This window comes from Gossypium hirsutum, chromosome A04 (genome assembly GCF_007990345.1).
Source record: "Gossypium hirsutum isolate 1008001.06 chromosome A04, Gossypium_hirsutum_v2.1, whole genome shotgun sequence".
Classification (NCBI taxonomy): Eukaryota; Viridiplantae; Streptophyta; class Magnoliopsida; order Malvales; family Malvaceae; genus Gossypium; species Gossypium hirsutum.
In genome coordinates, this window is record NC_053427.1 from 19,887,066 (window position 1) to 19,959,154 (window position 72,089).

A 72,089-nucleotide genomic window follows, 5' to 3' on the forward strand; every position below is an offset into this window, starting at 1 on the left:
ATAACCATTTTTGTACAATTTATAATGATTTTCTAAAAACAGAACAGGGGATTTCGGAGTCATTCTGACACCGTCTCACACAACTTTAAATATCTCTTTATAGGAAATTTGTTTGCTCACAAGGTCTCTTTTATAAGAAACTAGACTAATTAAGCCTTGATTACATATTTTATTCAGCCTATAATTCCACACCAACAATTTATAGTGATTTTCTAAAATCACGTTACTGCTGCTGTCCAAAGCAAATTATTACAATTTGCTCTTAACTTTCCAAGTCCAAACACATATGAACTTACCATTTGAGTTTAAGACATATCATGGCCACATCATATCTTATTAAATCAACTCATTAAGTCCTATTATGATTGAATTTACTCAACGTTTAATCACTTAAAACTTACCTCGGATGTGGTCGAACGATTTCGGCGGCTATTCGATCACTTTTTCCTTCCCTTTATCGGATTTAGATCCCTTTTGCTCTTGAGCTTAATTTAAACAAATAAATTCATTTAATATTTTCACTTGGGCAATTCCATTCAATACATGTATGTCATACAATTTAAGTACAATGACCTTGCTCAATACTATTTAAACATCATGCATTACCGAACTTCATCAACACCATCTAACTTCATATAGAAACACATATCGTCCTAGGTCGGTACACAAGTCAAATGCATCATTTAAATTGTCAAAGTCCACAATTTAGTCATATTTCTCTATCATAGTTTCTTCACTTAAACCGAATTAACAAGCCCATATAGTCCTTGGCCGAATGCTATTTAACCCAAGTCATCAAGAATTTCATTATTTAACACCTTAGATATCCATAGCTAAATAGGTTATTTGTACATACATATATATACATAAGTGCATAGATACTATGTTACTAACAATTATTTCCTTGCTTAGCAGCCGAACCAATATACACATTACTTCATAACTATCCGTCACGTTTTCTCTACTTAAACCGAATAAACTTGCACATAAGGTCCTTGGCCGAACCTCACTAAAACAAGTCAACCAAAATCTTAGTATTTATCTTGTGTATAACCTTATTTACCTTCCAAAAATCGCAAAAACATCAAACTCTTAATGTTTATGTACAAGGCCGAATCTTAACATGATCCAACCTCCAACTCATTCCTTTCAACAACCAAAATCGAATGCTCAAGCCATCACCGAGATTTCGAAATTTTGCCATGGTTTGTGTAAGAAATTTTCTAATTAACTAGAAACAAGTTTAAAACTTAAGAATTTAACACAACATACTAACCTCCCCTTAAGCTCAAGGTGACCGAAACCTCTCTTCTTCCTCCTTTCAAACCGGCCAAGAAGAACCAAAGGATGAAGCCTTTCTCTTTTTTTTTTCTAGTTTCGGCAAAATGGGGGAACAACCACACACTTTTTTTTTTTGTTTTCATCATATTCCCTTTCATTATTTTATTCCCATGCTCCTTATTTTATCATACTTCCCATGAAACACTAACTTAACATGTTTATGACATGTTCTTGCCCATCACACTTGGTCTACCATACTTGTCATGGCCGGCCACTACTAATTAGGGGGGAAATTGACATGCAAGTCCCCCCTTTTTATTTCATGCACTAATAGATCCTTATGCTTTGACCTATCACATTTCAAAATTTTCTCACATAAGTCCTATTTGATAAAATTCACTTACTATTAACAAAATTCAAACATGAAATTTTCACACATGCATATGTACATATAATGAGCATCAACTATGACGGTTAATTATCTTTATGACTCGATTTAGTGGTCCCGAAACCACTTTCCGACTAGGGTCACTTTAGGGGTGTCACAATCTCATCCTGAAAGCTAGAAGTTGGATACATAACAAGACTATTCGAATTATTAGCATCAAAGTATTGGTCTATACTCTGCCTATCTACTTTCGATGATATTAGTAGAATGACCTACTTCACCTAATTTAGGTTTGCTATTTTATTCCAAATCAGAGTAAAAATACTCTTACAATCCTTAATACAAGTTTACGGGACCCTAAAAATAGTTTAAAAAAAGGGGCTAATTTGAAACAATTCTAGAAATTTAGGGTAAATTTCAAAAATACCTAAAAATAGGGGTCACACGGCTGTGTGAAACGCCCCATGTAACACACTATACCCGTAACCCACACTGGGGCGGAGTACAAGGCATTACCTAACTTGATCTCATGCATACCACCAATCTCAAATTACCGAGACTCGGTCCAAATTAAAACATTTTCAATTTCTACTTTAATCTTCTTATTATGGGCCTACGAGTCCTAAATCGGTCGTTGATAGCTATTTGGAACCATTCCGGGTCCTTAAACCAACCTAAAAAAAATTGCCTTTAAAACGAGGCACACGCCCGTGTTGAAGGGTAACACGCTTGTGTGACCATTTCGGCATGGTCGTGCTGATGGCCCGTGTGGCTCACACGGCCTAAGCGCTCTGGGACACACCCGTGCTCCACACCCGTGTAGAATTAATTTCTAATTCACACCTACAGGGGTTTTCACACGCCTGACATACGCCCATGTCAATGGCCCGTGTCCCTCACACGGCCACGACACGCCCGTGTTAATGGACCGTGTCCCTCACACGGCCACGACAAGCCTGTGTCCTAGCCCATGTGCAAAAACAAGGACATTCTATTTCTGACGTCAGCATGCTTAAGATGTCACACGGTCAAGGTACATGCCCGTGTGCTAGGCCATGTCATTCACACGGCTGAGACACACGGTCGTGTCTATGCCCGTGTATTTATCATCATGCATACTGACTTGAAATTTTTACGTGTAGAGGACACACGACCAGACTACACACTCATGGGGCAGACCGTGTGTCACACACAGCCTAGACACACGCCCGTGTGTCTACCGGTGTGGACAATATAAGGCTATTTACCAAGCATAATTGCCACCCTTACATACCTAGTTCGTACAAATACCAATCAATACCAAAACAAGCACAATTCATATGACCAAATCAGCCACATTAGACATTCATTCAACCATGAAAACGTATCTTTTGTAAACTCAAAATGGATGTTAGCCATCATTCAATGCTTAATACAAAATGAAGGGTTTCCAACCCAAGCCAACACATTTGGCCAATTCTCAAAGACACAATATAATAAAGTCTAAGTCCTATACATGCCATATTCAAAAATATAAATCCAACTATACTGAATACTTCGGTTGATAGTGTGATCGATATCTTTGACTTCTGTGATCCTTGAGCTAGTTAGTCGGCACTGTAAGGAAATAGAAAGAAAAGAAAGTAAGCATAAAAGCTTAGTAAGTTGCATATAAGTAAATATACAACGACAATTTATCAATAATCAACATGCTCATAATACCACGGTAGGCATAGACATAACTTACTCATTACCATCCATACAAGTCACATATTATATACAATGAGCTTATATCTTATACATACCAATTAGGTACCTGTGCCACTCACAACATCGTTATACTTTCTTCATTAGCTTAAGAATATAACTTTCTCCGTTGAACAATTCATAATATTACCGAATATTCATTAAACCTTAAACATGGGTAAGGTGCCGATGCCATGTCCCAGACATGGTCTTACACTGGCTCACATCTCAAGTCGATGCCATATCCCAGACATGTTCTTACACTGACTATCATCTCGTAGCCGATGCATGTCCCAGACATGTCTTACACTAGCTCACGCAAGTAACCCAACTGTCATGGCATGAATATCCGATTTACTTCCTAAGGTTCCAATGGGAATCTTACTATCTCAATTTCGATATACATTCTCAATTCCGCAATCAAGCAATTTATGCTATATCGATTTAATGATAATTCAAACACATATGGTAACAATATAGTTGTATTATTTACATACAACTTACCTTGGATTACAAAACGTACACGACTAGACGGTTTAGTCGATTTGCTAGGCTTTCCCCCGGTCTAGGTTTGGATTTGGAAATTCTTGATCTAAAATGTCAAAACGCACTCATTTAATCACTAAATAAAATTAAGCAATTAAAAATTCACATCTTCAGTAAAATGACCATTTTGCCCCTAGACTTTGGCAAAATGACCATTTTACCCAAATGCTCGAAAATCAATTTTTATCGAATTTCTTTGCATCTTAAGCCTAGCTAAATCTTTTTAGTCTTATTGAAACTCCAAATGCTTTCTATTTCACACATTTATTAACTATTTTACAACTTGTGCAAAATAGTCCCTTTAGGTGTTTTCATGGTAACACCTTTCACAAAAGTTGTCTATTACAAAACTAATACTCATATTCTTCCATAAAATTTCAAAAAACACCCTAACTAATCTCATGAAAAAACCCTATACCTTCAACAATTTTGCAAGATATACCCCTCATTTGAAAGCTCATGCTTCAAGGGTCTCAAAAATACAAAAAAGCATCAACAAAGGACATGGAAATCACTTGCTTCTAGGGATGTAAGTTGCTGCAGATTTTGAAGTTAAAAACCCCCAAAAATGGCTGAAATTTGGTTGAGAAAGAAGATGGAAAATGGATGATATCATCTTTCTTTATTTTATTTCCTTTTTAGTCAAATAAGCCACCCAATTCCACCTAACCTTGAAAATTATCTCATCTCTTTCTCCTGGCTGGCTATGCTATCCTAATAGGGTCTAATTGCCTTTTAAAGACCCTCAATTTTCCTTCTCTAGCTATTTGACACCTGTAGCTATCAATTTAGGACTTTTGTATTTTATGCGATTTAGTCCTTTTCGCAATTAGGCTCACAAATTTTAAAATTTCTCCACCAATTTTTTTATGCACTATATTAAACATGCAATGACTCCAAAATAATAATAAAATAAATTATTTGACTCCATGTTTGTGGTCCCGAGACCACTATTCTGACTAGGCCCTAAATCGGGCTGTTACACCCCAAACTGTGTGACTTTCGAAGTTGGGACACACGGCTGTGTCCCAGCCCATGTCTCTGCCCGTGTAACTCACTAACTTGAGACACACGGCCATGTATCAGCTCATATGTAGGCCCGTGTGGGAACTACACTTATACTGTTTTAAAACATGTTCAGGGAACATGCCCATGTGTGTTGCTCGTGTGTGACACACGACCGTGTGACAGACTGTGCCTTAGGCTGTATGTACCCAAATGTATCTTAAAACTCAGGTTTACCAATTCATACTTACTTGGAGACTAAGCGAATCAATTACCAACCATTTGACCTATTCAAAACACAATTAAACATGCTCAAAATAAGCCAAATCAATCATCTAATATGCCTAACCAATGTACACTCATTGGTGCCACATTCTATATAATCAAACATATTAGCAAAGCATCAACCATTCAAAGCTTTTGTTTATACCAAATTTTGCCATAATTGGACTGACATTTAGCTACTTAAGCTACTAAACTTTAAACTAACACATACCAAAACATTAAGCTAAACTATTATACCAACATAGCCTCAACCACTACCATATATACACATAATCATCATTTCACTAGAAAACCAAAATATTATCACATTATAAACAACCTCAAACAAAGACTTCCTAGGTACATGCCATTACAATTTAAACACCACCACACTTGAGCTTGGGATTCATTATTGGATGCTATGTTGACGATAAGCTGAAAGTACCTAACCTGCGCACGTCAAACAAAATCGTACGTTGATTATAACTCGGTGGTATTTCTATAATCTAAACATAAAAGTAAAATACAATACAATTACATGCTCAAGTTATAGTAAATGATGTTATGCAATATTATCTCAATCATAATTCAATTCATTTCATACTTAATTAAACATCATTCCTTAAATACATATCCATTCACTACTTTAGTTTCCAATTCGCATTTCATTTTATATTTCACTTCATTCTATCACACTTGCTATTCAATAGCATTGCCATTTTCAAATCATTACCACCTCAAGGCATTATCTCGAGTTTACTGTTTACTTACTATATTAACGTGACTCGAATTCAGACATGTGGATTCTAACCATCTTATTTTCATATCAAATCCAATATCCCGTACAATATAAAATATAAAATATACAATATACAATATTTTATTTTATGACCATGCAATTTAATACATTGTCACTAATAATCATTTAGTTCAAATTCACATCTCATGAAATTGTTTCAAAGGAATAACTCACCTTATATATATATATACTTACCAAATAATGCAATGTATTATAGAAACACAAATCGTATATTCCGAGCTACTCGACATTGACCTTATCTTTTCCCTTCTTAGTTGAGGATTCCGGAACGACGTTTGCTACAAAATAAAATAATTACAATAGGTTAATAATACACAACTCAATTCATGAGAAATTTCAAATTTTCTACTACATTTTGTTTAGTTTTCAATTAGTCCCTAAACCGAGACTAATTTTAATCTCCACATTTAACATCTAATTTTTATACTAATTTCACTCTAAGCTAAATTTAGATCCCTATTTTTCAATTCTACCCCTAAGTTTTTAATTTTTTACAATTGAGTCCCTATTGCTTAAAATCAATAATTAACTTTACTATTCAGTCCTTTTTCACTTCTAACTTTAAAATTTATCAAATTAACCCCTAATACTTAAACTACTAAACACTGAAAATGTCTCCAATCTTAAACAATACTAAAAATTATAACTTGGGTCAGATAGCTCTAAGTACCGGGATTCCAAAAACATAAGAAATACAAGAAAATGGGACTAATTTGACTAACCAAGTGAAGTTTGAAGGCCTAAAACCCTTATGACCTTGCGTTTCTTTCTCCTCTTCTCTTCTTTCTTTCTTTTCTTCTTTTAATTTGCATGCAAATCTCTCTCTTCCCTTTACTTTCATTCCTTTTTCTTTTATTTATTTTCATTTTCATTATTATTATATATACATATATTAAAGTTAACTTAATTTATATAATATATATTTAATAACATAATATTAATGATATTAATCCTATAACCTTCCACTTTAAATGAAACAAAAGTATAATTGTTATTTTAGTCCCTTTAATTTATTTCAATCTATAATTCAACTTTTAACACCTACGCGATTCGGTCCCTGTACCTTAACAACTCCTAATTTCATGAAAATTACTTATCCAAAATTTAATTCATCTCTAATATAACTCTGTAAATATTTAATGAAAATATTTATGAGTTCAAGTTATGGAAACGATGTCCTCATACCTCAATTTTCAAAACCACCGACTTTAGGATTGATACACTTGTACATTGTCTAACTTTCCAAATAATTAAAATGATTAGAACAAACATCAATATAACACTGTAATACACTCGTAAATATTAATAAATAATATTCACAAATTCTATCATCGAAAAGTAACATTTTGAAACCACCATTTTTGACTTCACTAACTTTTGGAACATTACAATTTTTCTTTTAAAATTATTTTCCATTGCGTTTTCCAAACCTGATTTTTCATCAATTGGTATCAGAGTCAAGTTGTACTCTATCTATAAGTATAAACAGATAATCAAAATAGATTTCACCTCTTATTGAATGATTTGATTACATGGAAAATGACATTCTTTAGATCTTGAGTGGGAGAAGGTCCTTAAACAAGACCTACGACCTCCATTGATGGTCCCTAAGTGATAGCATGATAAAGTTTTGAGCCGGTTCCTACCTTTGCTGCACGTCAAAGTAAAATTTATCATGTGGGTTTAATAGATGAGATTTCCATTTAAGGACAACTAGTCATGCATTACTCTTAGCGAGATTGTCCCAAGATGACTCACAAATGAAAACATGTTCATGATGGGTGTCGAGTCAATGGTTACACACTCAAGATCGTCTCTTATTAAATAGTTTCCCAAGAAATGATATTTAAGCTAGAGATGATAGCCAAACGTTAAACGATCATTGACTCATGTAGAGTCTTAAGAATTAAGATTCATTAATTGATTGTATATAATCAATGATCTTGCTAGTTAATCATGGTACCCCAAGACGACATAATTGATGGGTGTGAGAATGGTTGTGGCAACACGAAAAATGTTTTTAAATGTTTTAATACAAGACACATGTGTCATACTGCATTCTTGATATGTTGTTGAAATGAACATATTTGCTTAATACAAATATAATAATTAGTGAGTCTGTATTGTTTTTCAATTCAAATAAGTCTTCTACTCCTCTTATTAACATTCTTACTGTGAATAAATTGAATGAGGATAACTTTCGAGAATGGAAATGAAACTTGTTGATAGTAAACACAAATTCGTCATTGACAAACATTGCCAACTTAAAGCTCAACCCAAAGTGAGAAATCACTAAAGAGATTCCGATTCGATTACTCGATGTTATATGTTAGCAAGCATGAATAGTGTGTTGTAAAAGCAACACAAAAAAATTCATACTACCAAAGAGATCATGACAATTTTGGAGGATTTTCTTGGAGGCCAAGTTGCATTGGCTCGACAATCCGCTATTACAAATTTGATGAACTCTAAGTAGAAACCCAGCACTCCAGTCAAATAACATATACTTAAGATTATGAGATTCTTTGCGGAAGCGGAGGACAATGGGGTTGAATTAGACATGAACACTCAGATTAAAATAGTGTTCAAATCATTGACCAATGATTTCACTGGCTTTAGGGTCGTTTATAATTTGGGGAACAATGCGCTTACCTTGACTCAGCTCATGAAGGAATTACAATATTATGAGTTGATACTGAATGGTGGTAACTTGGTTCAGGAGAAACTTGATGCAAACTTAGTTGTGGGCCCTTCGTCCTCTAAGGGGAAGTAAAAAGATAAAGGTAAGGAAAAATTGGCTAAGACTTCGATTCCACCTTGTGTGGATATGAAGAAGACTGAGAAGTAAAAATATCCTAAAAAGATCAAATGTTTCTTTTGCAATAAGAAATGGCACTCCAGATCAAATTGCAAAGAGTATTTGGACTACCTAGCCGAAAAAGGCAAATGTATGGAACTCTTTGTGGTTGAAGCTTGCTTAGTGGAAGAATCAATTAAAAACTGGGTTATTGATTTTGGAGCCACTAACTATGTGTGTGTTTCTTTATAGGGGTTCAGCGAAACGAGAAGTTTGTGTAATAGGATCCTCTCGTTGCAGACCAGAGATAGGAGCTATATTTCAGCCGAAGTAGTGGGAAAAGTTATTTTACATTTTGATAATTTTAAAAAGATTATTTTAAAGGATGTATTTTATGTACCTCATTTTAAGAGGAATTTAATTTTTGTAGCATGTTTATTTTATGACAGTTATTCCATACATTTAATAAAGAGATTGTTATTCAAAAAAATTATTTTTTAATTTTTTAATGGATGGATGAAAAATAATCTCTATTTTATCAAACCAAATAACTACTTGGTGCTTTAAACTGAAATGGTGAATAAGAAGCTTAAAACTTCTCACTCTAATGAGAGGTACCTATGACACTTAAGACTTGGTGATATTAACTAATAAAGAATCACTAGATTCGTGAAAGATGATCTTTTAAGTATACTTAAGGAAGTTAGTCTTCCACAATGTGAATCTTGCTTAGAAGGTAAAATGACTAAGAGGTCTTTTAATGTGAAAAGTACAATGGCCAACCAACCTTTAGAACTTGTTCACATTGATGTATGTGGTCCCATGAGCATCAATGCCCGGGGAGGTGACGATTATTATGTAACTTTCATCGACAAATTTTTTCGATATGGATATGTTTATCTAATGCACCATAAAAGTGAAACCTTTGATAAATTTTGAGAGTTTCGTGTGGAAGTGGAAAAGAAATTAAGTTTATCCATAAAGAATCTTCGGTCTGACCAATGTGAGGAGTACTTGTCTGACGAGTCCTTAGGATACCTCATAAAGATAGTTGGTTACGTCTAGCACTCCACAGCAGAATGACGTAGCTGAAAGAAGGAACATAACCTTGCTTGACATGGTTCATTCAATGTTAAGCTATTCATAATTCTTCTGAGGATATACGATACAAATGACTTGCTATATTGTAAATGATGTGCCAACCAAGTTTGCTTGTAAGACACCTTATAAACTGTGGCATGGAAAGAGACTCGCTCCAAATCACATTAGAACATGGGATTGTCTAGTACACGTTCTGGATAAGGATGCAAAGAAGTTGGATGCACGAACAGAACTGTGCTTTTTTGTAAGATATTCAAAAGAAACATAAGGTGAATTATTCTACAATCCAAAAGATAATATAATTAATGTTTCTACCAATGCTACTTTCCTTGAGGAAAGCTACATAGATTAAGCCTCGAAGTAAAGTGGTACTTGAGGAAATTTTAGGAGTTGTAGAACAATCACTGAGTTCAATTTTCAAGAAAGTTGTAGAAAGACCTACAAACAATCAACAACATAGTGGAATCTATCTAGTGATAGAGTTTCTAATAAACTAGGCTTATTCATTTATGATGGTAATATTTATAATGCGTAAGCCAATCATGAGGATGATGATCCACTCCCTTACGATAAGGCTATATAGGACGTTGATTCCAAGCTATAGAAATAGTTCATGAATGCCAAGATGGATTCTATGAAATCCAATATGGTGTGAGAACTTGTAGACTTATCAGTTGGGATTAAACCCATAGGGTGTAAGTGGATCTACAAGAAGAAGAGAAATGTGGAAGGGAAAGTGAAAACACATAAATTTAGACTTTAAGTGAAAACACATAAATTTAGACTTTTAGGGAAAGGCTACAAAAAAAAGAAAAAGAAAAAAGAAGGCATTGATTATAATAAGACCTTTTCTCCGGTAGTCATGCTTAAGTCTATTCGCATACTATTATCCATTTTTGTTGTTCTCAATTACGAGATCTGGAAAATGGATGTGTATACAATATTTTTGAATGATTATCTTGATGAGACCATTTACATGGCTCAACCCACTGGCTATGTTGTCAAAGGAAGTGAGTAGAAATGTTGAAAACTGCTAAGATCCATTTATAGACTTAAGTAGACGTTTCGCTCATGGAATAAAAAATTTGATCAAACGATCAAGACTTTTGGTTTTGAGCAAAACACTGATGAGCTTTTTGTTTATAAGAATATAAAGGATAAAAATGTGATCTTCCTCATTTTGTATGTCTGTAATATTCTATTTATCAGAAACGGTGTAAGAGAATTGTCATCGGTTAAACTATAGTTAGCTCAACAATTTAGCTTAAAAGACTTTGGTGAAACTAGTTATATTCTTGGAATTTGAATTCTTAGAGATTGAAATAATAAAACGATAGGTCTATCACAAGCTTCACACATCTATAAGGTACTGGAATAGTTTGAAATGATCAATGCAAAGTTAGGTGCTCAACTTACTGCATCAGGTTTTCATCTTTCTTTAGATGATTGTCCTAAGACAACAGAAAAAGAGAGTACATGAGTAAGGTTCCATATGTTTCGATAGTTGGAAGCCATATGTATGTTATACTTTGCACACGTCCAAATACCTATTTAGGCGAAGGAATAGTAGATGTGGTGAAACTAGCTTCTGAATATAACATTGCGGATTCATTTGTTGAGACTCTTGTAACTAGGAGTTTTAACAAACTCATTAAGGATATAGGAATGTGAAACATGACACATTTACTTTATTAGGGCAAGTGGGAGATTATTGGGAAATATGCCCATATTGTAGTAAACATGTAGCTATTTTCTATGTATTTGAATGATGAATAAATAAAGTTAATTTCACATTTCACTGTTATATTTTTTGTGTTTTTGTCTTTCACGTTTTGAATGTATAGTGAAATTGTGACAAGAAAATATTAGCTCATTGATTATCGAAGCTCAAACAGATGATAAGTAGCACTATAAGAACATTTACATTACAAGAAAGACAACTTACTTCAGTAGATAATCTAAACGAGTTCGTAATCCCGTAAAAAAATTTTCAAAGTGGGCATTTGATTCAAATACTTAGAAGGATTATTATATCATCTATAATTCCAGTTGGGGATATAGCTAGTCTATGCTATCAGAGTAGTTGACTCCATGGGTAGAGACATAGATTTATTCATTAGAAGTGTAACACCCCGTACCCAAGGCCGTTGCCGGAGTCGGACACGAGGGGTTCACAGACTAAATTCGCTTACTATCGCAGTCCATTTTAAAAATTTCTAGGCAGTTGGCTAACTGCGTCACTGTCACCTTAAAAATCATATCTTGAGTTTCACAACTCGAAAATCAGTTTCGTCATTGTTCCCTGAAACTAGACTCATATTCCCAACTACATATTTTTTTCTAGAATTTTTGGTCGGGCCAATTAGTACAGTTTATTAGTTAAATTCTCCCCTGTTACAGGGTGCGACTACACTGACCTTCATGCATTACGATTTGGATATCTCCCTGCACAGAGCTTCAATACTGATGCCGTTTGTTTCTATAGAAACTAGACTCAGAGAGGAATCTATACATATATGGAATGACTCCTAATTATCTCTGGTTAATTTATAATGAATTTCCAAAGTCGGAACAGGGAATCCAGAAACCGTTCTGGCCCTGTTTCACGAAAACCTAATTATCTCTTAACTTACAACTCATATGACCATTTCGTTTCTTCCATATGAAAATAGATTCATCAAGGTTCGATCACATAATTTATCCACTATTTAATTCCATTCCTACTATTTTTAGTGATTTTTCACATCCACATCACTGCTGCTGCCAGCATCTGTTTTTGAGGTAAACTTTACCTATTTCATGATCCTCCATGGATCAACTAGAGTTTGTCATACATATACCAAAAATGATCATGAATAACCATTCCCATGGCTAACCGTTACCAACATTTCCATACCTCTCGACGACAACATACAAAACGATTATAATGTTATGATCAAAGTATATTTAAGCCATTTTCGCATGGCTATCCAAATTTACACAAAACCAAAGGGTCAATGACCAACAACAAAACGGGTAGTCCTATACATGCCATACCCAGAGTTCAATTAAAAGAGTACCAAAAGGGCTTTAATAGTGTGGATGACTTCGACTTCGATGATCCCGAATCCCATATCTAACGAACAAAATCTATAAAACAGAGAGCCAAAGCAACGGGGTAAGCATTTTAAAGCTTAGTAAGTTTCAAGTAATGAAATCGGCTTTGACTAAAGTATTACATTCACATAGCTAAATGAATCACTTTATTAATACACATTCTCATAAACATACTTACTTCACACTTCATCAACATATACACACAAGGTATTAACCTATCTAAAAGCCGAAAGTTCGTTAGTCGATTGAACGAATACTATTTAAAACGAATCGACTTTTCCGATGCATACGCAAACATACCTTATCGTTTGGGTTTTTCGAGCGTATTAATTGAATTTATTACAGCACAACACGCTCACCTTCGAACCCAAGTTTCTTCAGAATTTAGCCGGATATAACCACAAGCACAATTGCCTTCGGGTCTTAACCCGGGTATAGCAACTCGCACAAATGCCTTCGGGTCTTAGCCCGGATATATCAACTCGCACAAATGCCTTCGGGTCTTAGCCCGGATAAAATCACTAGCACAATTGCCTTCGGGTCTTAACCCAGGTATAGCAACTCGCACAAATGCCTTCGGGTCTTAGCCCGGATATATCAACTCGCACAAATGCCTTCGGGTCTTAGCCCGGATAAAATCACTAGCATAAATGCCTTCGGGACTTAGCCCGGATATCATTCAAATGCTCATGCACACATATATCAATAATCATGACACATCCATATTTCATTTTCGTTACTAAGGCTCAAACACAAAACATTTATTAAACCTTTCCAATTTCGGCTCAATAGCCACACACAAAGAGCATGATTTCAATTGGCTTTATAACATAGTCTCTATGCACATTCGGCTATCCGTCATAGTATGACTAATCATTTCAATATAATTCAAGTAGGGTCATTACTCGAAGACTTACCTCGGATGTTGTCGAACGGTTTCAACGGCTATTCGACCACTTTTTCCTTCCCTTTATCGGATTTAAGCTATTTTCGCATGGCTATCCAAATTTACACAAAACCAAAGGGTCAATGACCAACAACAAAACGGGTAGTCCTATACATGCCATACCCAGAGTTCAATTAAAAGAGTACCAAAAGGGCTTTAATAGTGTGGATGACTTCGACTTCGATGATCCCGAATCCCATATCTAACGAACAAAATCTATAAAACAGAGAGCCAAAGCAACGGGGTAAGCATTTTAAAGCTTAGTAAGTTTCAAGTAATGAAATCGGCTTTGACTAAAGTATTACATTCACATAGCTAAATGAATCACTTTATTAATACACATTCTCATAAACATACTTACTTCACACTTCATCAACATATACACACAAGGTATTAACCTATCTAAAAGCCGAAAGTTCGTTAGTCGATTGAACGAATACTATTTAAAACGAATCGACTTTTCCGATGCATACGCAAACATACCTTATCGTTTGGGTTTTTCGAGCGTATTAATTGAATTTATTACAGCACAACACGCTCACCTTCGAACCCAAGTTTCTTCAGAATTTAGCCGGATATAACCACAAGCACAATTGCCTTCGGGTCTTAACCCGGGTATAGCAACTCGCACAAATGCCTTCGGGTCTTAGCCCGGATATATCAACTCGCACAAATGCCTTCGGGTCTTAGCCCGGATAAAATCACTAGCACAATTGCCTTCGGGTCTTAACCCAGGTATAGCAACTCGCACAAATGCCTTCGGGTCTTAGCCCGGATATATCAACTCGCACAAATGCCTTCGGGTCTTAGCCCGGATAAAATCACTAGCATAAATGCCTTCGGGACTTAGCCCGGATATCATTCAAATGCTCATGCACACATATATCAATAATCATGACACATCCATATTTCATTTTCGTTACTAAGGCTCAAACACAAAACATTTATTAAACCTTTCCAATTTCGGCTCAATAGCCACACACAAAGAGCATGATTTCAATTGGCTTTATAACATAGTCTCTATGCACATTCGGCTATCCGTCATAGTATGACTAATCATTTCAATATAATTCAAGTAGGGTCATTACTCGAAGACTTACCTCGGATGTTGTCGAACGGTTTCGACGGCTATTCGACCACTTTTTCCTTCCCTTTATCGGATTTAGTTCCCCTTTGCTCTTGAGCTTAATTCAAACAAATTTAACTCATTAAAGTCTCATTTTGCTAGCTTATGGCCGAATATGACAAGGAGTTTGATAGGTCATATGGCCACCTTTTAGCTCAAATACACAATGGTCATACGCATTTTTAATCACATCAAGCAATTTAATACAATTCATTCGAACATCAAAAGAGAAGCTCAAGGTACTTAGCCCATATATACATTAGACATTAGAGTCACATATGTACGAAATTACGAATCGAATTCAACATACTAGCTAATATTTCCCTTAGCCGAATTTTCTAAGTCAAGATAAAGCCATCAATATGCTTACCTATGGCCGAACATACACATCAACTTATGTACTCATTCATGTGGTCGAACATACATGTCTATGTTGAGGCCGATTGCAACACTCAATACATTCTACAAGTATGGTCACTTGTATTGACTAAACACCATTTTGTTTCAAGTTCAAAACTTGGCCCATACACATATATTCACTAGTAAAGCATCCTCTCCCTTTCCATCAATTCAACACATGCATTACTCATTAATATACAAAAATTATATTCGGCCTTAGCACACAACTTGCTAGCCGATTCTTCTCCATCTAGCAACTAATGCACATATGTGCTCATTTGTTAGACTCTACTTCATCTAACAACAACCATATTTTCCCTTCTACTTCCTACCATGGCCAAATGCATCACAACACCATACCATTTCAATTTTTGGTCATGGTTAAACAAAGAACTTAATGTCTCACTCAAAAATGCTAAAAAGAAGATTCAAGAATCATCAATCCACCATCACATGCACCATTACAAAGCTTCACTTTTAGCATGCAAATGATATCAACACCAATCCACCTTGGCCGAATATCATCTCCATGACATAGTAAAGATTTGAACCATGGGCTATTTAGAACTCAAGCTAACTACTAAAACATGCATGCATCTCATGGAACATCATCAAACATACCTTAGTCTATCAAACCACCATAGCCGATTTCCTCAAAGCTCTTTTTCCTTCTTTTTCTTTCTCCTATTCGGCCAAGAACAGCATAGAGCTTTTCTCTTCTTTTTTTTTTTGGTCATGCATGAGAATGATGAACACATTTTTTTCTCTTTGTTTTCTTCCTTCAATTTCTTATTAGTTTATTGCCCATGCTTCTTATTTTATTCTTCCATTAACACAACATGTTTCATGACATGTTTTGCCCATCATCCCTTGTCATGGCCGGCCACTAGTACTTAAATGGGGGGAAATTGACATGCAAGTCCACCCCTTTGATTACATGCACTATTAGGCCACTTGCATTTGCCTAGCACATTTCTAAATTTTCTCACATAAGTCCTATCAACTAAATTCACATGCAATTAACTAAATCGAAGCTTAAAACTTTCACACATTTATATTCACATATTTTAGGCAATAATTATCACATTCAAATAATTTGGTGACTCGGTCTAGCGGTCCTGAGACCGCTTTCCGACTAGGGTCACTTTAGGGCTGTCACAACTCTCCCCCACTTAAAAAATTTTCGTCCCCGAAAATCTTACCGGTAAATAGGTTTGGGTATCGTTCTTTCATTGAGCTCTCGGTTTCCCAAGTAGCTTCCTCGATCCCGTGTTTGAGCCATAACACCTTTACTAACGGAACCTTTTTGTTCCGCAACTCTTTCACTTCACGAGCTAGGATACGCATTGGTTCTTCTTCATATCTCATATCGGATTGAATTTCAACCTCTGATGGGCTAATTATGTGCGATGGATCAGATCTATAGCGTCGAAGCATCGAAACATGAAAGACGTCGTGAATCTTTTCAAGTTCAGGGGGCAAAATCAATCGATACGCAACTGGACCAACTCGTTCGGAGATTTCGTACGGCCCAAAGAATCTCGAACTCAACTTGCCCTTACGGCCAAATCTGAGTACCTTTTTCCAAGGCGAAACTTTAAGAAACACTTTATCTCCCACCTGATATTCAATGTCTTTTCGTTTCAAATCCGCATACGATTTCTGACGATCTGTGGCTGCCTTCAGACTTTCACGGATTACCTTTACTTTCTGTTCGGCATCTTTAATCAAATCAACTCCGAAAATTTTACTTTCACCGAGCTCGGTCCAAAACAATGGTGTACGACATTTACGCCCGTACAAGGCCTCGTAAGGTGCCATCTTAATACTTGATTGAAAACTATTGTTGTAAGCGAATTCAATCAAAGGTAAATACCGTTCCCATGAACTACTGAACTCGAGGATGCAACATCTCAACATATCCTCAAGTATCTGAATTATCCGCTCGGATTGACCATCGGTTTGGGGGTGAAAAGCAGTGCTAAAATGCAGCTTGGTACCCAAAGCTTCTTGCAATTTCTTCCAAAATCGTGAGGTGAATCTCGGATCTCTATCCGACACGATAGAAATAGGTACCCCGTGTAATCTCACAATCTGAGAAACGTACAATTCAGCTAGTTTATCCAATGAAAAATCCGTAAGCACGGGGATAAAGTGAGCCAACTTAGTCAGTCTATCAACAACAACCCAAATCGCATCCTTCTTACTTGCTGACAATGGCAGTCCGGACACAAAGTCCATTGTGACTCGATCCCATTTCCACTCGGGTATCATGATCGGCTGAAGTAATCCTGAAGGCACTTGATGTTCTGCTTTCACTTGTTGACATATTAAACATCTCGAAACAAAGTCAGAGATGTCTCGTTTCATACCATGCCACCAAAACCGACGTTTCAAATCATTGTACATTTTCGTACTCCCCGGGTGAATTGACATTTGGCTACAATGGGCTTCGTTCAGAATCATCGAAATGAGTTCCGAATTCCTTGGAACACACAAACGAATTCTGAACCTCAAACAATCATCATCATCAATTTGAAACTCCGATTCCTTGTTCGGAACACACTCAGCCCGTTTTGCAACCAATTCATCATCGACTTTCTGAGCTTCACGAATTTGATGAATCAATAATGGTTTGGCTTTTAATTCAGCTACTAACACATTGTCGGGTAGAACAGACAAGAGTACATTCATCGCTCGTAAAGCAAACAGTGATTTCCGGCTTAAGGCGTCCGCAACCACATTAGTCTTTCCCGGGTGATAGTCAATGACAAGCTCATAATCCTTTAACAACTCGAGCCAACGTCTTTGTCGCAGATTTAAGTCTCTTTGAGTCATCAAATATTTGAGACTTTTGTGATCCGAAAATACATGGCACTTTTCACCAAATAAGTAATGTCGCCATATTTTTAAAGCGAATACGATGGCAGCTAGTTCGAGATCATGGGTCGGATAATTTTTCTCATGTGGCTTTAATTGTCTCGACGCATAGGCCACAACTCGACCTTCTTGCATCAATACGCAACCTAACCCAAGTAAGGACGCATCACTATAAATGATAAACTCTTTGCCTGATTCGGGCTGCACTAGAATTGGAGCTTCGGTCAAATAAGTTTTCAGTTGATCAAAACTTTTCTGACATTTTTCCGTCCATTCGAACTTAACATCTTTTTGAAGTAGCTTCGTCATGGGTGTGGCTATCATCGAGAAACCTTTTACAAACCGTCGGTAGTAACCGGCAAGTCCCAAAAAGCTCCGAACCTCAGTAATATTTCTCGGAGGCTTCCAGTTAAGTATGGCTGAAATTTTGTTCGGGTCAACTCGAATACCCGATGCGGATACCACGTGGCCCAAGAAGCTAACCTCTCTTAACCAGAACTCACACTTACTAAACTTAGCATATAACTGCTTATCCCGTAAAATTTGCAACACTAATCTCAGGTGCTCAGCATGTTCGGTCTCATCTCTTGAATAGACCAAGATGTCATCAATGAACACAACTATGAACCGATCCAAATATGGTCTGAAGATCCGATTCATCAAATCCATAAATACCGCAGGGGCATTAGTGAGCCCAAACGGCATCACTAAGAACTCGTAGTGACCATATCTCATTCTGAAGGCAGTTTTGGGTATGTCCGAATCTCGAATTCGCAACTGATAATAGCCCGATCTCAAATCTATTTTTGAGAACACTGAGGCTCCCTTCAGTTGGTCGAACAAATCATCGATACGCGGTAACGGATATTTGTTCTTTATTGTCACTTTATTCAGCTGACGATAGTCAATGCACAACCTCATGGTTCCGTCCTTCTTTTTCACGAACAATACTGGTGCTCCCCAAGGTGAGAAACTTGGTCGAGCGAAACCTCTATCCGTTAACTCTTGCAACTGAGCTTTCAATTCTTTTAACTCAGTTGGTGCCATACGATATGGAGCTATCGAAATTGGCGTAGTTCCAGGTACAAGCTCAATACCAAACTCTACCTCCCGAACAGGTGGTAAACCCGGTAATTCTTCGGGAAAAACATCCGGGTATTCACAAATTACTGGTACCGACTCAAGTTTCTTTTCTAATTCCTTGTTATCAAGTACATACGCAAGGTATGCTTCGCACCGTTTTCTTACATATTTCTGGGCCAACATTGCTGATATTACAGCTGGCAACCCCTTTAAGTCCGTAGACTCAACTCGGATTATCTCGTTATTTGCGCACCTCAAATCAATAGTCTTGCTTTTGCAATTCACAACCGCATCATGCACGGTCAACCAATCCAAACCAAGAATAACATCAAATTCATCAAACGGCAAAAGCATCAAGTCCGCCGGAAAACAGGAATCTCGAATTACTAGGGGGCATTTCTTACACACTTTGTCGACAAGCACGTAACGACCCAAGGGATTTGACACCCGAATTACGAACTCAGTAGACTCAATAGGTAAAGCCTTACTGGATGCTAAGGTTTCACATATATAAGAATGAGTAGAACCGGGGTCAATCAAAGCAATTACATTAGTATCAAAGAGAGTAAAAGTACCGGTAATAACATCGGGCGAAGAAGCATCCTCGCGGGCACGTATAGCATAAGCTCTAGCAGGTGCACGAGCCTCGGATCTGGTCGTAGCATCTCTAGATCCTCTCTGACCACCACTAGCATTGCCCGTATTTCTAGATGGTCTACCTCGAGCAGTGGTAGCACCCGGTTTCCCACTCTGATTTACATTCTGTTCAGACAACCTCGGGCAATCTTTAATGAAGTGGCCAACTGATCCGCACTTGTAACAGGAGTGGTCATGGAATCTACAACTCCCCGAATGCCATTTATCGCAATATCGACATTCCGTTCTGTCTCGACGTTCATTCCCAACACTGGCGACCGAAGTGCCTCGTGTACCCACAGGGGGTCGATCACGATCTCGTCTAAGAAGGCCCGAAGTGCCTCTAGACCGGCCCACATCATCTCGAAATTTCTTCGATGCCTGTTGAAGAGACTTTCCCGAGGATCTTTTACGAAACTCTCTAGTTCCCACATCAACTTTTTGTTTTTCCTTTCTGAGCTCTTCGGCTTTACAAGCTCGCTCGACAAGTACTACGAACTCTCGTATTTCAAGAATGCCAACGAACATTTTTATATCTTCGTTCAGCCCATCCTCGAAGCGTTTACACATGATAGCCTCGGACGAAACACATTCCCGAGCGTATCTATTAAGTCTAACAAATTTTCGCTCGTAATCAGTAACTGACATAGAACCTTGCTTAAGCTCAAGAAATTCCTTCCGTTTTTTATCAACAAATCTCTGACTGATATACTTTTTCCGAAACTCAGTTTGGAAAAACTCCCAAGTTACTTGCTCCCGGGGCACAACAGAAGTCAGAGTACTCCACCAATAGTAGGAAGAATCGCGTAGCAAGGAGATAGTACACTTTAGGCATTCATCGGGTGTACAAGATAGCTCATCGAGTACCCGGATAGTGTTGTCCAACCAAAATTCAGCTTGCTCGGCATCATCACTATCCGTAGCCTTAAATTCAGTAGCCCTCTGTTTTCGAATTCTGTCAACTGGGGGCTTATTTGACCTTATTTGGTCAGATACCGGAGGTATTGTAGGTGCGGGGGTTGTATTAGTCGGGAATGGAGGTTGTGGAACAGCCGTATTAGTTCGAATGTATTGGTTGAACCAATCATTCATCACGCTATAGAAAGCTTGTCTAGCTTCATCATTCAAATTACTAGCATTAGGTTGAGAGTCCGCCGGCGCTGTCCCTTGTGCGGGAGCAGGCGCCACACTCTCCACATCATCAACTATCGCTCGGTTGGGATCGGGATCCATTACTATAAATAAACACAAATTCAAATGTCAGAAATCACCACACTATCAATTAATCACATAATGGCATGTATAGCTAGACCCAAACGTATTACGGTAGTCCTAGAATCGACTAAACCGTAGCTCTGATACCAATAAAATTGTAACACCCCATACCCGAGGCCGTTGCCGGAGTCGGACACGAGGGGTTCACAGACTAAATTCGCTTACTATCGCAGTCCATTTTAAAAATTTCCAGGCAGTTGGCTAACTACGTCACTGTCACCTTAAAAATCATATCTTGAGTTTCACAACTCGAAAATCAGTTTCGTAATTTTTCCCTGAAACTAGACTCATATGCCCAACTACATATTTTTTTCTAGAATTTTTGGTCGGGCCAATTAGTACAGTTTATTAGTTAAATTCTCCCCTGTTACAGGGTGCGACTACACTGACCTTCATGCATTACGATTTGGATATCTCCCTGCACAGAGCTTCAATACTGATGCCGTTTGTTTCTATAGAAACTAGACTCAGAGAGGAATCTATACATATATGGCATGACTCCTAATTATCTCTGGTTAATTTATAATTAATTTTCAAAGTTGGAACAGGGAATCCAGAAACCGTTCTGGCCCTGTTTCACGAAAACCTAATTATCTCTTAACTTACAACTCATATGACCATTTCGTTTCTTCCATATGAAAATAGATTCATCAAGGTTCGATCAAATAATTTATCCACTATTTAATTCCATTCCTACTATTTTTAGTGATTTTTCACATCCACATCACTGCTGCTGCCAGCATCTGTTTTTGAGGTAAACTTTACCTATTTCATGATCCTCCATGGATCAACTAGAGTTTGTCATACATATACCAAAAATGATCATGAATAACCATTCCCATGGCTAACCGTTACCAACATTTCCATACCTCTCGACGACAACATAAAAAACGATTATAATGTTATGATCAAAGTATATTTAAGCCATTTTCGCATGGCTATCCAAATTTACACAAAACCAAAGGGTCAATGACCAACAACAAAACGGGTAGTCCTATACATGCCATACCCAGAGTTCAATTAAAAGAGTACCAAAAGGGCTTTGATAGTGTGGATGACTTCGACTTCGATGATCCCAAATCCGATATCTAACGAACAAAATCTATAAAACAGAGAGCCAAAGCAACGGGGTAAGCATTTTAAAGCTTAGTAAGTTTCAAGTAATGAAATCGGCTTTGACTAAAGTATTACATTCACATAGCTAAATGAATCACTTTATTAATACACATTCTCATAAACATACTTACTTCACACTTCATCAACATATACACACAAGGTATTAACCTATCTAAAAGCTGAAAGTTCGTTAGTCGATTGAACGAATACTATTTAAAACGAATCGACTTTTCCGATGCACACGCAAACATACCTTATCGTTTGGGTTTTTCGAGCGTATTAATTGAATTTATTACAGCACAACACGCTCACCTTCGAACCCAAGTTTCTTCGGAATTTAGCCGGATATAACCACAAGCACAATTGCCTTCGGGTCTTAACCCGGGTATAGCAACTCGCACAAATGCCTTCGGGTCTTAGCCCGGATATATCAACGCGCACAAATGCCTTCGGGTCTTAGCTCGGATAAAATCACTAGCACAATTGCCTTCGAGTCTTAACCCGGGTATAGCAACTCGCACAAATGCCTTCGGGTCTTAGCCCGGATAAAATCACTAGCATAAATGCCTTCGGGACTTAGCCCGGATATCATTCAAATGCTCATGCACACATATATCAATAATCATGACACATCCATATTTCATTTTCGTTACTAAGGCTCAAACACAAAACATTTATTAAACCTTTCCAATTTCGGCTCAATAGCCGCACACAAAGAGCATGATTTCAATTGGCTTTATAACATAGTCTCTATGCACATTCGGCTATCCGTCATAGTATGACTAATCATTTCAATATAATTCAAGTAGGGTCATTACTCGAAGACTTACCTCGGATGTTGTCGAACGGTTTCGACGGCTATTCGACCACTTTTTCCTTCCCTTTATCGGATTTAGTTCCCCTTTGCTCTTGAGCTTAATTCAAACAAATTTAACTCATTAAAGTCTCATTTTGCTAGCTTATGGCCGAATATGACAAGGAGTTTGATAGGTCATATGGCCACCTTTTAGCTCAAATACACAATGGTCATACGCATTTTTAATCACATCAAGAAATTTAATACAATTCATTCGAACATCAAAAGAGAAGCTCAAGGTACTTAGCCCATATATACATTAGACATTAGAGTCACATATGTACGAAATTACGAATCGAATTCAACATACTAGCTAATATTTCCCTTAGCCGAATTTTCTAAGTCAAGATAAAGCCATCAATATGCTTACCTATGGCCAAACATACACATCAACTTATGTACCCATTCATGTGGCCGAACATACATGTCTATGTTGAGGCCGATTGCAACACTCAATACATTCTACAAGTATGGTCACTTGTATTGACTAAACACCATTTTGTTTCAAGTTCAAAACTTGGCCCATACACATATATTCACTAGTAAAGCATCCTCTCCCTTTCCATCAATTCAACACATGCATTACTCATTAATATACAAAAATTATATTCGGCCTTAGCACACAACTTGCTAGCCGATTCTTCTCCATCTAGCAACTAATGCGCATATGTGCTCATTTGTTAGACTCTACTTCATCTAACAACAACCATATTTTCCCTTCTACTTCCTACCATGGCCAAATGCATCACAACACCATACCATTTCAATTTTTGGTCATGGTTAAACAAAGAACTTAATGTCTCACTCAAAAATGCTAAAAAGAAGATTCAAGAATCATCAATCCACCATCACATGCACCATTACAAAGCTTCACTTTTAGCATGCAAATGATATCAACACCAATCCACCTTGGCCGAATATCATCTCCATGACATAGTAAAGATTTGAACCATGGGCTATTTAGAACTCAAGCTAACTACTAAAACATGCATGCATCTCATGGAACATCATCAAACATACCTTAGTCTATCAAACCACCATAGCCGATTTCCTCAAAGCTCTTTTTCCTTCTTTTTCTTTCTCCTATTCGGCCAAGAACAACATAGAGCTTTTCTCTTCTTTTTTTTTTTGGTCATGCATGAGAATGATGAACACATTTTTTTCTCTTTGTTTTCTTCCTTCAATTTCTTATTAGTTTATTGCCCATGCTTCTTATTTTATTCTTCCATTAACACAACATGTTTCATGACATGTTTTGCCCATCATCCCTTGTCATGGCCGGCCACTAGTACTTAAATGGGGGGAAATTGACATGCAAGTCCACCCCTTTGATTACATGCACTATTAGGCCACTTGCATTTGCCTAGCACATTTCTAAATTTTCTCACATAAGTCCTATCAACTAAATTCACATGCAATTAACTAAATCGAAGCTTAAAACTTTCACACATTTATATTCACATATTTTAGGCAATAATTATCACATTCAAATAATTTGGTGACTCGGTCTAGCGGTCCCGAGACTGCTTTCCGACTAGGGTCACTTTAGGGCTGTCACAAGAAGAATGATACATTGGGTTGGACCAAGATGAATTAATTCAGAATCTGTTTATGAATTAATTCACCTGTGACGTTCATGGTGTAATTTACCTAAATCCTGAGTTAGCCATTGACCATGCGTATGTAACTCATGTGCTTTGATATAAATGGAGGCTTATGCTCTAAAGATAATCGAGCCTATAAACAATATGTTGGGTACATGAATTGTGTATGGCCTGACTTTACTAGCAACAATGGAATTCATAGCTAGATTAAAGAGTTAACGGTATCCTCTCATTGACATTGTGTGGATTGATAAATATGGAACGTGGCCACAAGTTGCTTGTTCTCGAACGAGAAATTTATCACAATCATTTGTTAACAGTGATCATATTAATCATTAAGAAGACATGATGGTGACAATGAGATAAAATATGATTGTATTGAGTAAGTGGATTTAACTAAAAGGAATCACGGATATTATATGAAGGTAACACACATGACGATGTCATAAGTAAATTGTGAATTATCAGAACGATGCTTTTAAACATAGTTACAATTACTCGAGCCTAATTGTATATGTTCGATTGGTCCTTCCGACAAAAGCTTGATCGGTTGCATTTGAATCAGAAGAAAATTTAATTGATGTGAAATTAAATTAGGCAGTCGTGAGAATCGTTCAATTGGATAATTTGGCTAAAGAATTTTCTTAAAAATTTAATTTGGAAAATATCAGTGATTTTTTGAAAAAATAAATTTTGATCAAGTAAAATTAAATTAATATAATTAATTAAAATTAATATGATATTTTTAGAAATTAATTTTCAAGTCAGACAATTGGTTGAATGAGTAATTGAACTTGAAAATTGGACTTGAGAAAAAAAAAATTAGGCTCAAGAACCCAAAATTGAGACTAAGACCCAAAAACTGGTCAAACTGGGCATGGTGTGTGAAATTGGACTGACAGTCCAACTGGTTGTTGGATTGGACAAGTTGGATCGTCACTAGGCCCGGACCGAATCAACAACAGCCAAACTAGCTCGGGGTGTCGTGAGGGTGTCGCACCTATGATGGCACCACTGGATATGACGGTGCCGGTGACAACGACATTTCAGTGGCCGACGGGTGGTCTTTTGGTGAAAACGTGACTGCATAACTTGGAGAAATCATCGTGACGTCGTGACATCCCATGCATGCTTGTCACGACGTTGCCACCATGTTCATTTGAGGTTTTGTCGCAACGTCACTTATCTTCATATTGCGATGTCGCCTCTGTTTTACCTTTTCTTCGGTAAATCTTCAAACATCTTCCTAATTGTCTGCAAAACGTCTGATAAATGTGAGAAACATCCCACAAGTCTCCACCTTGACTCGTATCTATCACGACTCATTTTCCATACCCCGTCACGGGTCTAACTCGAATTTTGTAGAATGTCAACCAAGTATAAATCGTGCTCGTACTTGGAAACTAAAAGACTCTTAATCTTCAAATCAAAGTTGTATAATGCAACATGGGCTAGTAATACCCGAACATGAGAGAAAGTATCAACTTTCTCCACTTGATTGTAACCCTCTGCAACCAACCTTGCTTCAAACACTCTACGGACCATTCGAGTCCTAAAGACCAAAATGGATGAGATTCTTCTCAAAATCAGACAGTGCTTGACATTTATCATGACTCCACCTTTAACTAGATTATGTGAAGAGCAACGAATCATCACCCTTGTCCTCGGTCATATAAGCTATCTCCTTAATTATCTGAAACTGCCAAAAACTAAAACTTGTGATACCACGGGCAAATGAGGCTTTGACTTTTCACTTAATGAGTAAACAAACGAGAGTACAAAGATAGAGATAAAAACTAAGCTCCGAAACTCGAAAATAAAAACCCTCAAAACTTAAACACAAAATTTTTTGAAAGCTTGTAAAAATTAATACTTAAATGTGTTATAGGTTAATCTTTCTATGGTAGAAAACGACCTATTTATAGGCTAAATTTATAGGTCAAATAATTTTAAAATCTACACTAATCAAAGTTCGATTGGAATAAATAATCAGAATTCGACTGGAAGAAGAAAATCGAGAAAATTGCATGACAGGTCATGACATCCCCTATCGTGTCGTCGCGATGTCGTTTTTGCTTCTCTCCTATTTCGTCATTGTATCATCATAACGTCACATGGCTCCTCGTCACGACGTCGCTCTCTATTTGTGTGTCTATTGTATTTTCTCTTTCCGGTTAATTTATTTTTTCATTTCATTATTTCACTACAAAAACATATAACTATTGGGCCAGGAACTTGGTGATTTGATTTCTTCACCCAACAAGGTTGCAATGCAAAAATCCCAAAACCCAGCACCCGAAAATAGGCAAAGGCAACCACGTGTGATCCGGTGCCAATTAACGGCACCCTGCCACATTAAACAAAACGACCGCATAACGCCGTCAATTGCAGGAGGGAAATCAAATTGTTCAAAAACCAATACAAAAGACTCAAAAAATTTTCACTCTCTCCACTTTAACGCAATTTCTCAGCCTCTATTCTCTCTCTCTTCTCTCCTCTTTTCGTGATTTTGCCCCAGCGGTTCAATTTGGGGGCAAAGCTAAATTTTTCCTCGAAACCCTAGATTAATGTCCGCTTAGGGCATGTCCATATCCCCTCTCGCCTCTTTTATTGATTTATTAATTGGTAAGGCGTTGATTTGAATCTGATTTTCATATGAAATCTATTTGGAATTGTCACCATGTTTTCTAAGGTTTTGACTATGAGCAGGAAATTGCGCATATTCTGTTCGATGTTTCTTTTTTCTATTTAAAGGAACGGCATAATAACTGTGATTGTTGTCGCTATTTCAGGTAAACAAGTCGAGGTTATTGTAGGACTTTCGAATATGGCGAAGGTAGCTGCGCATGGTGCGTTAACTTCTGCTTCGTTGCAAATCGGTGGGGATGCCCTGAAAGTTGGTCCAACAGTTAAAAGGAAGACCCCTTCGGAACTCAGAGTATTGCTTTCTCTTTTCTGCTCTCAAATTGATATTAGCACTGTTGCGGATTGGCTATCTTGGTTTCGATTATTTCTTAGGACTATGTTTGAGTTTTTTTTTTTTTTTTCACATTTCCTAAACTACCCTCTAAACCCTTTGCTAATTATACTCACCTGAGGAGGGAGGATATTAGGCACCTAAGTCCATCCCAACTCGCTACCTCTAGGATTCTTTATCTACATTGGTGCCAACTAAGCTACTACTTGGTTGAAAATTCTTTTTAATTGTTTAGGGGGAAGGATGTTTTGATAATGATATCGTGCTACTCTTAAAAGTGATAAATTCATTGGTAGTCTCTTCTCTGTACCATTTATTTATTTTTAAAATTTTGTCCCACTAATAATTCAATGGCTTCTTTGATTTTATCATATATTTTAATTTTTTATAATGGTTCACTAATTTAAGTGTTTCTTAATTCTGCCAAATCGAACCTTTAAGTGTGATGTTTAATCTTTTCATCATTCTCTGAACTTTTTTTTCTCCTGTTAGCTTATTTTTCATCTGTACCTTAACTATTATATTTTTTGGTCAAATGATATAACATGTTTATGTCATTTAGTTTTGAACTTGTAGAAGCAGGCACTTTGACTACAGTTTAGCTGATCTTTCAGAGGAATTGTTGTTTACTTTTATGCTTAATAAGAAATATTCACATAACAGGGGGAACAGTTAAAGCGAACCAATGTTGCTGAGCTTGTTAGTAAATCTTTGGCCCCAAGGTAATGCAATTAGTTCACATTTGTTTACAACTTTTTTAATCTTAAGTTGCAACTTCCTGAGAAATTTGTTTTCTCCATTCCCTTGGCTAGTGAGATGGATAATGGACTCAAGAAAACAGATCCTCCAAGGAATCCTAGATATATTGACACCCGTATGGATGAAGTATATCCTGCCAAGAAATCAAGGTTTAAACTTTCAGGAAAAGAAAATGCCAAGGTTGTTACATTTCCTTAAAATGCATTTAATGGACATATCTGGATGCTTCTAAAGTGTTAATATTCACAAATTAATCGCTGGTTAATTGATTTGTTCTATTGTGTTATCATTAATCAGGAAAATAGTTCAATTCAGCAGCCTATCAGCCTAAAGAAAATCTCCGCATTTTCAAATTTTGCTGCTGAGAGAAGGCAACAATTTTCGTTGTATGTCTGTTAATCCTAGTATTCCTCCACATAATACGTAGAGTTATTCTTTGATTTATTGGTTATATGTTGTTCCTTTCAGTCCACAGAATTCTGTTGCTTCTGTTGATGTTCCAAAAGATGATATGCTCAGTGCCCGTCCTACACTTGAAAAATGTAGCCATGGTACATTTCTTAGTGTTACTGAGCTTTCATCAGGGGGTCAAAAGTTATCAGGCTTGGCAACTGTTGACATGGTATATGCTTTTAGCAGCTTCAAGCTTGATTATATAAATTATGTTTGTTCCCCTTAATAAGCCACTGATCATTTTGTAGGATAAAGCTTTGAAAGGACTAGCTGTCTGTGAAGCATTCCCAACTAGACCTCCTGAGTCTTCTCAAAAAATTGATGACCTTTCAACTGGAAGCTTCTGCTCTGAATTCCATGTGACTGGCCTGAAGGTTCCTGTGGATTTTACTTTGAAAACTTATATGCGATTGGTGTCCTCATCATCCGTGAATTGGTGAATAAGCCTTTTGTTTTTCTTCATATATATATTATATTTTCTCTACTTGGAGATAAGGTCACTCCTGAGATGTGTTCCTTTATATATGTGTGTATTGCCTCCTTGTTCCTTTTTAAGTGACTGCTTATTTTGCCTGTTTATGTAACTTAATACTGTTTTGGTTATTCCAGGTTAAATAGGTTAATTACGTGTGGTATGGTGTGCCTCAGTTTACATCCCATTCTGGTTCCTCTGAAGATCAAAATATTAGCAGTGCTTCACAGACCGGACTGACTTCCCAAATTTTAAATTCTAAAGCATTACATTCATGGATTTACCCTCAATCTAGCTTACCGCCATCTCTCATGTCAATATTGGTCTCATCAGCAGCAGATGGAGGTTTGTTTAATGGAACTTTTGAGTTTAATTCTCTCTCCTTTGTGGACTAACAAACACACACATGTCCAGAATGTTTGTTCCTCATACTTTCCATTCAGAAGTTATCTAATTGATGTTGTCCCTTGTTCCCCAGTTGAAATGGATTTCTTAAGAAAGCGAATTGGAGCATGGGAGGAGTCATTTCGGAGTCTTTATTATATGTTTCGGGAAAACGCTTGTAGTGTCTTTTATGGTAAATGTTTTTTCATGGTTATGACTTTCGTTGACACATTTGCAACCATGTGCTGATCTTCTTGAATATTTATAATTCAGCCAAGTCCTAAGGCTGATGTTTTATCTTGACATGAGAACACCTAATATTTTATGTCTTGCACATACACATCTCCATGTATGCATGTGCAGCAGTGCTTGTATTTATCTTGTTCAATTGTATTCATTGCTGCTTCTGAAACATTGTTGGAAAGAAAACATGCCAATGTCATGCATATGCTTTTGGGGTTAATATTTGCTATGGCTCACTGGGTTATTTATTTATTTGTTTTGAAGAGTAAGACGGGGATATGCCTATCCAATAAATCCTGCTCGGTTTCATCCTCTATTTCAAGTTGTCTTTTCTTCTTTTGATGACTGAATTCTGTGTGAAGTTTTATGTTGGAATGCAGTGCTCATTTGCATTGTTTTGTTTAAAAGTACAAAACTATCATGATAATGATTTGCTGGAAACTTTCTTCAGTGTGCACTTCACATTTTGTGGTAATGTTCACTTCTGTTGATGGTTTGGGAAGAAGTAGATCATACCAAGCTTATATCTCCCAGTCAACAAGAGGTTTGAGATCTTCACTAAAAGAGCATGTAAGATGACATTCTTAAGTAGTTAAGCTATTGCATAGTGCTTGTAATCATGATCATGTTAAGTGGACTTATCCCGCATTTTTTAGGTACTGGATTACCTGTGGTTTTATTTCAAGTTGTGCCTCTCCACCTATTACCAAATAGTTTTAGGTTGGATGCTTAACATTGTCTTATCCAGTATTTATCAATTCTTGGATTTCCTTTGGTCTTATATTCAAGTTGTGCCTCTCGATGGACTATTAAATGGTTTTATGTTGGATACATAACAATAACAATAGAATCATGTGGAAAACCGTATACAATGAAAATAATTTCTAACAGTCCTTTTAGAGGTTTTTCTGTGTAGCTATCATGCTCGTGATATTTACTGCCATATGATATTAACTACAAGGGTAGCAAGTGGTTTGCTTCTTAGATAGTGTGTTATTAGCATTCCCTTTATGAACGTGGTTATTCTAGTCTATAAATGCTTCACCTAATGACACTCTAAACCATTCACTCTTAACCTAGTAAGTATTGGTGCTAAGGTACAGAGGTAGAAGGTTTGGGTTACTGTTTTGTTGCAGTATTATAGATAAAATGGCAGATTGATGGAAAGCTATAACATGCATAAAAGCAAGCTTTGCTAATGTCAACATTGTAGAGAAACTTTTGCTGATTTCTGACTTTACGAACATGTATGCAACTCCAGTCATGTGGTTGCTATTTCAGTTTTTTGCTTGTTTAAGGAACAAAAGCAGACGCAAGTATCTGGTTTTAGTATTTCTAATGAGTGACAACTGATACAAGTTGTTGCGAACCCAATGTTATGACTGATATATGAGGAATCAAATATTGCCAATGTCATTTATTTAATACTTTCTGAGGAAGTAAAAGATGTTGCGCTGATCAGCTTATTAAATATATTCATCGACATCTATGCTGGCAATTTATATAGCCATTTTGATTCATTTTAATGCTTTATTGATATTGTATGTTGTGTTCCCTAGGATGTTTCTTTTACTATGCCTCTTTGCTGCTCTCAAGTAGAACAAGTAACTACTGAAGATCTCGTAGAGCTTTCAGAAATTGAGAAGCGTAATTTGGGTCAGGTTTGTACGTCTGATGATAGTTTTCTTGATGTGGCTTTTGACTGAATTCATGCCTTTGGCGGACACATTAGATACTTTTTGGTGCTATAATTTGGGACATCTAAAACCAGACCATCAGTTTGATACTTCAGCTGCGAAGTTGATCTTGCTTTGCCTACTATTGTTCTGGAATACTTCTTGATATATATATATATATATATATAAGGTTTTCTGAAAAAGATTGGAAAGTTTTGATCTGAGTGTGCTATATTGTTGTGTCTCTTTCCATTATCATTTTAGTCTCCCTTTTTTTAGTCCTACATGCTGCTGACTTGTTATCCTTAGTTTCAAGTATAAATCAGTAATGTTCAACTTTGTGACAATATTAAATATATATTTCTAGGTACCACTGAGCACTTTTAGAAACTTGCAACCTAAAGAATAGTAGTTTCATGCATTAATCTCCGAAGTGGTTGTGTGTTTATAAGTAGGATGGTAAAAATGAAAACTTTGGTGTAGCTATACGGCCCCTTTGCTCATTTTATGGTATCTTTTTTTTGGCCAAAGAATTTATGGTATATCTATTAACTTGTGCACAATTTCTGCAGACTCGACGCATGAATTCCTTCTCTGATGTTGATAATACTCCACAGTCTCTGCTGGCTTTCAGTGGAAACCAGAATGTACATGGCTTGTATGATATTTTGTTAAATTATAGGTGAGTTCCTTTTATTTCTCAATTCAAATGACAGTTCATTAAATTGATTTGGCCAGGTTGAAATAAATAGAAATTGTCTTTTTTCTGCATTTTTGTGCCTGACTATTTTCCTTGTAACCGTCTTTAGATCTTTCTTGACCTTTTTGAATGTGGTGGACGTTCCTGTATTATATTGTCCTGTACCCTTTCAACATGCTGCTCTTTCTGCTCCAGAGGTGAGTAACAATGCGAGAAACAAGATTTGTTTCTCTTTTTAGCTTTCCTTGGTTGTGAATTCTAATTGCTTGTTCTTTCCCTATTTCGGTGTTACAACCCTAGATACATGCTATGATCTTGTGCAAACCTTCTCTGTTACGTTTGGCTGGCCATACAATAGCTGTTTGACATAATATCTTATTTTTATTATGTAAAATAGCGATTGGCGTTCTAAACTCGCTTGTCAATTTTTGCAGAACCTGGTTTACATGTTTTTATGTCAACTGGATTTTCAGGTTAGATGCATGGAGATCAAAAGAGCTGATCACGGTACTTCTCTTTCCCATGCATCATCCACCTTGAACGATGGTCATTCCACACCAATTTCATCTGCTGGCCTTTGCTATAGTGTTGAAATCAAGGATTCACATATTCCACCTTGGATTATCTGCAAAATATGTGCTCTAATGGCCTCTAAAGGACAAAGCTTTGAAGCAAGGTATAATATACATTCTTTTTCTCGTTAATGGATCTTGAACTGCAACGTTAAACAATAATTAAACCTTGAACAATATTTGTCCTTGACTTTGGGTAAAACTCGCTTGAAGTTATCAACTAATGTTAGGGATGATATGAAATTGTACTACTTTTTTTCTTCCCTTCCTCCCCACCCCCCGGGGGGCCCCCTTTAAAATGAGAAGTTTTGAATGCAATTATTATCAGAATGGTTTAAGATGTTTAAACACACAAATGATGCTGTAATATATTGCTGGTTCCCTAACTTTTGAGGGTAAACAGCATGAACAGGAAAAAGGCAAACTAATGGCATTACCTACCTTTTTCTGATTTTATTTGTGTGGTTTTTCAGTTTTACAACGGAGCACACTTCAGTTAGCTTAAATACGGCTCTTGGGGTTGTTTCTCAGATAGCTGATAGTGAAGTCACAGTTGAAGACTCACAAGAAACAGCCTATACATTCGGTATTCCCGAAGCAATTGTTTCCCCTTGTTTGCATTCAGGCTTATTAAAGGGTTTGAGCTACTGCAATGGTTCTTATACGGTGTCTCTTTCACCCGTATGACATTCTACAGCTAGAGAAACTATATTTTGTTATCATTGCCTGATTTTGTTTTGCTGATTGTAATGAAGCAACGGTAATGGGATTTCATACTCATGAAACTATTGGTTCCCCTTGTTTGCTTCTAGTAGTCACGATATCTTAGAAATTACATTTTGTTACTGATTGCAACTTGGCCTTTGTATTCTAGTTTGATTCACAGAATTTGTAACTTGCTCATGAATTGTGATAATCGTCCAAGTTTATAAGGGCTTGTTGAGCACATGTTTTATTTTAATGCACAGAACTAAAACATAATGAATTTCTTTACTTTAGAAGAATCGATTCTCTGTTTTGAATATAATGATACCAATGGCAGGCAATGAAAAGAGTTGTTGGGTCTGGTCTTTAGTTGTTCTTCAGTGGCCTTCACGGGTGACCATTTCCGACGGCTTTTACAGACAGGTCTAGCATTAGAAATAGAACTTGAAGGCACCCACCTTGGAATCAATCACTGAATCCCAGAAAGACATTTTTTTCAGCTTTGCTTTCAGTCTCAGTCCATCAATTGTTCCAGGGAAAGAAGCCTCTATAGCATTCTTAAAATTTTCATACAAGTTTATTCTGTCTGTTGTCCCAGAAACAAGCTCGCTAGCATTCGGCTTCTTAAGAAAATCGAAAACGTTCAATAAATTTCTCCTGCAATAAATAATAAGTAAAAACTATATAAGTTATGCTAATATGTATGCCACTTGCAGAAGTGTCAAAATTAAAACAATCATTAGAACAATGCTGTTGAATTGTCAGCTCCAAAATTAAGCCAGCATGGTGAACAACCCAAAATATAGAACTAAAAAATACCGTATAATCTCCAACAAGTAATAACTCATGCAAACCATATATGAATCAATTAAAGATAATACACCATCATCTATTATCACGAGTGAAGGTTCTTTGGAGGACTTTCAAGAAGATTTGGCATAAATACTAGCATTTCTCAAACTCAAAAGGATTTGTAAGATGATTGAATAATATTCTACCCCTTCTCCACTTCTGTTACAAACATTCCGATTAAATCTCTCTCCAATGACAGATTTCATGTTGCAAAAGCTAAGAAGACTAACTCAGAATCAACAAAAATGCACAACAAGATTAGCCTAGCAATCTTCCTCAATGCAACCCTCTCTTCCTTAGCCGTGTTTTTATTGTGTGACGAACACATAATTTGGGTGAGCACCCAGTGGTGTCAACACAGGTATCACACCCTAAAGTGCCCATGTGACAGAGTTTATAACCAATTCAACATGCTATTTTGGATGTTGAGGGAATGGCCAAAAGATAAGAACAAGATTCTTTCTAGATTCTACAAGTATTTCTTCAGTTAGGGCATCTAATCCTACTGCAAATCCTTATCAAATGAGCTTCATAAAGGTCAAAACAGTTGTGATTTTCTTTTTTGGCTATTAATATCAAAACTGAACTCAAGAGACTGTAGTTAGTGAGTCTTCCATAAACCATAGAAAAAACTAGAACGAAAGAGTAAAAAAGAAGACATACCTGCTAACATAGTTCTGTGTAATGGCAACAGATTCTTCGAGGTTAATCACTAGATGCCACCATCCATTTGGCACAAAGATCACTTCTCCAGCCTTACAAATACACTCAATAGGTCTCTTTTTCCAATCCTTTGTTGCATCATAAAAATTCATGAACCACTCAATTACAGAAACAGGACATGCCACTTCTGCTCCATCTGGGCTCGGGTGCACCCCAGGTGGAACCACATCAGGTGGGAATAAAATCCATTTCTTAGATCCTCTAATCACCGCATTCCAGGCAGATGTTGAATTAGGATCAATATGGAAGGATGACCCAGACCCGGCTGGTCCAATTATAATCCACCTATAATCTGGCCTCCGATTACCCAAAACGCTAAACAAATCCTCTCTGAAGTACACTGGAACATCGTACTCTGAGCCTAAAGTTGGAATTTTTTCTGCAAATTTTGGATCAAATAAGTACAATGGCCTCTCTTCTTTTACTTGATCTGCATAGCTAAAATAATCATCTAGCCTCATCTTAACTGGTCCAACTGCAAACTGAGCATCGCCACATAAATTAACCAAATAATCTCTATCCCACTTTCCCAATGCATCCCAATTATCCATGCACCCTTCCAACAAAACCGGCTTATTAGGTTCTTCGAAGTTTGTCACAAAATCATCAACACTAATCCCTCTTTTTCGAATTATATTATCTCTTTCAAGCCATTCAGGTTTCATTTCAAGATTAGCACACAGCCAACTCTGAAACAAATAGTCAGAATAAAAATCCCTTACTCTCAAACCCGAAGAACGGGCACTCCTTGAAACATCAAATGAAGGATGAAATGTAGATATGTAAGTAACTTTCCATGACCGATTATAAAAAATCGTCCTTTCAGGTTATCCAATACAAGATTCCTCCAAAGGGGTTCATGGCTAGTGAAAACATAAAATGATTTGCTAACAGTAGCTAAAACACCTAACTGGGTACCTTCCAAAAGGCCTAAAATCTCAAGAACAAGCTCGTCAGACAGGATTTGGAGATTACCTAAGCCGATGTTTCTTGAGTTGAGAGCGCCTGGGTTGAAGTAAAGGTTTCCCAACGGTTGAACCCAATGAGAATGAGAAGGAGCTGAGGATTTGAGGTTGAATCCTACTTCTTCTTCATTATCTTCGAGATGCATGTTTTTGGGAATGAAATCTCGTGTTCTAGAAACATTTTTGTGAGTTTTCAATTTAGTTTTGTTTTTGGGTTTGTTCTTAGTTTTTCTTTTTATGGTTTGAGACAGTAAGCTTCCCCTACAACTTAGCATGTTTCAGGGTTTTTGCTCTAAGGGCTTTGCTTTGTTAGGGTTTTGCACTTTTGCTGCGGTTTCTTTCCGCCCTGGAAATAAAGTAAATCTGAGTATTTTTTATTTCAGAAATTTCCTTTAGGGACTTAAAGCCCATCCAAGTTTCTGCTCAAGACTCCGAAAGTAGTCGGCCCAAAATTTTCTTCAATTATCTGTAAAGTAAAGGGTTTTCCGCCCAATTTTGTAAAGCTTGGAGGTGAAGATAGAGATATCGACCACAACCTCCCTCCAAATTTTTCAATGGAGTAGGTAGCACTGTTTCGGAAACCAAGGAAAATTCGATTATGAGACCAAAAAAACAGAATTTTAAAAGGGTTTATTATTTGAAAACCAATGAAGTAAATTTTGGATGAGAAATTGTTGAAAAAAGATTAAATTATATAATTAAAAAGTATGAGGATTAAAGTGTAAAGTGGCCAATTTGCTTAGTTATGGATTGATTTCGTTTTGTAAATAAAGTTGGCATGGGACATGTATTAGTACAAAGAAAAAATGATTTTTGGATTAAATTGAATAAAACAAAAAGTACACGGATTAAATTGTACTTTTCCCTTTTTGTCGGGACATGGTATTAAGGAATATATTTAAATTATGATTTTTAAATTGGGTAAGTGCTTATTGTTGTGAAGAAATTGTACAAAAAGGCAAAACGATAATTTTTCCATAAAGGGTATTTGGGTCATTTTCCAACATTTTATGATGAAAATATTATTTTGATGATATAGTTGATGTATGAAATTAATATGGACCTTCATAATAATATGAGAAGATTTAAAGCGCTAAGTGTCGTATTCGTTATTAATTAAAGAGAAGTTATAAGAGAAATAGGTTAAAGTGCAGGTTCTCCATTGAAGGATATTTTGGGACTTTTCATCAGTTTTTTAATAAAAATTTTAGAATCTATTTAAATTGTATTATTATCCGAAAAGATATTGTTGATAGATTTTGGATTTTTCATTCATTAATCAAGGTAGATCACTCATTTTAAAATTAGTTTGACGGTAGAATAGTTTTAATTGAATAAAGAAAAGATAAGATGGAGAAAGCCTCCACCTTTCTCCTTGGTGCCGTTTACCATGTTTGGAGAAGAAAAAAATCTCTCCTTTCTTTTTTTTTTCTCTCTTTTCTCAAATCTCTTTTAAGAATTTCCACAACCCAAGTTACTTTCTTTCAAGAATCTTGTATAAAAACCATTTTTAAGCTTGAAAAGCTTGAGCTAGTGTGAGAATGTGAAGAATAAGATAAGAAAAAAATATTTTTATCATCTCTAATATGAACATTCAAGGTTATTATACATTAGTTCTTCATGAACATGATTTCTAGTATTATGTGTAATAAGTGTTGTTGGAGAAGAAAGAGTTGACTTGTGGATGTTGGAACTTTAACTAAGTAAAGGGAAGTCTTGGATTAGGAAAGGATTTTGGTGGCTTTGTTCATTCAAAGGAAGATAAGTTGTCAAGGAATTATCATTACCTTGTTTATGTTAAAATTTGTTAAATATTGAGAGTTTGAATGATTAAATATCAATATGAGAAAATATTAATATTTATAAGTGAAGGAAATAGTTAAATGAAAATGTAAGAAGAGATAAAGTATGGAAAGTGCCATGGTCGTAGAATAAAATGTGAATATAGAGTTTTACGATACCTTGATGAAATTTAAAATGAAAAATTAACTTAAAAATATGGTATATGGCAATCTCAATGATGATTGAGCGATATTGAAGAACAAAAGTAAATTATGACATTAAAAAAGCCATTAAGTGATTTAGTGAAAAAAATGTCAAAAGAGAGTTAACAATGCTTTGATTCATATAATATATAAATTTGGAAAATGACACATTGTATGAAAAATAAAATGCATTGATAAAGTGTACTAAAGGAACAATTGGTAGCTCAAAAAGCTTTAATGAAAATGGATTATGAAATGTTGAACATATAGGAAATTAATGTAACAAAACTTAATAGTTTTTATTGAGAATTTTGTGGCGGACATAAGAGGGAAAGAGTGCAAATTCATGATTTTAAAAGTGAATGAGTGTCAAATGGATGCTCACCTTTGAACATTATATGTAAATGCTACATTGACCAGTGAAAAAGGGAAATATGTAAGCATGAGTGCCTTCATGAATGTATGAAATTTGTATGAAATGATATGTATGTAATGATCTGGTTTCTAGTGGTGTTGGAAAAGACAGTTTCGGGATCCCATTTCCGTAAATCGAGTCTGTAAATATTAAATAGGGATATTTATGAAGTCAGTGTATAGATGAATTGAAATTTAGTTATGTAATTTAGCCAAAATTGTGGTTAATTAAGGTCTAGAGACTAAATTGTAAAAGTTTAATCACTAAAAATTATTCAAAGGGTTAAAATGATAAATAGACCAAATTAAAATATATGTCAATTGGATTTTATGATGGATACCATTAACTTAAAATAATTAAATATTTATGTTAATTAGTTAATGTTAAAATATGTTAATTTAAGTATAAATAATAAATATAATGGAAAGAAAGAGAAGATGTTATCTTCTTCATTTTCAACCTGTGGAACTTGGGTGCCAAATTTGTGTGTTGGATGAGATCCATGTATCTGTTCAAGTTAAAGTCAAGTTAATAGGGGTATAATATGTAAAGTTGATAAATGGTATATGAATTGGATTGATAATGTGATTGTTGATTCAAAAATAAGTTGCAATATATGAATATTGATAGCATGTGAAAGATCATGCGAACCAGATATAAGAGCCCAAAGGGCCGATATAGAAACAAGACGAATCAATTGATTCAATTTGAAAATGGTATGTTAATATGATCGTATGTTATGAATTGAATAGAAATGTGAACATCAATCATGCTAATATTTTAATATGGTATATTCTTTAGATTGGTTAATTGAAATATATATAGATTGATTCATATAGTTTTGCTAGTACTTTAGTTACATATGCTAATTGAAATATTGATTGGAAATTTGGTATGAATGGCATATTGATTGGATGGAAATGAGATTTGAAATGAATATATGAAATTGATTTAACTTATATCATATTGTCATGAATCATGGAAATGCCACTGAACATTATCGCTCAATGTACAGTTTGCTTTTCCAGTGTATAGGTATAGGTACATCTCAGGGTCTTGAGAAGTGATTTGGCATCCAAGAAGCGATCCCTGACTCAATAATTTTTGTATAGTCTCATTTTGTTCGTTATATGATGTATACCTAGGTTTAGTCAGTTTTGGTATAATACATGGTCTTATGAATGTTAATGTTAGAAACGGTAACTTGAGAATGGTCAAATGGATTGATTTTGTGTTAGAGTTTGGCACTTAGTTGAATTACTTAATATGTTGCCATAATAGTGATCTATATATTGATGTGTATGACTATATAGCAGAAGCTTGAAAATTTCCATAAAAGTATAAATTTGGAATTAAATTTATTTTAATGCATATATGATAAGATATGTCAGAAATGTAAAATTTAGGTTGGTATAATTGGATGAATAGGTATATGATTGAGGTAAATTGGTTTTCTAGGTGGAGCTTGTTGGTACCAATTTGGACCTTTGGAAAATAGTTAGTCATGTCACAACGACATCCTCTTAGCGTCCCAACGAGACCAGACAGAGAGTTACATCATGACGACGTACCCTTAATGTCGCGATGTGTAAGACCTCTTGCCCTCTCCGGTAGTTGGACCTGAGCTATGAGATGTTACAAACATTACTAGAATAATTACCGATGAAAATATAGAAATTATGTTAATCAAACAATAATTTATAACCTAAACACATTCATAATGTGATTCACAACTAAATTTGAGCTTAAATCTAGCTTACATAAGCTCTTTGGGTGATCCGAACACGAATTAGGACCAAATTGTAAAGTTTTAAAAATGTTGACTCCATGTTGTAACGAGGCTTTTCCCACATCATGACGTCACCAAGGCAGTGAGTCACGTCACAATGTCGGTCTACTTGACGTCAGGACCTCACAAACTGTCTAATCGATGTTGCAATGAGAAGAACCCTACATTGTGACAAGAAATCTATTTTTGGTAAAATGTGGCCCTTTAGTATCTATTTCGCGCTAAGTAAAACCATTTGCTCAAATTGTACACATGAGTATTCAAACCTGCACAAAACCATTCCAAAACATATCATATAACAACCTTATAGTCATATAACCAATATGACTTGTTGGCACTATTTCACATCAAAACTATATGAACCATTCATGTTCCCAAAGCAATTCACATTCAAAGATGCCATATAATCATCTCAAAGCATTACTATCCATCATACCATTTTAGTACCAAGATACCATTCAAGTTAATTAACTATAGCATAATCATAGTACCAAATATACATTCATATACATAATTTACATCCAACCAAAATCAACATCACATATAGCAACCAAAAGGATGATTTCTAGATTTACATCTATATCCACAACCACACCTATGTGTCATGGGCCACAGTTCAAAGCCTATGACCATCGCACACAATACATCACATGGAAGTCTATCATTGACTTCGGGATCATTTGGCCCATGAAAACTGGCCCGATTTAATAAGCTATTGGAAAAGCCTATCAGATTAAGGCCTAGGTGGCCCAATGATGTTGATTTGGAAAGATAAGCTACCTTGGTAAATAGGGAAACTAACCTTAGAAGATTGAAGGGTATCATATCTTGTAAGATTAAATTAGATTAGATTATGTAAATTGATTATATAATCTTGTAAATCCTTAAATTTAAAGGATAGACTAATCTTGTCCGTCGATGTAACTTGATCTAAACCGTCGGTTTTGGGGGAGCTCAACTATAAATAGAGAGTGTCCCCCTCACTTGTAACTCACTTTATTCTTTGATTATTTCTTGTATTCCTTAAGAAACAGTAATACAGTTGAGAGCATTTACACAAACACCTTTCGTGCATAGTTTTCTGTGGCTTTCTATTGTCTTTAGCTTTCTTTTGGTAATTGCTTCCGCTATACAAATTGGCGTATTGGAGGAATTCTAAAGGAATCCTCACTTGTGGTGGTTAGGTTGACTTAGATGAGTTTTGAACAAGCAGATTGCCTAAGGTCGTACGGAATGCAAGACAAAAGTTCTAGCCCTGTGACAAGTGGTATCCGAGCTATTAGTTGCGAAGGCACCGTTGGGATGTTAAAAGAAGAATTCGATCAGAAGTGGGCCAAAAAACCAATCCTTATGAAGGAAAAGTTGTCAGCTCTATAGGAACATGTGGATAAACTTGAGGAGTCCATGGAGGACGTAAATAAGTCATTCGATATGGTTGAGGATCAGATAGACGACTGGAAGGATCAGTTTAGAGACTATGTGAAGATGTCTCTCAATTCCACTGTGGATAAGTTAAATGAGTTGTTAAATTCACATAGGGGTAAGCTAACAGAGAGGAATGATGCTATTGAGGCCATGGTAATGGCTTTGAAGGAGGAAACAATGGCCACGACAAAGGTTTTGCGCACAAGAATTGAGGACCTCGAGGGAGAGCTTGCCTTGTATTGAGCCGCCATGGGGAACAGAGTGGTGAGTGCAGCACTCAATTGTGAGGAAGTCCCGAAGCTGAAAGAGTTTATGGGGACAAGGTTTGCATGCGATGTGGATAATTTCTTGTGGAGGATGAAGCACTACTTCCGTGCCAAAGGCATCATGGACGATGCGAGTAAGGTAAATATTGCTTCAATGTTTCTTATTGATATTGCGTTTTTATAGTGGTGAGACAGGTCTATAAATAAAAGGCTTTGTGAGATTGGGACTTGGGACGAGTTCCAATATGAGTTAAAGGAATAGTTTTATCCAAAACTTGCCAAGGAGAAAGCTCGGGCAAAGTTGTGATGGCTAACTCAATGAGGCACAGTGGGGGAGTATGTTTAAGAGTTTAGGGAACTTATGTTTCAAATTTCAGATGTGACTGAGAAATAGGCATTACTTGTCTTCACGAATGGATTAAAGCCATGGGTCAGAGAGGAAGTAGAACAAGGAGGTGTCCAAGAGCTGTCAAAAGCTATTATGGTAGCGGAGTTCGTGGTTAAGCTTGGTCTAGGGAAAGACAAGCTTAAGTTTTCCAAGTCCAAGGAAAGGGGCATTTGTGAAGAGAATCACAAGGAAGATGATAACGGCGGTGGCAATGGCAACGATGGTGGTAATGGGAAACCATGAGTTAGGAAGAAACCTGTAACACCCCTTACCCCTATGCTTAGCGTGGGAAAGATTACGGCGAAGGTAGGAAACCGATCGGAGGCTAGGGAGCGGATAAATTCGCCAGAACAGGGTACGAGGAATTACCGGACTTAAACACAAGCAAACATACATTTCTGAGTCATAAATTTTCGTCCAAATTAAAACTCTTCACATTCAATCATAAAGTCCCTAATACGAGCCTACGAGGCCCAAAACATACTATGAAAGTGGTTCAGGACCAAACTGAGAACTTTAAAAAATTTTGTAACACTCAATTTTTTTTCACTAAATAGGGGTCACACGCTAGTGTGGATATGAGACATGCCCATGTGGGCAGGCCGTGTGGTCACACACGCCCGTGTCCCGAGCTCGTGTAACTCTCTGTTTGTCAACCAAGAACAAATTGGAAACACACGGCCAAATCACACGCCCGTGTGCTAGGCCATGTGGTAAATTTAAAATTTATGATTTTTCATAAAATAGGTGCAGACTTCACACGCCCAGCACACACACGCCCATGCCTAAGGTCGTGTCATCCACACGGATGAGACACGCCCGTGTGCTCAATTTTGAGCATTCTGTTTTGCAAAAATTAGGGTGCAGGGGACACACGGCCTAAGCACATGCCTGTGGGGCAAACCGTGTGTCACACATGGCCTAGACACACGCCCGTGTATCTACCCGTGTGGACAAAAATAAGTCTATTTACCAAGCCATTTTGCCACCCTTTGATGCAAACACCTACACAACACAACATAGCACCAATTCAAGCATTTACATCCAACCAAATTAGGCATAATCAAGAAATCCACACGTCATTTACATGCTTCCATCTATTATACACAAACATCACATACTCACCAACTCAAATCATGCAAGTTTCCACTTTCATGAAAGGCATCATCATATAAATTACTTATACCAATAGTAGCCAATTTCAAGTGGCCTTATACAAAATGAACTTTCAACCAACATAAGCCAATACATTTGGCCAAGTCAATTATGACACATAATAAAATGACCAAGTCCCCTATACATGCCATAACTCAAAATGTTGAGATCATTAATACCAAAATAATTTTTGATAGTGTGAATGGATCTTTGACGGTCTCCAATCCTTGAGCTAGCTTGGTGACACTATAAGACAAGGGAAAGGAAAGGGGAGAAAGCTTTATAGCTTAGTAAGTTCCTATGCAAATAATAAGCATCATAACCACACATCTAACATACAATTAGCATGATAAAAATTAACATGAATGATATCAAAATCTTTAGTCTTAACTTACTCAATCATAACCTTACCAAGAGTTCATCACTTATTGAGCTCATTTCGTATGAGTTTTACAGACATACCTGTACCAACTCGTAACATACCATAGTCTTTCAAAACTTTGACATTCTTGTTGAACACTCAGAATATTAACGGATACTCGAAAATCTTTCACATAAGTGCCATACATGTAGCCAAAGCTACCTCACATCTCATAATACATATAGGCTATTTTTTGAGCTACTCATGGGCCTGCTCACACAAGCTATTAGTCAGGACGTAGCTACACAGTGCTGATCACAAAGCTGTCAGTCAGGACGTAGCTACATAGTGCTGCTCACAAAGCTATCAGGTATCGGCAACTCATAATGGACTACCCAGCCACTGGTAGGACGTACAAGACCAGCTCTCGGATCACATAAACATATGGGTTCCTAGTGACATGTCACTCGTATCCTATTCTATTCCTAAGGCTTAACTGGGAATTCTAGCTCGTCGAATACGTCCAAAGAGTCAATCATAATTCATACAATATTAAAGCATTTAAAACATAAATATAACAATGCATTATTTACATACGAACTTACCTCGATATAGAAATAGTAAAATTTAACCTAATCGTCAAACACTTTGTTTTTCCCCCGATCTAGGTCTGAACCTCGTTTATCTGGATCTATAATAACAAATTTAACTTATTTAATACACACATTGTTCAATTCAGTCCAAAAATCATATTATGGCAAATTACATTTTTTCCCATAATATTTTATATTTTTACAATTTAGTCCCTAGACTCGTAAATTGAAATGTATTCAATTTCTTCAAAACCCAAGCCTAGCCGAACCATTTTCATACTTATACCAGCCCACGTTTTCCATTTAATAACACTTTTACTACTTATTTTATAACTTTTACAAATAGGTCCTTTCTGACATTTCCATTAAAAGTCACCTAGCAAAAGTTATTTACCTTACATCTAACATAAATTTTCTACCATTAGGCATCAAAATACACAATTATCTATCATGGTTAAAAATTTGTACTTTGATTATTTCTTAAATTAGTGGTAGAAATAGGTGGATCGAGTTACAACGACTTAAAAAATGTAAAAAGCATTAAAAACGGGGCACGAATGGACTTACAATAGAGCTTGAAATTTGGCCAAAACCCTAGCTATGGAGACCCTTCAATTTTTTTGCACTCAGGGATGAAATAGAAAGATGAACATCTTTTATTTTAGTTATTTTGGCTTTATTTACCAAATGACCAAAATGCCCCTCACTTAAAACTTTGAAATTTCACCCTACCATGTCCATTTTTGTCCACTAACTTAATCAATGATCTAGTTACCATCTAAGGGCCTTCAAATTAAAATTTCATAGCAATTAGACACCTCTAGCTTCTAGAACTCATGTTTTGCACTTTTTACAATTTAGTCCTTTTTACTAAACTGAGTGCTCAAACGTCAAAATTTTCGAACAAAATTTTCATAGAATCATTCAATAAAACTGTAGAGCATAAAAATGTAAGAAAAATAAAATTTTCCCAATCAGATTTGTGGTCCTGAAATCGCTGTTCTGACTAGACCCAAAATCGGGCTGTTACAACTTTCCCCCTTTAGGGATTTTCATCCCTAAAAATTTGACCAGAAAATAGGTTCGGGTACTGTTGGAGAAATGACATGTGAGAGGTCAAAATGGTATCGTCGCAACATGATACATGAAACACAAAAAGAGGGGCAAGTTGAAATGTTTTCTTTGCAATTGTCCACATATGTTGAAGAAATGTTTGAAGAAATATATGCTTTCTAAGAAGAAGAAGTTGGAAGGTAAGGCCTTGAGACTTGGTTCAAGTGAAAGGGGTGTCAAAACCAAGGAGGCCGAAAGCGAGAAGAAACCAGTAGAGTGCTTGTTGTGTCATGGTCCGCATAGGTTGCGAAAATGTCTGAGGAAGTCTACCATCGAAGGGGACAATGCGTCAGACAAGGAACAAGGGAAAAGTTGAAGCCAAGAGGGCAGATAGGAGTAAAAAGAAGCAAGTAAAGTGCTTCTTATGCTGTGGTCAACATAAGTTGCGGAATTTTCCAAAGCAAGTCGTGGTCAAAGAAAGGGCAACATCGGAGCTTGTTGAGTCATCAGAGGGGCTTCCACCCAAGGAAGAGGTGAGTTTGTCATCTAACTTAGGGGAAAAATTTACAATGAAAACAGTGAAGCTGGACTAATGAGGCTCAATTTGAGTAAAGCGACGGAGTTGGCCGAGTTGTCGACGAGGCTTTACCAATGAAAGAGGTGAGTTTGGCATCGGACTTAGAGGAACAAGTAGCGATGCAAACTTTGAAGCTAGGATAAATGAAGCTTACTTTTGTTGACACATCGAAGGAGCTACCACTTTTGGGAGAGGCAGGCCGTGCATCAAACTTTTGGAAATTAATGATGCAAGTTGTACGATTGGCCCGAGTAAATGCTGTGAGAAAGGTACATTCCAAACACTTTGATAGTGTTTTGCATTCTAACTAGTTAGCTTGGAAAGAATGTAAAGGCCCTTTTGGAGTTCTTAAGCAAGGAGGCCGAGGGACTGTAGGCAATTCGAAACCAAGTAGTGTGAATCAAGAGGATTCTATTCGAAACGAGTTAGAATATGGGAAAAAGAGAGACATAACTTGTAATGCCTCAAAAATCTAAGTATTTATTTTTGTATGTTAGTGACACAACTGTGTATCTGCTTCAGTGTTATGTGTTCTCGGAGTGTCTGAGAAGTCTTGAGTTTAAGCCTTGACTTGTACAAAAAATTTGGTTTCTTGCTTGAATAAACCCTGTCCCTAGTCAGTAGGCTTTTTAAATAAATATGAGTATTTTATGGCATAAAGAGCCTGCTGGTCTAGGGGGTAAGTGGTGTGTTATCTATGCTAGAGGACTGAGGTTCGAATCCTGGTGGGGGCAGTAGAGTGTTTTATTTTGCTGCAAGTGCCGTGGAAGTGTCCTAGGTTGACCAAAACTGAGTATTTGAGGAGTGTGGGGAGTTGTGGCCGAATTTTAGAAGCTTATTGGAGAGGATTTTGGCTGTTAAGGGATATGGATAGGTGGGATATGGTTAAGCGATTTTAGGAGCAATTTCTAGAGGGATTTGAGGAGAAAAGTTAGGGAAATTTGAAGTGTGGGAGAGTTGTGCCGAAATGGTATGCTAAGGTACTCAAAATTTGGCCTTGGTAGGATTACTCTCTATTTTGGATATTGTGAGCATTTTGAGTTCTGTTTCTTTTGTTCTCTAGTGGCCAGGTGGTGCTAGGAAGATTAGGTAATACCTTTTATTTTTGCTGATTTTGGATTTACACTCCTCTCTTTAGCCGAATGCTCTCCTTCCCTCTCCCTCAGTTCCTTTGAGTCTATCAAACCTCTTCTTTTGCATCGTATTTTTTGTCTGTACTCTCACTCTCTTTCCTTCTTAACACTTTCAGTTTTAACAAAGGGCTCTATTAGTTTCTTGTTCTTTTTGTAACCTTACTTGACCGATTACTCCATCTTCATCCCTTCCTTTCTATTCTTGTTTTCATTTTGGCAAGTGTTCTTTGGTCATTTGGGTTATGGCGAACGGTTCTTCTCTCTCTCCCTATTGTTTCTCGTTGGCCGAATATTGGTAGGTAAGCTTCTGTTTTACTTCTTTGCCCTTTCGGTTTTTCACTTTGCTGAGCACCATCTCTTTATTTTTTCTCTCTTCTTGCAGATTACCCCCTCTGTTTATCTTTCAGATCAATCCTTCTCTTTGGTTCTTTACTGGATCTGTTCTTTCTCTTGCACTCTTCTCCTGATTTCCGTTGGATCGGTAAGTCTTTTGGTAGGGAGGGGAAAAGTATGCTTCGATCGTTTTAAAGAGAAGTTGTCATTTATTATGTAGTAATTTCTAACATTCGGTTATGTTGACTTGTGTTTGGACAGCAAAAAATCGTATCGAACTTGATTTACTTGCGGAGTTATAGGCCATATCGGTTGAAGTAATGGAAGTAAGTAATAGCAATGGTTTCGTTGGGGTCTGTTTTTATATTATTAGTGTTAAGCATGACTAATGTTGGTCATGGATTTGTCTTATGTTGTAGGTGATTATTTTAGGAGCATTACGTACCAAGAATCCTATAAGGTGTGTAAAAACACTGCCTTAATCGTAAATCGGCAAAAGCCAAAATAAGTGACTATCAACGCTACATAGGCGTGCGCTCGTTCACGTGGTAATCCAAATGCATAAACATGAGAGTTTGATCGTAGAGGCCATCATGAGCGATTTCATGGGCTTAGACTATTTTGGGCCGTGTGGGCCCACGGGCACCATGCGATCGTATGAAGAATATTGGGCCAGGCTGTGTAGTTCGCTCGGCCACGGTCATTTTTGGGCTATTTGGGCCACACGAGCGTGTGGGCCCACATGGGCCCGCATTATAGGCCTTGGGCTCATTTTCACTGTTTGATTGTTAAGGTTTCACGGGTCGCCCGAGACGACTGTGGACCTACCGTTGGGTCGGTAAGTATACTTAGACCCTAATTTGATGAAATGACTATTATGCCCTTATGAGGTAAAATGACTAATATGCCCCTATGATATGTGTGACTATGATCGAGCATGCCATCATATATATATTGCATACATGTATGATATTCAGACATGACGCATGACCTATTGCATGGAGATGGGTTTATTATGATTGGAGGAAGTGTACTGTACTGGCAGCTCTACTGCAAATACTGTTTTGTGCCGCAACCGGTGCTATTTTGGATTGTAGGGATGGGTGGGTTGATTTTATCCCCACATGGAGTGATGGGCTGGACGGAGTGGAGTGCGGAGGTTGGTTGGGTAGGATTTCTGATTGCATATCTGTACCATTACTATCACTGAATTGGGCTAAGGGCCCACACTGATATTGTTACTGCAATGGGTTAAGGCCCTAACTAAAACTGAACTGTTACTGATACGGGCTGAGTCCCAGTGTGTATTTGTTTACTGCATGATTGACTGTTTGTTATAAAGGGATTACACATTGAGTTTTTGTAAACTCACCCTTCTGTTTATCTGCACAGATAATCCCCAGTCTTAGGTGGGTCGGTGCTGCGATGGACTCAAAGGTGGCCACACAATCGCATGGACTTCTTTTTTAAATTTTGAATTATAGGTATTTTAATTTGAGTATCTTTTTATGTAATAAGGCCTCTATAAATTTTTAATCTTTAATTTGGGCTTTTAATTATTTTGATTCATAACGGCTAGCATAGGATAAGACGCGATTTTTAAAAGACTAATATTTTCCAAAAAAAAAACCAAGAATACGTAATTATTTTAGAGCTTTCACAAGAAACAATGTTTTAAAAATTAAAGACATTTTAACATGAGTAACATTTTATGAACGACATGTTTTAAAAACATCATTAGGAATACGTAACAAAGATAAACATAGAAAAAGGGTTTTCTTTCGATATCAAGCTTTGCAAAAAACACTCCTATGTGACATTGCCAGATTTGGCCATAACGTCCAGGCCGGGTTTGGGGTGTTACATAACTTCTTGCTTTTGAGATGTACTAACAAGTGGGATGGTTCGAGTTAAGAGGCAATGTAAGCAGAGGCAAAGTTTTTGAAGGAAGGAAAAAGCTAAGGCGTTGGGACGAGATTGGGACGAATCAAGTCAATGTCATTTTGAAGGCGCAATAAGGGCATTACGAGAATGGGTGGGGGAGAATGTCAGGGGTTGCAGTTAAAAGCCCGTGACCATCGTACACAATGCATCCCATGGAGGTCTATCATTGACATGGGGATCATTTGGCCCATGAAAACTGGCCCGATTGAATGAGCTATTGGAGAAGCCTGTCAGATTAAGGCCTAGGTGGCCCAATGATATTGATTTGGAAAGATAAGCTACCCTAGAAAATAGGAAACTAATCTCAGAAGATTGAAGGGTATCATATCTTGTAAGATTATATTAGATTTGATTATGTGAATTAATTATGTAATCTCGTAAATCCCTAGATTTAAGGGATAGACTAATCTCGTCTATCGATGTAACTTGATCTAGACTGTTAGTTTTGGAGGAGCTTAACTATAAATAGAGAGCCTCTCCCTCGCTTGTAACACACTTCATTCTTTGATTTTTCTTATATTCTTTGAGAGAAAGTAACATAGTTGAGAGCATTTACTCAAACACCTCTCGTGCATGGTTTTCTATGGCTTTCTGTTGTCTTTAGCTTTCTTTTGGCATAATTGCTTTTGCTATACAATTTGGTGCCTTAGAGGAATTCTAAAGGAATCCTCACTTGTGGTGGTTAGGATGATTTAGATGATTTTGGAACAAACAGATTGCCTAAGGCCGCTTGGAATGTGAAACAAAAGTTCTAGCCTTTTGACATATGTAAATGCCACGTATAACCAGGCCAAAATAAAGAAAAGTCTACCAAATCATAAGACGGGTAGTGTGAGCTTTGATGTGATTCGACTAATCCGACCTTGTCCAATGATCTACAAGGAAGAAAATGAAAACACGTAAGGATGCTAGTACTTGGTAAATTTGTGTGGAAATTTAACTTAACTTATCTCGGCATTAAATAACATAAGCAGTTGAAATTTCAATAACATAAAACATAAAATTACCCTTGGCAACCTTGTGCAATTTCACATAAAAAATAACTTAGTTAGTCCAACGTTAATGTATAGTTAGGCAAATCCAACGTCAATGTATAGTTAGGCAAATCACTTTATAATTCTTTACATTTCTAAATTATTGAATACCATGTAAAAACATGCTTATCTTATAACTTTACAATTGGAATACTTATTCATTCATTTAATTAATAGTTTCACTCGAAGGATTATAGTTAGAAAATCAACACCGATACATAGTACCTATTGTATTTATATAGCATGAAAGTTGATACTAGTACATAGTACTTGTTGCATGTATATCCTAATTGTTTACTAAGTTCACTCGGGCCATGATTCCATTTCTAATATTCTAAACTATCATAACATTGTCATATACATGTAACATGATTCAATTAACAATCTATGAATCTTCCATTTCAAATAACTACTAATTTCACAGAGTACTATTGTTGTACGTATTCTATTTCAATCTCTGTAGTTGTAAACAGATTTTTCATATTTCAAAAACAATCCAAATACATTTTAAACCGTATAATATCATCATATACAGACTAATCATTTATATAATAATTTTCACGATCATTCAGTATAGTACATCTATTCATATTTATCACATATTTCATATATTATGATTTAACCCATTTGATGTCAAAAGCTTTATGTGTGTATATATATCATTTCTAACGAATAATAAAACAAGATAATACGAAGATATCAATAATTAATAAAGTAACTCCATATGAACTTACCTAAACAGAAAAGCAACAAACGCGACTCCAAGCACTACTCCACAATTTTTCCTTTTCCAAGGTTATCTTACTGTTGATTTAATTCTTGATCTATATAATAATTTTAATTTAGTTATCAATTCTAGAAAATTAATAACATAGTCTGATATGCATGAGCCCATTTTCTTTCATTTTTACAAAACACTTAAGGTTTTTCATTTTATTCAATATTTTCATTTTAGTCTCTATAATCACAAACTAACATTTAACTTTATAACTTAGTCCCCTTTTATTTCTAAGCTTAAAAGCTAATATAAAAACACCAAAAGATCAAATGATAACATTTTAAATGTTAACAGTTTTGTAAACGGAGGTATGTGTTAGCTAAATCGAGTTACAATGATCTCAAAAACATAAAATTTATGAAAAACGAACTTGATTTGGCTTACCAAGCAAAAGAAGAAAGTTGGAGCATTCAACAATGGCTTCTCCCCTAATCTATTTGTTTTTGGGCGATGGGAAAGAGAAATGAAAAAGATGATGACATCTTTTCCTTCCTTTTACTTAATATTTATTTTATTATTATAAAATATAAAAGTTTAATATTATTCTAATAATTTTCACACCAAGCCGTCCACCATCATAAAACATGGCATAATTGCCATATTAGGTCTTTTAAATATCATTTTAGTCTTTAAGTAACTAAAATTTATAACAATTAATTTTTTACGGATTTTTCTTTACACATTAGTCATTGTATCTTAATTAGTCGCTAAATTGGTGAAATTACTTATCCAAAATCTAATTCACCTATATAATAAGTCCATAAATATTTGATAAAAGTATTTATGGGCTCGGTTTACAGAAATGAGATCCCAATATGTTAATTTTGAGACCACTAACTTTAAAGTTGATTCACTTATACCTTGACTAATTTTCAAACTATCAAATTCATTGGACTAGAATTCAATATAATACTATAATTGACTTGTAAATATTAATAAATAATATTTACAGACTCGATCATAAAAAAAATAAGGTTTCGAAACCACCATTTCCAGTACCATTAAAAATGGGCTATTACACGATGAGCCAAGTCATATGTTGTGTCACGACAAGGAAATCCCGAAGTTGCGATGTCAACCCTGTACTTTAAAATCTTTACAATTTGGTCATATTCAACCTCAGGTTAGCAAAAGAGCTCTCGTAAGCTCGTATAAAATAATCATATAGCATATTATGGGCATGTATTACTCATATTTGAATATATAATGGTTCTAAATTGAATGAAATTGTTTGTAGTTGCTCTAGAAAAAAATGTGTCATCTTGTAGCTTGGACCTGACGATCAGGTCGATTATCAGGGTGTTACAATGTATATGTAGATATGATGATGGTAAAATGAAATTGAAGTTGCTAATTAAACTTTGCCTTCTGGAAAACTTAAATAAATGTAGTTAGGATACATTTGGCATCCCAATAAGGATATACATTGTAAGATCCTCGAAAACCTCTTGGTCGTAAAAGTATTATTTTGAGCAATTATGAGTTAAATGTAACAGCCCGTTTTTGGGTCAAACCGAAACAGTGGTTTTAGGACCACAAATTCGGAGTAGAAATATTTATTTTATTATTTCTTTAAGGTCTACAGCATGGTAGAATAATTGTGTGAAAATTTTGTTAAGAAATTTTATTGATTGGGTGCTAAATTTAGCTAAAAGGACTAAATTGCAATAGGTGCCAAACTGGAGTTCCCTTAGCTACAGGTGTTTAATTCTTATGAATTTTTAAATTGGAGGTCCTTAAATGGTAATTAGACCATTATAACTTTGTATGGACAAAAATGGACATGATTAGGTGAAATTTTAAAGTTATGCATTAAGGGTAAGTTGGTAATTTGGTAAATAAAGACAAATTAACCTAATAAAAGATGTCCATATTCTTCAATTTAGTCCCCCCATAGCCAAAATTTTGGAGGAAGCCATAGCTAGGGTTTTGGCCAAACTTTCAAGCTCGATTGTAAGTCTGTTCTTGTCCCATATTTAATGATTTTTATATTTTTGAGATCGTTGTAACTTGATCTAGCTATTTCAAAAACTAATTTGAAAGAAAGTTAAAGTCTAAAATTTCACCCATTTTGAATATGTTTGTATTTTGATGTTCGATGGTAGAAAATGCATGTTTGTTGTTAGTTAAACAACATTTGCAAAGTGATTTTTGGTAAAAATGACAAATAGGGACTAAATTGTAAAATGATGAAATGTTAGGGGCAAATATGTATTTTTTTCCATAAATTTTTTTGGACTATATTGAATAATGTGATGGTTAAGTAAGTTAAATGTGGTACTATAGATCAAGAAAAATAAAGTTCGGGTGTAGATCGGGGGAAAGACAAAATAATTGACGAATAAATCCTTTTCGTCGTTTTTGTAACTGAGGTAAGTTCGTATGTAGATAAGCTTTGTTATAATTGTATTTTAAATGCTTTATTTTTGTATGAATTGTGTAAATGACTCTGTGGACACATTCGACGATGTTTTGGCAAGCGAGAAATCCCAATCGAACCCTAGGAGTAGGTTAGGATGCAAGTGACATGTCACTAGGGTATTATGTTATGTGATCCGGGTGCTAGTCCTGTACGTCCTACCGGTGGCTGAGTATACCGGCATATGTTGCGGTTACTTGATAGCTTGTGTGAACAACATCATGTAGCTACGTCTTGACTGACAGCTTGTGTGAGTTGATGGCTCGAGAGCAAGCATATATGTGTTATGAGATAGAGGTAGCAATGGCTACATATGTGGCACCTTGTGTGCAAGATTTCCCGAGTATTCGATATTATTATTCTAAGTGGTGCATTGGGTATGTCAAAGATGAGGATAAGTATGAAATTAATTCGAGATGGTACAGGTATGTACATAAAGCTTATGATTATTAAATTCGTGAAATGATGATTTCAAGGTAAGTTTGTGATGGAATAAATTATGGTCATGAGGTTATGGTAAATTGCATTATCTTACATTATATTACTTGAATGCTAAATGTATGGAAAGATTTTATTATTTCTTTCATACGAGTTTACTAAGCTATATAGCTTACTTCATTTTACTTCCCATGTTTTATAGTGTCACCAAGCTAGCTCGGATTGGAGATCATCGGAGATCGCATCACACTATCATTTTGGATATCGATGATCTTAATATTTTGAGTATATGGCATGTATAGGGACTTGGTCATTTTGTTATATGTGTCATCATGATTTTGGCCAAATGTATTGGCTTGTAATTGTCAAAGGCTTGATTTGGTATTTGGCTATGTAAATATGCTCATTTTGGTTAAATTGATTGTAAGCTTATATATATATGTATGTATGTGCCAATGCCCCTTTGGCAATGTGGTTTATATTGATTTGCTAAATGTTGATTGTGGCTTATTGACTTGTTGTGAAATGGATACGTTTGGTTTATTGGTATGATGGATTATCTTGATAAGTTAATGCAAATTGAAAGTAGTGTTAGTGCTGTTTTGAATGTGAAGGTATGTTTGATTTGGCATATTGTAATGTCATGAGCATGATAGATGATGGCATTACATTGACAGGTGTTGGCCATGATTGTAGATGTTTTGGCTACCTAAGTATACCGTGGTTTATGCAATTGAATTTGTGTATGTGTATGTGTAAATGAGGGTGGCAAATGGCTTGGTAAATAACCTTTATTTTGTCCACACGGGTGCGTCTATGCTGTGTGTGACACACGGCCTATCCAATGGGCATGTGTTTCGACCGTGTGTCCCTTGCACCTTAATTTTGAGAAATAAAATGCTTAGAATTGAGTACACGGGCAGAGACACGGGCGTGTGTGTCAGCCGTGTGAGGGACACGACCCCAGACATGGGCGTGTATCCTGCCGTGTGAAGTCTGCACCTATTTTATGAAAATTAATTAACCACACGGTCTAGCGCATGTGTGTATGGCTTGGTTGTGTGACTTCAATTTGTTCAGGCCCTGCAAAATAGAGAGTTACACAGGTTAAGGACACGGGCGTGTGAGACCACACGGGCGTGTGACCCCTGTTTATAGCAAAATTTTTCTAAGTTATGTAAAAAATTTCCTGAGTTATCGATTTAGTCTCGAACCACTTCTAAAGCATGTTTTGGGCGTCGTAGGCTCGTATTAGGGACTTTATGTTTGAATACAAATGGTTTTTAAATTGAATGCAAATTTATGACTTGATTTGTATGTTCACTTGCGTCATAGGTTCGGTAATGCCTCGTACCCTGTTCCAGCGTTGAACACGGGTAAGGGGTGTTACATTAAATTATTCACAGTAAATAAAATGTGATTCACAACTGCTAAGGGGAAGTGGTAGGAAACCAGAGAAAATTTAAAAGACTAATGTATTGAGAAAACTTAATCTGAGGTATTGACGAAATTGTAAGGTTTTACAAGGTGTTTGGGTCAAAGTGAGAAATTAAAAGTACAAAAGAATTAAATTGAATCAATGGTGAAAGATGAGAGGACATAGAGAGCAATTTCACAAAGATCAAGTAGATAAGTATGAAGGATATTTTCTTTTAGTTATAATAATATTTTATTTTTATCACCATTACTATTATGATTATTATATTAAATTAAATTATTTTTATTAAAATATTAGAGATATTTTAGAGGAAGGATGGAGAGAATTCTCCATCTTCTTTCTCATTCATGTTACCATCATTAGAAAGAAAGATAACTTTTCTTTCTTCTATAATTTGGTCCTCCATATCCATTAAAGGCTTTTATAAGCTCAAAATCATTAAATTTCCGCAGAAACCTTAGCTAAACCCAGTGTGTAAAATTAACCCAACCATAGCCCATATCAGCTCAACCCACAGAAACAGAATAAATCAGCCTTAGCCCAGAACCGAATACAGAATTAAGCCCAAAGGCCTATAACAGATCAGATCAGATATTTCATGTATATGCAAAACCCAACCCATAACCAACCACATGCACCCCCTTACCAACCTTTCACCATGTGGGGAGACTACTCGACCCAACCAATCGCTACACGCCTCAGAAATATGCAGCATGGCTGCCAGAACAGATAACGTGACAGAGTCACTAGATACAGATAATCGTGGCAGAGCCACCAGAACAAAAATATGTGGCAAAGCCACCAGATCAGATAATTGTGGCATAGCCACCAGGACACTTCCTCCATAATATAACCCATGTCCCCATGCAACAAAGATTCATTCATGGCATACAACATACAAATTTAAATCAACATGCTTTTTAGACAAAATTAACCCTAGGGGCATATCGATCATTTACCCAAGGGGTATCATGGTAATTTTCCACACATAAGGGTATTATAGTAATTTAGCTACTTTTAGGGTTTTCATGCATATCCTAACCATTTACGTACCATCAGAACACTTACCGCGCATACTTACCGAATTGGGCCCGTTGGCCCATGAACCCGATTTTTGGCCCATTAAGACCAAATTATCAAAATGCACGAAATCGCGCGTATTGCAGTTTGTTACTTTAGATTACAAAATATACAAACCAAACTATCTTGCGAGCATTCGCACACTCGCAAATTTCCAAAATACTGACTTTTCGGCATTTCGGCTTTTCAGCTTTTGCCAATCTAGTCTATGAGAGGGTGTCAGTTACACACCTGTTTTATGACGATTCGCTGACGAGATCCACGCACGAACTGCCTACAATTATACTACTACTACGTTAATCTAACTACCGAAACAAACTACATATTAACTCCTTACCAATTCGGCCAATAACACCTTAGGCCTTAGCGTTCCTACCTTTGCCGAAAGTAGCGTCTCGATCCAGATCCGTTCGCTCCACTTGTCCAAGCCCTTTGTCAACAGCCTCTTAATCATACTATCATCATAATAAACAATTGTCACAATCCCTTAGAGCCTTAAAGCACAACCGACAGCCTCCCTAAGCCTTTAGGGATTTTGGCTTTTCTAAATCCCGAAATAAAGAATAGATTCGAAAACTTACCACCAGTTTCTTTAGCCAACTATTTCACTTAAGCTTTTATTTGATTCCGATGTAGGTTTATCCCTCAAGTCCTAGTAGAAGTTGATCCTTTAATGATCTAATAATTCGACTATGCCCCTAAAATATGGGGTTTTCGGCTTTTAGTACAGTGAAGAAGAGATGAGGGTTTTTGTAGTGGTTTTGTCGACAGAGGTTTGGGGCTCAGAGAAAGAAAGAGTTGATCACGAAGGATGCAGAAAGAAGAAAAAGAAATCAATTGGTTTGCTAGGAGAATTCGACACAGACAATATGAACCTTCGGGTTTTCGGCTTTTGTGATATTCGGCTGTAAGGCTTAAAAATAAAAAGAATAAGGAAGTGGTGAAGAGTAAAGTGGTAGGAGAATTTGACTATAGAGAAAGAAGAGGAGAAGGTAGGTGGAGAGAAAGAATAAAGAAAAGAGGAGAAGGAAGGATGGTCAGAGAATCAGCACAACACACCCAAATGCCGAAATTCCCACTACTACAATACCTAGCCGAATTTCCCATGCTAAAGTCCCTTGTCCGACCACCTCTTGCTCCTTGATCAGCTCCTAGATTTCCTCCCTTATCTTTATCCTTATTCAATCCCCTTTTCATCTTAAACTCCCCCTAACAGAGTTCCCCCTTGAGTTCCATCACCTCCCCTTTTGTGCACAAAAAAATAAACATCTTATTTGCTTGTCTTGCGGCTCGAACCTGGACTCTTCCTACACTTCTACGCGCCACTTTTATAGCCTTCCCAGTGGCGCCACATGCCACTTTGTCACTTGCTTCCTTATGTCTTATTTTACCCAAATAATATTTAAGACCCCTGTTAACCAGAGCCCCCTTTTCCCTTATGAATTAAAATCACACAAAGTTACTGGGTTTTAGCTTAAGCTTGGGCCTTCTAGAGGCCCCCTATCATAAATAAACCTTCATCAAGCAGACAGAACACAAAATTTTAAAATTTACCAAACAATCACAGAATTCCCGAAAATTGGGGCGTTACAACTCTACCCTCCTTAAAGAAATTTCGTCCTCAAAACATACCTGGTCTAAACAGATGAGGGTATTGTCGTTGCATCGCCTCTTCCGGCTCCCAAGTATCTTCCTCTCTGCCATGATTACGCCAAAGCACCTTCACTAAGGGGACAGATTTCCTTCTGAGGACCTTAACATCTCGAGCCAGTATCTGCACAGGCTCCTCCTTGAAGGTCAAATCAGTTTGAACATCGATTTCTACGACTGGCACGACATGAGCAGGATCAGAACGATAGCGCCGTAACATGGAGACGTGAAAAACATCGTGAATCCTGTCTAGTTCTGGAGGTAATTCCAACTGATAAGCCACTGGGCCTACTCGCTTCAAAACCCGATAAGGCCCAATGAACCGTGGACTCAACTTACCTTTCTTACCAAACCTCAATATCTTCTTCCAAGGAGAAACCTTTAAGAAGACCATATCTCCGACTAAGTACTCAATCTCCTTACGCTTCAAATCTGCATATGATTTTTGCCTATCCGATGCTTCTTTTAAACGGTCCCTAATTATTCTGACCTTATCCTCAGTATCAGCCACCAATTCTGGTCCAAGAACTTGTCGCTCCCCTAGCTCCGTCTAGCAACTAGGTGTACGACACCTTCGTCCATACAGTGCTTCATATGGTGCCATTCGAATACTTGCCTGATAACTGTTATTTATGCAAATTCTGCCAACGGTAAGTAATCCTCCCAACTACCTCGAAAGTCAATCACGCATCCCCTTAACATGTCCTCCAGAATCTGAATGACCATTTCTGACTGACCATCAGTTTGGGGATGGAAAGCCGTACTGAAGTTTAATCGCGTCCCCAACGCCTCATGTAACCTTTTCCAAAATCGAGATGTGAATCTGGGATCCCGGTCAGAGATAATCGAAACTGGGACTCTATGAATTCGTATAATCTCCGCCACATACAGCTTGGCTAACTTTTGAAGCGAAAAGTCAGTACGTACTGGTATGAAATGGGCCGATTTGGTCAACCTATCCACAATCACCCATACCGAGTCTTTCTTCGATGGTGTCAACGGCAACCCACTCTCAAAGTCCATGGTTACCCTCTCCCACTTCCAAAGTGGTATCTTCACCGGCTATAACAGTCCAGTAGGTAATTGATGCTCAGCTTTCACTTGTTGGCATGTTAGACATTTTCCTACAAACTTCGTTACTTTTCGCTTAAGTCCAGGCCACCAGTACAATTCTCGTAAGTCATGATACAACTTATTCCCTCCAGGATGCATGGCACATAGTCCCCTATGAGCTTCCTTCAATATTGTCTTCCTTAAATAAAAATCCTTCGGAACACAAATTCTTCCTCGGAAACACAGAACTCCATCACCATTTAAACCGAACTTCGAAGTTCCCCCTTCCTTAACTTGTTGAAAACAAGCGACCAAAGACTCATCTTCCCACTGCTTTTCCTTAATCTGGTCCACCCAGGTTGGCCTTACTTGCAATTCAGCCAAAAAACTACCATCATCATACAGACTCAAACGAGCAAACATTGCTCTCAGATCAGATACGGTTGTACGACTCAAAGCATCGGCTACCACATTAGCCTTGCCTGGGTGATACTCAATCGAACAGTCATAATCCTTAAGCAACTCAATCCATCTCCTTTTCCTAAGGTTCAGCTCCTTCTGCGTCAACAAATACTTAAGACTCTTATGGTCTGTGTATATAATACACCTTTCTCCATACAAGTAACGTCTCCAAATCTTAAGTGAAAATATCACTGCCGCCAACTCCAAATCATGAGTAAGATAGTTCCCCTCGTGAGGCTTAAGCTGCCGTAACGCATATGCAACCACCTTACCCTCCTACATTAACACGTAACCCAAACCTACATGTGATGCGTCGCTGTACACAGTAAAATCCTTTCCAGACTCCGGCTGAATTAACACAGGTGCTTCAGTCAGAACTTTCTTCAACTTCTCAAAAGCTTCCTGCTGGGTCTCAGTCCATACAAACGGTACCCCTTTCCTTATGAGTTTTGTCAGAGGTGTTGCCATTACAGAAAAACCTTCCACAAACCTTCTGTAGTATCCTGCCAATCCTAGGAAACTCCGTATTTTTGACACTGACCTAGGCGGCTTCCACTCCAAAACCGCTTCAATTTTTCGAGGGTCCATCTTAATCCCTTCAGCAGAGACCACATGTCCTAAGAAGGTTACCTCCCTCAACCAAAATTCACACTTGCTGAACTTCGTATAAAGTTCCTTCTCCCTTAACACTTGTAGCACTATACGGAGATGCTCATCATGCTTTGCTTCAGTTTCAGAATATACTAGAATATCGTCAATAAAGATGACTACGAACTGATCCAAAAATGGTTGGAACACACGATTCATCAGATCCATAAATGCCGCAGGAGCGTTCGTCAGCCCGAATGGCATAACCAGAAACTCGCAATGACCATACCGAGTCTTGAATTCCGTCTTATGGATATCTGACTCCTTAACCCTTAACTGATGATATCCAGATCGAAGGTCGATCTTAGAAAATATAGAAGCCCCTCTAAGCTGGTCAAATAGATCGTCAATCGTTGGCAGTGGATACTTATTCTTAATTGTCAGTTTGTTCAACTGGCGATAATTAATGGACATCCGCATTGTACCATCCTTCTTCTTCACGAATAGCACCGGTGCTCCCCATGGAGACACGCTTGGCCTAATGAAGCCCCTATCCAACAACTCTTGAATTTGTGCCTTTAGCTCCACCAACTCCTTCGGTGCCATTCTATACGGTGCGATAGACACTGGCGCCATTCTAGGCAACAAGTCGATTCCAAACTCCACTTCTCGGTTTGGAGGCAATCCCGGAAGCTCCTCTGGAAACACATCTTGGAATTCCTTTACAGTCCTAACCTTGTCCGCTATCAGCCCTTCCTCTTTCAACTGACTTACAAATGCCAAATAGGCCTCACAACATTTCCGAATCCACTTTTCAGCCATCAATGCCGACACCACATTAGACAAATAATCCCTTCGCTCGCCTATCATCATAACCTCCTCACCCTCTGTGGTCCTTAACACCATTCGTTTTGCAGCACAATCCAAAGTCGCCCTATGCTTAATAAGCCAATCCATTCCCAGAATGAGGTCAAACTCTCCGAACGGTAACTCCATCAGATCTCCAGGAAAAACCTTGCCTTGAGTTTCTAAGGGTACATTCCTATACAGTTTGTCTACCCTAACTGAGTGACCCAAAGGACTTAACACAGATACCCCACTCACAATCTTCTCAGAGTGCACACCCAACGACCCAGATATGGCACATGCAACATAGGAATGAGTAGATCCAATATCCACTAAAGTAGTATATGGCATGCCAGAAACCAAGAACGTACCAGTTATGACGTCAGGTGCGTCGCCCTCCTCTCGACGATGAGCTGCATATACCAAAGCTGGCTGTCGAGCTTCAACATTTTCGACACCCCTGCCAGGTGCCCCTCGACCTCGACCATTTTCGTTTCCTCCCCTACCTTGTCCACGTCCTCTCGGTGGTTGTGGTCCACCTCTCATGGGTTGAACAACCCTCTGTACAGCAACCTGAGCCTACTCCACTCTCTGAGGGTAGTCCTTAACTCTATGCTCCATAGATCCGCATCAGAAACACACACCGAAATGTTTCCTACACTCGCCCAAATGTACCTTACCATAGTCTCCACAGATTGGTGGTCTAACCACATTCATCGGCACTGCTCGCACTGGTTCCTCCACCCTTTCTCTCTTAACATTCCTATTAACACCACCCGAGGGTCCTGAATCCCTCCAAAAATGGTTTCGATCCTTCTCCCGATTCTGCTTTTCAGCCCGCTTAACCTCCTCTGCTATCTTTGGCTTCTCCACCAAGACCGCAAATTCTCGCTCCCTCTACGGAGCAATCAACACCCTCAGGTCATCCCTAAGACCATCATCGAAGCGCATACTTCGCTCATATTCAGTAGCAACTATGCTCACGGCATACCGGCTCAACCTCAGAAACTCAGCCTCGTACTTGGCAACTGTCTTACCTCATTGCACCAGATTCAAAAATTCCTTCCTGCGAGCGTCCACATAACTTGCCCCAACATACTTGCCTTTAAAGGCCGTCTTAAACAGTTCCCAAGTTACCCTATCAGCTGGGGTTCCTTCTCTCACAGTGAGCCACCACTGGTAAGCCTCGTCCCGTAGCAACGATACGGCTCCCTTCAGTTTCTGCTTCACAGAGCAATCCAAGTCATCCATAATTCGTTCTGTGGCCTCCAACCAATATTCTGCCACATTCGGGGCGATACCTGACACACCCCTAAAGATCTCCGCTCCGTTGGCCCAGAGTCGTTCAGAAATGGATCCCCAAACTCCATTGCCCGTACTTGCCCCGGCAACCCTTTCCAGAACACGAAGCATTGCCTGCGACAGGGCGTCATCCCCGGTACCATGATCACGAGACTCCACTTCCATTGTCGACGGTACCGGTACATCTGCCACCGGTATATGTCCCGAAGATGAAGATACCGCTCGAGCCCTTCCTCGGCCACGTCCACGGCCTCTTCCACAAGTGGCTCTTGTCCTCATATCGTATTATCTGTTTACGAATTTTATGCATTAATAACATTCCAATGTTTATTACAGATGTTTTATGAATCGGACAGTATTTCAGAGATTGTTTTCGCAGAACCGAAGTTTAGCTACAGTTTCAGTCTCTTATCAAATTTTCCTATGGTCTTAGTATTATTATATCTAGAGTATCCTAGCAGAGTTTCAGTACAGATGGATAATCCAGAAAAATATTCAGAGAAATTCAGAATGATACTTACAGGCTTGGGCCGGAGATTCGGAATGCCACCTTCAGAAGATCTAAATTTTAAAAACCGAGAACTTTTTTCAAATTTTTTTTCTTTTTTTTCTTTTTGTTGAAAATATTTGTCTTTGTAAACCCATTCCACAGCCGAGTTGTTGCAACCTGGCTCTGATACCACTAAATGTAACACCCCAAACCCGGCCTAGACGTTATGGCCGGATCTGACGTGCCACATCAAAGCGTTAAAACATTTTTCCATTCTTAGTCCAAAAAATCGTACTTGATGTTCAAAGGATTAATTCATTAAGGGTTAAAGTGAATGGAAGCTGTGCACCAGGTAGGAAACCAAAAAAGAGGAGGTGAGTCCATCGGACTGCTTAAGTACCTAGCTCTTTCAGATCTAATCCTAGACATGCACACCGCCATTGCCACACTCTAACATCGAGTATATTTTTAGGTTACCATTGTAATTATGTTCATTTTAAAACAAAACATATTTAAATTTGAAAAACGTTACCATAGCAGAAGCCTTGTTTGTAATTGTGTTACTTTGAAATCAATTTATGTTTTTGAAAACGAACCCTAGATCTAGCCCATTTTGATAGTTACTATAAATTAAGTTCATCATAATAAGATATAAATCAAAAACCCAAAGAAAAATAATAAAGCGGCCTTATTACATAGTAAAAACCAAATCATCAAAGTAAATGAAAAATGAAGTCCAATTCACTAGAAGAAAACCATATTGCAGAACGAGTGGCCACTCCGAATCCCTCGCAGCTCTAAGCCCACTATGGTTGGGGATTACCTGCATGGATGAAAATAGGGGATGAGTTTGGGGAAACTCAGTATGTATAATTAACCCAACCATAGCCCATATCAGCTCAACCCACAGAAACAGAATAAATCAGCCTTAGCCCAGAACCGAATACAGAATTAAGCCCAAAGGCCCATAACAGATCAGATCAGTTATTTCATGTATATGCAAAACCCAACCTATAACCAACCACATGCACCCCCTTACCAACCTTTCACCATGTGGGGAGACTACTCGACCCACCCAATCGCTACACGCCTCAGAAATATGCAGCATGGCTGCCAGAACAGATAAGGTGATAGAGTCACCAGATACAGATAATCGTGGCACAGCCACCAGAACAGAAATATGTGGCAGAGCCACCAGATCAGATAATTGTGGCATAGCCACCAGGACGCTTCCTCCATAATATAACCCATGTCCCTATGCAACAAAGATTCATTCATGGCATACAACATACAGATTTAAATCAACATGCTTTTCAGACAAAATTAACCCTAGGGGCATATCGGTCATTTACCCCTAGGGGTATCATGGTAATTTTCCACACATAAGGGTATTATAGTAATTTAGCTACTTTTAGGGTTTTCATGCATATCCTAACCATTTACGTACCATCAGAACACTTACTGTGCATACTTACCGAATTGGGCCCGTTGGCCCATGAACCCGATTTTTGGATCATTAAGCCCAAATTATCAAAATGCACGAAATCGTGCGTACTGCAGTTTGTTACTTTAGATTACCAAATATACAAACCCAACTATCTTGCGAGCATTTGCACACTCGTAAATTCCCCAAATACCAATTTTTTGACATTTCGGCTTTTCGGCTTTTTCCAATCTAGTCTATGAGAGGGTGTCAGTTACACACCTATTTTATGACGATTCGCTGACGAGATCCATGCATGAACTGCCTACAATTATACTACTACCACGTTAATCTAACTACCGAAAGAAACTACATATTAACTCCTTACCAATTCGGCCAATAACACCTTAAGCCTTAGCGTTCCTACCTTCGCCGAAAGTAGCGTCTCGATCCAGATCCGTTCGCTCCACTTGTCCAAGCCCTTGGTCAACAGCCTCTTAATCACACTATCATCATAATAAACAATTTTCACAATCCCTTAGAGCCTTAAAGCCCAATCGACAGCCTCCCTAAGCCTTTAGGGATTTCGGCTTTTCTAAATCCCGAAATAAAGAATAGATTCGAAAACTTACCACCAGTTTCTTCAGCCAACGATTTCACTTAAGCTTTCATTTGATTCCGATGTAGATCTAACCCTCAAATCCTAGTAGAATTTGATCCTTTAATGATCTAAGAATTCGGCTATGCCCCTAAAATATGGGGTTTTCGGCTTTTAGTACAGTGAAGAAGAGATGAGGGTTTTTGTAGTGGTTTTGGTGACAGAGGTTTGGGGCTCAGAGAAAGAAAGAGTTGATCACAAAGGATGAAGAAAGAAGAAAAAGAAATCAATTGGTTTGCTAGGAGAATTCGGCACAGACAATATGAACCTTCGGGTTTTCGACTTTTGTGATATTCGGCTGTAAGGCTTAAAAATAAAAAGAATAAGGAAGTGGTGAAGAGTAAAGTGGTAGAAGAATTCGGCTATGGAGAAAGAAGAGGAGAAGGTAGGTGGAGAGAAAAAATAAAGAAAAGAGGAGAAGGAAGGATGGTCAGAGAATCGGCACAACACACCCAAATGCCGAAATTCCCACTACTACAATACCTAGCCGAATTTCTCATGCTAAAGTCCCTTGGCCGACCACCTCTTTCTCCTTGATCAGCTCCTAGATTTCCTCCCTTATCTTTATCCTTATTCAATCCCCTTTTCATCTTAAACTCTCCCTAACAGAGTTCCCCCTTGAGTTTCATCACCTCCCCTTTTGTGCAGAAAAAAATAAACACCTTATTTGCTTGTCTTGCGGCTCGAACCTGGGCTCTTCCTACACTTCTACACGCCACTTTTATAGCCTTCCCAGTGGCGCCACATGCCACTTTGCCACTTGCTTCCTTATGTCTTATTTTACCCAAATAATATTTAAGACCCCTGTTAACCAGAGCCCCCTTTTCCCTTATGGATTAAAATCACACAAAGTTACTGGGTTTTAGCTTAAGCTTGGGCCTTCTAGAGGCCCCCTATCATAAATAAACCTTCATCAAGCAGACAGAACACAAAATTTTAAATTTTACCAAACAATCACAGAATTCCTGAAAATTGGGGCGTTACAATGAAATTTGATTGTTCTTGTGATGAATACTGGATTTATAATAATGTTAAAGCCTCTATACACAAGTTTTAAACTTGTGGGATATAGATGACATGCTATTAGGAATTCCTTAGCGCGCTCATAAATTTAGCACTTCAGTGCTTGTAACACCCTATACTCAACCTGATCGACGGGTCTGACCTATAGAATTCCACATTCGTTTCCAGAGCAAACACAACCTCAACTACAATTTAAATAAACAATTTACACATATTACTAATTTCATTGCACAGCCTCAACTACAATTTAAATAAATAATTTATACATATTACTAAGTTCATTACATCATCACAACATGTTATATAATCAATTTCAGGGTTTGAACAAGCTTACAAAAGCTCTTCGGTAACCTGAGGCCAATTATGGACTAAAATGTAAAATATCAAAACTATCAGGTTGACTTCGCAACTTCAAAGGTTCATGGTCGCGACGTCATTCACTTTCTATTTCTCGTCACGATATTAGGGGTCTGACATTTCGATGTCACTCACTGTTTCTACAATACCTGATAACATAAGTTCATAACAACTTGTTTGCAAGACTTGTTTACCTATCTAATTTTGTATAGGGTCGAATGCTTCATTTATATATATTTCCATTCCATGTTGATATGAAAGTGCGCGAGACTTGCTTACCTATCTAATTTTGTATAGGGTCCAATGCTTAATTTATACACATATTTCCATTACTGTTGATATGAAACTGTGCGAATAAAAAGATTGTAAATTTATCCAATTTACGAATTTGACTTAAAGCTCTAGATGATTGAAAATAAACTTAGATTCTGACACAACCTAAAACGCAAAAAATCCAAGCTAGATCTAAGAATTTAAAAATTAAAAGAAGAAATTAAAATAAATAATTAAGATAGAAAAAACAATTAAATAAATAAAATATTTGAATAATTAAACATGAACAAAATAGATGGAAAAGATAAAAAATTGCATGTAGAAGTCCTAAGGAGCCTTGGTGTCACATCCTGAAAACTGGGTTGGGAGAATCGAGTAAGTAAATCGAGGGTTAGTGAACTGAAAATCGTAATTAGATTATATAATTAAATAATTAGGAATTAAATAAATAAAATATTATAATAATTAGAATTAATAATTTTAGTTTAGGAAATTAAAATTAGGTGTCCAAAAATTAAATTGATGAAAAAAGATTTATAAAAACGAGGCTTGATTTGAAAATCATTTTAAAATTGGTTTTAATTGAAAAGTAAGGACCTATTTGAAAAAGGGAAGAAACTAGAGGTGGTTAAATGGGCAATGGCCTAATTTTTAAAAATGGGTTGCCTATTTAACAGCCCCCATGTCTCCTTCCCTCCCATTCTTCATCTTTTTTAAAAATTTGCCAAACAGCAGATCAAAGCTTTTCTCTGAAAATTATTCATTCGTTTTGATTCCTAAGCTCTCTAAACACAAAATCTCTTTTTAATGTTGAAGAACACTCATGTTTTCATCCTTAAAATCCTCAAGAGATATTCACACGTTTTAGGTCAAATTAGCTCCATAGCTCACCAATTTTGAAAAATTGAGGTGAGATTCTAACTTTTTATGATTAAGCTAAGTGAGCAGTTATTTCAATTCGAGATTTAAATGATTTAATCAGGATCTCTTGATTTTAAATTGATTTTTGGCTTGAAAATGGTAGATCTCGTATTTCTTAGATAAGCTTTTATTTTAAAGTGATTTCTAACTCATTTTGATCTAATTAAAAGGTTATTTGATCTTAATTTAACAAATCCTTAATTAGTTTAAGGAAATTGAATGTTTTCCCCTTTTTAAGGGATCACATAAGCTTGATTTTTCTGGAAAAATTAAATCGGTGAACTTGGGTAAAATTGATGGTTTATATTTGTAATTAGATGATATTTAGGATTTATAAAGTTGGAATCTAAGCTTAGAAGTGAGATTTGAGTGGTTAAACACCTATTTCGTCAAAACTAGTTAAGTTTTTGATATAGAGATTAATAGGCTTTGATCTATGATTTTGGAATTATTTAATGGTGTTTGTTGATTTTAGTAATGCCTTTGTAATGTGTTTGATGTGTATGAAGAGTGCCAATTCATTTGGAGCCTCTACAACCATGGATAGAGGCAAATAGAAGTTTACTTGAGCATGGTAGTTGAGGTGATGGTTGCTTAGGTGAGTGGTTTGATATACTACATTTAAACTCCAGTATACAAGCTAAGGTAACATATGCGAACCCCCACTTATGGTATGCGAACCTTGACTCCTTCCTTTTGCAAATCTTTACAATTTTGATTGAATAGTTGAGTATATACACTGTGCGATTTTAATGGTGAAAAAAATGCATGAACTTATGATATATATACATGGGCTTTATTTTATATATAGTATATATATTAATGGGTTTTGGTAATATACATATATATAAGAGTGTGGGGTTGTATATATATTATATGCATGGATTTTATTATATAATATATATGTTTATAGGTTTTGTTTTATCTAGTATATATAAATGTAGATGGAACTTTTAATGTTTGGTAAAATTTGACGTGATAAAGGTCATTAAATAGGTATGTATATATATGTAATATATATTCGTATATGGTTATGTAATGCTTGCGAATGGACATAAAAATACATATTATAATATGGATTTTTATAACATATGAATTTTATTAATAATGTACAATTATGCATGCACGAAGCCATAAGTGAATTATAAGTTTTACGTTATTGCGAGCTTTGATTAATGCAAAATTATATTATCATGAAATGCTAAGTGCAAGCTCAGCTGTAGTGTGAGCCAATTATATTGTGTATTTGTAAACCATGTTAACTGGATGAATAATATTATTATGACGAATTGTATTAATTTGGTGGTCTATATTAATAAGACGAACTGTATTAATTTTCCAAATTGTGTATTGTGAAATTTTGAGTTGTATTGCATGTAAACTAAGTTATTGCGTGTCCTATGATAAATAAAATATGCGAACAATAATTTATGTGAGCTATTTCGTGAATGATAAGTGAACTATGATTACGAGTGCAATATATATTGCATGGAAGTTATGTTATTTGCGAACCATGCTCTATTGCGAATTGTGAATTGAAAACTGCTGTAACACCCTAAACCTGACCTAGACATCATCGTCGAATTTGGGAGCATTATGAAGAAGGGTTTTGGAACCAATGATACTTCATAAAAATTGTATAGTGATTAGAAAAAAAGTCCAAGTTTTATTAGGCATATTCATTACTAAAAAATTTACATGTTGTCCTTCAAAGTTAACCAAATGTCTCGCAGCAGAAGTTTGAAAAATTGTTTAAATCAAAACCATGCTTGTGTTTTCAAAAACATTTGTTTGTGTAAATCATCATACTTTAAAAATCATAGGCGCAAACAAACCAAAAATCCAAAATGAACAGTCCCAAAAGTCTAGAGAGTCAAAAAATTACAAAACTCTCCCAAAAACCAGAAATTAAGTAAAACTTGTAAATAAGGATAAGGAAAATAATAGCTTCTCAACAAGTGGTCACCGTTGAGCCTACGTCGCACTGAATCGCCTATGTCTGAGGATTACCTGAACATAACAGGCAAACTGATGTGAGTTTTCATAAACTTAGTGCATTACCCAACAAAGATAGCCATGCAACATACATAGAATCACATCTGCAGACAGATACAGATTTGGACCTATGTCCTTAGCAGATACAGATATCAAAATCAGATAAACAGAATAGATATAAAAAATCCTACCCCTATCCTTTACACACCATCTCTGACCATCCCATCACACAGTCAAGCTGCCGGAATATAGGCGAAAGGTCACTATACAGATCACTTCCTCCACATTTACAAATCCCACCCAAAACACATATACATAATACATATACAAAAATAATAGATTTAACATGCTTAACATAGTTGTATACAGATAATATACGTACTTAAACAATACAGTCAGACATACATATCAGTTTCCTACTCAGATCAGGCTATCAGTGTAACAGCCTAGTTTTAGCTTAAACAAGAACAGTGGTTTCAGAACCACAGATCCGAGGTTAGAAAATTATTTTAATAGTATTTATGGTGTTTATAGCATGTGAATAAGTATGTGTGAAAATTTCGTGAAATGATTTTAGCGTTTAAGTGTTTAATTTGACGAAAAAACTAAATCGTGTAAATGCAAAAGTAGCATGCTATAAGTTAAAAGTGCCTAATAGCTATGGTTTGTTAAATGTGATGTCCTTATGATGTAATTAGTCCATTGATAGTGGAGATTGACATAAATGGCCTTGAATTATGTGAATTATAATGTTTTAATTAATGGTTAAAATAGTAATTTGGTTATTAATAAAACAAAATTTCTTTCATCTTTTATCATCCTTAGCCGAAAATAACAAAAAAGAAGAAGCTAAAATAGGGCTTTGATATTTGACACTTGTGTGGCTTGATTTAGGTATGTATTTTGCTTGATTTTTGATGATTTTTATGTTTTTGTGATCGTTGTATCGAGTACTAGCTAGCCCGTACTTTAATTTTTGGTTTTGTTGATGATTTTGTGAAATGCCATTGATGAATGCTTAATATTTGTGATAGATGATGATGGAAAATAGAAGATAAATGATAGATTATCAAGTTTTGTTAAGTGATTTTGAGTGAAAATGCCTAAATAGGATTAAATTGTGAAAATCATCAATTAAGGGGTTAAAAAGTGAAATAAATGATAAATATGGGCTGATATGTGCACTAGGAAATTTTGGCTAGCATGCACTTGAAAGAAATTGTGAAATTTTGTGTATTTGTGAAATAAGGACTAAATTGATTAAATGTGAAACTTTTGGGGCTAAAGTGTAAAAATGCCCCAATATGTGTTTGTGGACTAAATTGAATGGTTTGGTGAGTAAAAGAGTTTATTTTGAATGTATATATATCAAGAAAGAAATAAATTGGATTTAGATCGGGGAAAATCGAAGGTTATCGAATAGTTGATCCAGTCCCTCTATTCCAAGTATGAGGTAAGTTCATATGCAAATAAATGTCTTTAAATTGAATTATATGTGTTTATGTGTCATTGAACTGTTATACATGTTGAGCGAGCAATTACGAGCAAGAATCGACAGGGTTATGACATCTGAAAGTCCCGTACGAACCTCAAGAATAGTATAGGATACGAATGCCATGACATTAGGTTATCGAGATGTGATTACATGTAAGACCATGTCTGGGACATTGGCATTGTATTGTGATTACGTGTAAGACCATGTTTGGGACATTGGCATCGTATTATGATTTCGTGTAAGACCCTCTCTGGGACGTGGCATCGATATATGATAACATGTAAGACCATATCTGGGATATTGCATTGTGCGAGCTTATGTGATTTTCGAGTATCCTTAACAATTCCGAATGGTTCAACGGGAAAATTCAAGTTGGGAAAGATGTGTGAATGAGTTAAGTGACTCAAGCACGTACGAGATTCATACAAGTATTGAAAAGGGAAGTATTTGATGATTTCAATTATGATATTGAATATGTGTAGCATGAGAAAGGTTTGTGAACTTGAATGTGTTTAGCTATGCTT

General features: G+C 36.7%; 1 protein-coding gene and 1 pseudogene across 1 annotated transcript; one reads left to right on the forward strand and one right to left on the reverse strand.

The window, feature by feature from the left end:
• The first annotated feature begins 27,269 nt into the window (after positions 1 to 27,269).
• Positions 27,270 to 34,173, forward strand: LOC107948517 (protein downstream neighbor of Son-like; annotated as a pseudogene).
• On the reverse strand, positions 34,152 to 36,784 carry LOC107948516 (F-box protein At5g06550). Its single transcript, XM_016883097.2, is given in 3 exon segments — positions 34,152 to 34,542; positions 35,401 to 36,271; positions 36,274 to 36,784. Coding segments are annotated over 3 exon segments (1,524 nt in total). The 5' UTR covers positions 36,701 to 36,784; the 3' UTR covers positions 34,152 to 34,316.
• Between the last annotated feature and the right edge of the window lie 35,305 nt (positions 36,785 to 72,089).